At 56.0% G+C, this 60,948-nt stretch overlaps 3 protein-coding genes across 13 annotated transcripts; all 3 read right to left on the bottom strand.

Moving 5' to 3' along the window:
- Positions 1-308: 308 nt before the first annotated feature.
- ARRDC2 (arrestin domain containing 2) lies at positions 309-6,546 on the bottom strand. Of its 3 annotated transcripts, none has more exons than XM_045992024.1 (8): positions 6,083-6,546; positions 3,082-3,241; positions 2,693-2,840; positions 2,080-2,182; positions 1,734-1,990; positions 1,448-1,610; positions 1,034-1,191; positions 309-790 (listed from the first exon to the last, which is right to left on the bottom strand). In XM_045992024.1, the coding sequence occupies exons 1-8, from the start codon at positions 6,339-6,341 to the stop codon at positions 737-739; spliced, it is 1,302 nt and encodes a 433-aa protein (XP_045847980.1). In that variant the 5' UTR covers positions 6,342-6,546; the 3' UTR covers positions 309-736. The 3 variants fall into 3 exon arrangements, with proteins under 3 accessions (XP_045847980.1, XP_045847982.1, XP_045847981.1); XM_045992026.1 differs by having other exon boundaries at positions 3,082-3,148; positions 6,083-6,542; XM_045992025.1 differs by lacking the exon at positions 6,083-6,546 and adding an exon at positions 3,242-4,729 and having other exon boundaries at positions 3,082-3,148.
- A 1,434-nt stretch (positions 6,547-7,980) lies between these two features.
- KCNN1 (potassium calcium-activated channel subfamily N member 1) lies at positions 7,981-39,699 on the bottom strand. Of its 9 annotated transcripts, none has more exons than XM_045989768.1 (12): positions 39,650-39,699; positions 36,656-36,770; positions 26,271-26,759; positions 25,472-25,567; positions 22,270-22,688; positions 21,905-21,913; positions 19,441-19,582; positions 16,609-16,719; positions 15,881-16,008; positions 12,042-12,050; positions 11,521-11,590; positions 8,051-8,665 (listed from the first exon to the last, which is right to left on the bottom strand). In XM_045989768.1, exons 3-12 carry the CDS (start codon positions 26,676-26,678, stop codon positions 8,411-8,413), a joined length of 1,647 nt encoding a protein of 548 aa, XP_045845724.1. In that variant the 5' UTR covers positions 26,679-26,759; positions 36,656-36,770; positions 39,650-39,699; the 3' UTR covers positions 8,051-8,410. The 9 variants fall into 9 exon arrangements, 7 of the variants coding, with proteins under 7 accessions (XP_045845722.1, XP_045845719.1, XP_045845721.1 ...); XM_045989767.1 differs by lacking the exon at positions 39,650-39,699 and adding an exon at positions 38,575-38,894; XM_045989761.1 differs by lacking the exons at positions 36,656-36,770; positions 39,650-39,699 and adding an exon at positions 31,321-31,506 and having other exon boundaries at positions 7,984-8,665.
- Positions 39,700-44,962: 5,263 nt separating this feature from the next.
- Positions 44,963-54,428, bottom strand: CCDC124 (coiled-coil domain containing 124). The gene is made up of 5 exons (XM_045991365.1): positions 54,304-54,428; positions 50,063-50,232; positions 46,113-46,302; positions 45,496-45,610; positions 44,963-45,413 (listed from the first exon to the last, which is right to left on the bottom strand). Exons 2-5 carry the CDS (start codon positions 50,219-50,221, stop codon positions 45,206-45,208), a joined length of 672 nt encoding a protein of 223 aa, XP_045847321.1. The 5' UTR covers positions 50,222-50,232; positions 54,304-54,428; the 3' UTR covers positions 44,963-45,205.
- Positions 54,429-60,948: the final 6,520 nt, after the last annotated feature.

Genomic DNA, 60,948 nt, shown 5'->3' with positions numbered 1-60,948 from the left:
AGGTCTCATGTCCTGGAGTACTTGGAGGAGTCCCCAGGCAGTCCCGGCCTGGGCCAGCAATCTCTCTCTGGCTTCCAAAGGCTGGAGCCAGCATCCCTGCCCCACCTAGGTCCCACATTGCTTCAGCGACACGCATCCCCGAATGCCCTGTTCCTGGGCCCTCTCGCCTGCCGGACCTTGCCATGTGGCCTCAACTGAGGCACTTGCCCTCTAAGCCCCAAAGGGGGCGATCTCCAAACATCACTCAGCTCTGACCTTCTCCAACTTCTTCTTCCTCTTTGCTTGTCTGCCTGCTGAGCGGTTGTTTGTATGCCAAGGACTCAGCCAGAAGGCCCTTTGCTCCAGGAAGCCTTCTCTGCTCCCTTCGGGACTCTCCCAGCCCTGGGTCTCTTCCTCTGGTCCCACGAGACCGGAAGTATTTGTCTGGCTACATCTCTCCCAGACTAGAGGCTCCTGGGGGACCCAAGCCCTATCCATGGGCCGGTGTGGACCAACGGGATCCGTCGACGGGCACTCAATGCCTCACGAGGACCGGTCCAGATACATCAGACTCCTGCCTGGCTCTTCCTCTGTCCTGCGTGATGTCAGAAAGCCACGCCTGTTGAGACTCGGAGTCCCCAACTTCAAAGCAGTCAAGTTGAAGCTGGTTGGTCAGCTGTAGACCCAGCCATCGCCTGCGTCCACGGCGGCCGGAAGCGCGTGTGCGACCTCCTCGCTCGAGGTCTCCCCTCGCTGCTCAGCAGGTCATGCAGCGTGGCCTCATGGACTCTGAGGGGGGGTTCGGATCCTCCTGAGAGAAATAGTCCCATCCGGTCTCAGGGGGGCACCGGAGGCTCAGAAACATCCCTCCACCGCCCTGTTGATCTCCAACTCCCCAACTCCCACACTCACCGGTGGGGGGCAGGGGAGGGCAACGTGCAGAGCAGACTGGGGTACAAGGCGGCCTCAGGCCCCAAACTCGTCTGAGTCCCACTCCCACCTGCGCTCCCAGGGCCTGGAGGGGGACGGGGGCTTCTTGGACCCCCACACTCACCTCGGAGTACAGGGGTGGCGGGCGGTAGCGGAATTCCTGGATGTAGGCGAAGAAGGGACCTTCGAGGCTCAGGTTGGTGTCCTGCAGTGGTGGAAAGGGGCTCTGCCCCACGGCCGCCACCTCCCCATCAGACACCACCTCTGAGTACTCAGGAGGGGCTGTAAGTGAGACAGACGGGGTTGGGTGAGGCTGGTGGAGGTGGGGAGCCCTGGAATTGGGGACCATGGCCAGGAACTGGCTTGGGCCAATTCTGGGGCTGGCGGGCTGCGGGTCCCCAGGCTGAGATTCTGTGGCTGCCAGCATGATCACTATCGTGCCCTTTGACAGATGGGGCTGCTGAGGCTGGGGGAGGGAGAGCCCGCCTAGCAGCCACCTTTCTGCCCACCCAGCGGATGGGGGTGGGGAGGGGCTCACCCTCGGGGCGCTCTGGCAGGGCTCCCAGCCCCCAGTCCAGCAGGAAGCTGGCACGGCTGCCCACGCTGGATGAGCGGCTCCCAAAAGGGTGCAGGGGGATGGTGCCGATGACCAGTGGTAGCTCCAGGAGCAACTTGGATGTGCCGGGGATGTCCACGCAGACCTGAGGGGGTGGGGAACAAGCCATGCGGGAGGGCGCCCGGGCAGCCTCAGGGGGAACTCCGGTCTGGGGGAGTGGGTGAATTCAGCCACCCCCTGCCCTCCTTGGACCAAGGAGACACTCTACCTTGAGGGAGTAGTCTACGTGCAGGACCCGGCAGTGCAAGATGGAAGGACCCACAGGGGGGATCCGCAGCGCCCGGCCCTGCCACAGTGCCCGCCGCCCAGGGCCCACAGGCTCGCCCACGAGACTGGCCACCACCGCTCGTTTCTGCTTGTGGGCGCCTCGAGCCATGAAGGTCTGCGTCTGGACCACGGCTGCCCGAGGAAGCACGGGGCGCGTGGAGCCATTGTCGATCTCCGCAAAAACTGGGATGACCTCGCCTGTGGTGGGGTGCAGTGGGGGCATCAGACTCCCTGTCTGCAGCCCTGAGGTCGGCCCTCTTCCCCATCTCACCCCGCCTGCCTGGTACCTGGGGTGTAACCCTTTCGGTCGATCTTGGCGGAGAGGGAGACGAGACCACGGCTGCTGTACCAGGATCGGGCGACCTTTTCTAGAGCTCCGGCCTGAGGGGCCTGATGAGTTGGAGGAAAGGGATAGGAACAGGTCACTTTGTGCAAACCATTCCCAGCTGAGGGAGGATTTGGGGGCAGAGTTCCTGGTTTTCTCTTAACAACTAAATACCGTCTGGATAAGTAAATCCACAGATGAAACCCATCTTATAAAGTTGAAGATGAAGGGAACAAGCTAATTACTTAGCATGTAATTAGTCCTCAGAAAGCCATTATTATCACAAGCCCCGGCTGTCCCCTATTTCACAGATGAGGCCTTTGAGGCTCAGAGAGAGTAAGACACTTGCCCAGAGCCACACAGCAAACTGGCACAGGTGGGATCTGCGCCCAGCTCCGCTGGACTCCTAAAGCATTCCCGTGCCTGCCTCCCTCCCTGCCAGGGCCCGGCTGTGATTCCCACTTTGTGCAGGAAGCAAAGGGGTGAGGAGCCAATTGGGGTCACCCAGTTACCAGCCCCCCCACCCCCACCTGCAAAGCTCTCTCAACCCATCTCCCCTGGGAGCAGCCACTCACCAGCAGGGCGGGTGTGTTGATGTCCACGGGCTCAATGACTGTAAATACCTTCCTTGCCCGGCGGGCAGGGACCCAGGGCCGGTGCAAGGTGGCCTTAACGCAATACCGGACACTGCCATGCTTACCCTCGAATGATGTCACCAGTGTCCTGCAGGGGGGAAGGAAGGTACTTCAAGGGGCAGAAAAACAGAGACACCCAGGTGTGTGGGGGGTGGTCCCAGAGACTTAGGAAAGTGAGAGATAGAGACACTGAGGACCCCCGCCCCCAGGGAATGGCGGTCTTGGGATCCAGAGGATCCCCAGAAACCGAGCAATGGAGACCTAAACCTGAAAGGAGCTGCAGGCTGAGGGATTCCCCGACAATCCCGCGCCCCAGACGCAGGACTTACGGAGGCAGCTGGAAGCTGAATGGAAACTCGTGGCGTCCTGGAGGCAGCGTCGTGGTCTCTCCCGTGTCTGCAGGTAGGAGCAAGAGGGGGAGGCTCAGCGGCAGTTCCGAGTTCCAGGAGCGCGCAGCACGTGTGCCGCCTCGGGGTAGCCGGCCCGTACCTGGCGCGAGCAGCGTGGCACGGTGACTCACGACCTCCACGCGTTCGCTGTAGCTCTGCGTGTACGCGGTGCTCGAGCCCGCGCTGCGCGACTCGGTCCAGTGCACGTGGGCGCGGCCCCGCGCGCGCAGCTTCAGGGCGCCCACGCGCGCCGGGCCCGCCAGCTCCAGCAGCACCCGGCCGGCGACGGCCTGGCCGCCGCTGAAAACCGGCTCGGCGCCGCCGCTCGCGCCATCCAGCTGCACCACGAAAGCCTTCACCTTGTCGAACAGCATCGCGCCTGGGATGCGAACCCGCGACACACAGACCCTGGCCTCGAACCCGCGACGCGGTGGCGCGAGGCGCGGAGTCTATAGTCTCAGAAGGCGAACCTGCCCGGGGTGCGCAAGCGCACTTGCCGACCAAGTCAGAAATTCCTGCGCGGCCTGCGCCGGCGCTGCCTTTATACGGCGGGAGGGGCGGGGCGCGACGCGGGCCCCACCCCCAGAAAGGAATACGCCAATGGCGCGGCGAGGGGTGTGGCTCCGCCCAGGCGTGAAACAAAGTAACAAACTCTGCATCTGCCCTCTACCCTCGTGGACCCTCGCGTGAGATTGAAGCATCGCGGGCCAGAGCCGGTCTCTCGCGGACCAGAGCCGGTCTCTCGCGGACCTCGGGCGTAAAGAGGGGGAAACAGGGCCGGGAGCGGGCCCCAGGCCCATCAAGAGCATGGGGCCACTAGGTTTAATCATCGACTGGCCACAGCTTGCAGATCTGACTCGAGGCATGTCCAGCTCCGAGCGGGAAGGCTGCGGAATGGCCTGGCTCCAATAGGGGCCGGAGAGCCTCGGACTAGAGTGAGCGTCAGTTCCCCACTCTGAGCGATGCGATGCGGGAAGGAGGAAGTGGGTAGGGCCTCCCTCTGCTTGGGCACCTGCTGCCCCCTCTTGTGATTCGAATGCCGCTCAGTTGGATGACCCCGGGCTAGTGACAACTCTTGAGCCTAAGTTTCCACGTCTGTCGTTTGTAGAGCTGGAAGAGAATCGGCCCCAACCTCAGAGTATTGTGCATGAATAACGGTGTAGCCCCTGCTCAGGCACCCTCCGCCTCCAGAGAGCCTCGCTCCCAGATCTTCGGCCCACTCCCCACATATCGCCACTCGGTCACGGCTTAGCGTTTCTGCCCAAGCTGTTCCCATCACCCGAAGTTCACGTCGCAACTTGCGGCCCCCAAACTCCTACACTCCCCCTAGGCGCAGCCCTTGGGCCCTCTCCTGGTACCCCCTCCCTGCCCCAATCCCTTCACAGATAGAACCAAGTGGAGGGGACTTCCCATGAACCCCAGGAGCCACCCACGGAACGGTATGACTGCTGTCTGGGCCTCAGTGTACTCAGACAAGAACCTCAAAGAGCGTTTCTGAGGGAAGGGGTTCCTGGTCGCGGACTGCAGGGCGCCTGCGCCCTCTGGTGGCAGCGAGATGCTCAGCCGCTTGAGCCCACCCCTTACCCCGGAGGCCACCCTTGTGGAGCCTTCCGACCGCCCTGGAACCTCCTGAGGCCTCGGAACCCCCAGTGGGGGGCAGTCATAATCGGACATGGTGCCCTGCAGTCAGAGTCACCACAGAGGCATTGGGTCAGAGCTGAACCTAAGGGAGGGGCAGAGGCTGTAGACACAACGATCAGCCTGGGGGGCTGCATGGAGGAGGGAACTCTGGGATTGAAATGAAAGTCTAGTACCTTCTTCCAGGGCCAAGTGAAGCCCTGGAGGCTGTAAGCCCAGGAGAAGGTGGAGGATGTGGTGAGTCCTTTCCACAGATGGGTCCCCAGAGGCCCAAAGAGGAGCAGGGCCTCACCCGACGTCACGTGGTAGTTCTGCAAGGGTCACCCCAGTGTCTTAATGAAGCAGCTGGTTGAGTGGGACCAGGGGTGAGACCAATTTCCCTTAAGTCTCAGGGGAAAGGAAGTGCCTGTGGGGCCTCTTCCTGTCCCATCCTAGGGCCCTCTAGGCCTGGGTTTCCACATTTAGTAGGGACAGTCCCCACATCTGGGGCTGTGGGGCTAAGGCTGAAAGGCTGTGGGCAAAGGATCTACTGTGTACAGCTCTGCCTCTGCCCATTTTACAGAAGAGTATTAGTGAGGTCTGGCTTAGCTGAGGGGGTGGCAACATCCTCCACAGCAAACACAGCTCAGTGCCGAGGCACAGACTCACCCCTGGCCTCCTCCTGACCCCGCTGTGTGCCCTGAGTGGGAAGGACTGAAGTTTAGAGCTGGGAGACATCTGGAAGTCCTCCCAGCCTGTTCTGACCCCATCCCAAGTCTCTTGCCTCTTGGAATGCAAACCTGCCTGCAAACACCACTGGAACTCCCCACCCAGGTTTGAACTCATCCCTGCAAGCCCTAGGGGTAAACTGAGGGAGGAGGCACTGGTAGAACATGAGATGGGGGTCGTCTTTGGGAAATAAGGGACCCCAGGTCTGGAGATAAAGAGGGAATCCTAGGGTCCAGACAGGAGGATGTCCTGACTTTACCCAGGTGTTCTCCAGACTCTGGTGGGGGGTGGGGGGTGGGGGTGGGGGTCCAGCCGCATAGTCTTTACAGCGGAGGGCTTCCCGGCTTTGGAAAGGGGGGTGATGCCTAGACCCAGAGAGGGGATCCTGGGAAAGAGAGTTGGGGGCGGAGGTAGGTGGGTGTGTCCTGGCGAGAGGGTCCAGACCCTGGGGAGGAGGTCTCCACTTCTTAAGATGGGTCATCCCACCACACAGCCTCTAAGTCTAAACTCTCCGGGCACTGGAGAAGAGCGCCCAGACCTGGGGAGAGGGCCTCCCGGGGGATCCCGGTTGGGGAGTGCGGAGCAAGCGGCTCACCTCGGAGCAGCAGCTGCCGCCGCCGCAAGTACGTCTCCGCAGCAGCGTAGTCGCTGGACACCGCGTTGACGCCCACGCTTCGGCCCTCGAGCCAGTGCGTCGCCGCCCCGCCGCGTGCGGCCACCTCGAGCGCTCTCACTCGCAGCGGCGCCGCCGCCTCCAGCAGCACCCGGCCGCACAGCCGCTCCCCGCCGCGGTACGCGCCGCCGGGGCCCCGGGCCAGCTCCAGCACGAAGCTGCGTATGCCCCCTGGGCGCATGGCGCAGGCCGGGGCGCACTGCGCGGAAGGCGCCCCCGGCGGGGAGCCCGGCCCCGGCCCCGCGGCGAGCGGGCGCGCGGCTGGGTGTGTCTGCTGCCCTCCCGCGGCTCGGAGCCCTTCCCAGCGCCCCCGGGCGCCCCCGAGCCTCCTCTGGCCTCCGCGAACTCCGGCCGGCGCCCAGGGCTCCCAGCCGGCGACTCTGCCGCCGACTTCCTGGTCCTGGACGTCCGCCCCCGTGACGCGACCCGGCCGCCGGGGACGTGCCGCCCGCGTGCCCGTGTTGTTGACTTTGCCACCCCCCTCAACCCCCCGCCCTCCAGCGCGGGGCGTGCCGTTTTTGTAGGGTCGGCGCTGTTGACTCAGACGCGGATGTGGCTGGTCCAGAGCGAGCAGCCACCCGGCTATCTGGCGGTTTCATGTGTCCCGGCACCAGGCACCTTTGGCCCCGGCACCGCCCCAGCCTCCCACTCTGGTCTCCGTGGCTGTTCTCCACACACACCAAGCTCAGGGCTGGCCTCTTGGCTTTTGCCCTGACAGTTATACCGTTAGGAACGCCCTTCCCCACATCGGCTCTCCCATCTCCCCATCCCCACCCCTATGCCCAAATATCACTTCCTCAGAGTCCCCTAATCATACTCTGGTCTTGTTTCTATCTTTATGGCTCTGGTCGCTGTGTTTGTGACCGCTATATGTTTTTGTTCCTCCTCCTGCTCCCCAAAGGTGGGCACTGTGCCCTGTTCTCCTCACCAGATCTTACAGATGGGGAAAGCCAGGCCCTCACAGGGGGCAGCCTCTGCCTAGAAACACCCAGCAGTGGCAATCAGGACTCCCCATGCAGATCTGGAGCCCACTGGCACTTCCCCACTCTTCTCAGTCTTGCGCCCAAGTTATCTCCTGAGCCTGGGTGGCTGATGGCTATATATCAGAGGCCGCCAGGGACTGAGGCTCTCAGACTAGCCTCCCCAGGAGCCAGGCTTCTATCTCTCTGCTATGCCTGGAGACCAGCGGCTGCCAAGTGCCTGGCATCCCTGCCTCACCCAAGCATACTAAGCCCAAGGCCTGGAGGGACCTTTCTGATTCTGCTAGTGTCCAGAACCTTCCCCTCTAGCCTGCCCTGAGGCCACTCTAACCCCTGCATCACACTATACCCTTTCCCCATGTCCCAGGTTCTTCACTTTGGCCGGAGTTTGAATCCTGCCCTGCCTCTCCCCCAACTCCTGCCCCTTTCTGGAACCCCGGGCAGGTGGCTTCACTTCTCCAACCCCCAGTTTCCCCCATCCTCCCCTGGTTAGGTTCTGGTGAAGTGTGGCAATTTACACTATGTCCCCTGTATCGGGCAAATGTTCAACATACATCCAGCGAAGACTGAATGGTCCTCCTCACTCATGTCACCTTCCCCACTGGACCATGGTCCCACTGGAGCTTGGCGTACACCGGGTGCTCTGGCAATGTTGGCTGCTGGAATGGGGAGGAGGTCTCCCCGATCTGCTGCCTCCTGCTGGCCGGGGCCATCACTGCCAGCGGGGACTGATGCTGATGTCCTCAGGAGGTGTACCCAACTGAGCTCGGGTTTGGGAGGGCTACCGGGCTAGAACAGTGATGGGACCGGCTCGGCTGGATCCCCACATCTGTTCTGGGTCCTGGAGTTGAGTGGCCACCTCCCATGCTGTGATGACGAATGTCCCATAGCCATGCAAAACCAGGCAGCAGCTGGGAGGGTCCTGCTTTATTCAGAACTGGCAAGGACCCCTCTCCTGGTTGCTCCATGCCCACCGGGGGCCTGGGGAGAGTTGGAGGGCCAGGGGACCAAAAGGAAGCTCCTGGCTGCCCCCCGCCCCGGTTCCAATCAGGGAGGAAGCGGGCGGTGGCCCACCCCTGCCCTCGCCTGCAGTCCGGCCCTCTCTTCTGCCCAGACAGTCTGGGTGGGGAGAGCCCTGGTCCACTCAGCCCAACTCAGCTTCGGCTCCTTGAACTCCAAGAGGCGCCACTGTACAGGGCTTCCTGGATGGCGTGGAGGTGGTGGCCACACGATGGCCAAGATTGAGGGGTCTGGTGGTGGGCAGGGTTAGTCACCCGCAGTCTGAAGGGGCCACAGGTGGCCACTGGCATGGGGGGCTCTGGGCTGCCTGGTCCAGGGGTCCGGGGCCAGGCCGGGGCGGCAGGGGTGGCGGGGGCGGGCGTATGGCTTGGGCGATGAGACCTGGCAGGGCCTGCAGGGAGGCGCCCAGTGCATCCAGGCGGCTCTCGAGGGCAGCCAGGCGGGCCTCGAGCTCCTCGTGCTGGGCGTGCAGCTCGGACATGAGGTCGTACAGGACATTCTGGGTCTGCCAGAGACAGCAGGAGAGAAAGGAGAAGCCAAGTGAGAGAGAGGGAGGGACAGATGCAGAGAGAGACAGGTGACCAGCGCCAGTAAGGTGGGAACCCACTAAGAGGGACCCAAGTGGGAAATGACTGTGAGGGCACCCTGACCCCACAGGTCTCCTGCTGTACCCCTGTTGCTGTACCCCAGGGAATGGGAGGAGAGGCAAGAGGAGAGACAGGTCTCGAATGCAGCAGGCCTGAGGAAGCTTGGAGGAAGTCCTGGGGTGGACTGGCCACCAGGCACATGAAGCCCAAGGGTGGTCTTGGGGCTGCCTTCACCCAGGGGGAACCATGGCCTGCAGAGCTGCGGGGTCGGGGGTGGGGGGAGGTGGTGGCACGTTCTGGGCTGACACTGCTCCAGGCTGGAGATGTGGTTGAGAGGGAGGAGGTTCAGTTGAGAACTGTCCCCCTGCACTCCACAGTAGGCTGAGGAGGGGACAAGGGTCAGCGGCGGGGCGGGGGTGTGGAGCGGGTTGGCAGCCATGACTTCCTGGACTGGACTCCAAGGATCTGACCCAATCACAGACTGGGGGGCAGAGCAGCTATAACGATGACCACTGCAGCAGACAATGGGGTACCTCCAGCACCCTGACTGCTCCCCGCAACCCAGCAAGCAGGAGCCGGTTCTGCCACTGTCCAGATAGGCCCCGGCAAAGGAAGGGAAGGCAGGCGGCTCAGACAGACCTGGGTGCAGTGCCACTCTTGACACCAGGTGGCGACAGAACATCGTTCCTCCTCTCTGCTGCCCCTCAGGGTTGACCAGACCCCCAGGCCAACAGCGGCTGACCACCCGGTGGCCTGAGATGGGAGGAGAGATGCTGAGGTGGGGAAGGGGGCCCCCTCCTGACCTCGCTCCACAGGACGGGGACAGGATGAGGCAGCTACCAGCATCTTGCTGCCTTCCACCCCAGCCTCTCCCTCACAGCCTCTGTGCCCAAGCCTCAGTGGTGACCCCACCATGTTTTGTTACTGGCCCACGCAGCCCAGCCCCAGGGCGAACACACCCTTTGGGCCCCTTCTTCCACCATCCCCAGGGCCACAGGGTAACATCTAGAGGCGTCCCGCCTCTGATGATATTTTTTCGGGCTTCTCTGAGGTTTCAATTCTTCAAAACTTAGAAGACACCTTGTACTTTGGTCGGGGATACACAAATTAAATCCGCAGTCTTGGGTAGGAGCGCATTAAAGTTTTAATACTGGATGACATTTTAACCTTGTTAAATTTTAAACATTAGGAACCAATGCCATCCTATCCAATTAAAGCCTTACTTCAAAGCAGGCTTTGTTAACTGCTCTGAGAGGGGCCTACTACCGTGATTGCAAGGTTTAAATAACTTTGAAAAATTCAAACTTCAATCATCTGTACTAATGGAAGAAAGAGCGATATGGATAATCCAAATGATAATAACCAGTACCTGAGTTATTCAAAGGCATTTCCTATGTATTTCTAGCTCTAATCTCATATGACATCAAATTAGTTTGGCGAGGGTTTCTGTCTGCTCTCAGGATTATGTTCTTTCTACTACCAACTGAGTGATTTCTTCAGGGATCCACAATATGGTTTTTTTTTCCTCCCTCTATAATGTTTCTTTCCAAATTAAATTTATGTAGGTTAATATTATACTGCATTTCTCTTGATAATGATGAAGAGAATGAGTCCAAAACGCTCTGGGTATAAGAAGAGAATAGGACTTAACATCTTCCCAGAGATAATATTAAATGAACCTCAGCCTAATTAACTGATTAAGGGGGAGGGAGCCAGTGAGCAGACTTCATGTGTGAACCACTCGTGGAAGGTAGGCGACTGCTCAGAAGGGAGCTTAGGACGGTGGGGCGCGTCCGCTAAGTGCTTGCCTGACAGAAGTTGGGTCACCCACCCCATCTTCTGGAGGATGAATAAAAAGTGGGAAATGGGGGCGCCTGGATGGCTCAGTGGGTTAAAGCCTCTGCCTTCGGCTCAGGTCATGATGGCAGGGTCCTGGGATCGAGCCCCACATCAGGCTCTCTGCTCAGCGGGGAGACTGCTTCCCTTCCTCTCTCTGCCTGCCTCTCTGCCTACTTGTGATCTCTGTCTGTCAAATAAATAAATAAAAATCTTTAAAAAAAAAAAGTGGGAAATGGAGTCGGGCTTGATAATAAAACCAGCAGAGAGATTCGTTTGTAACACAAACGGGTCTTGGAGAGCTCTGGCCACTAACTTTAGTCTCCCCAGGGAGGTTGAATTGCTGCACAAATGAGCTTTCTGCTGATTCTAGAATCTGAATTTATATCCATAGCGAAAGAGTTTTGTTTTTCTCTTCAGTTTTGGAGGCTGTATGTAGATCTGCCTAAAACAAAAGGGCACATCTCCAGTTTAGCCCACTAATGAGATACTCTGATGAAAGCTATTTTATGAGATACTGTTTTTAAAAAAATAAAAGAGCTGTAGAGTTGGGGCTGGTCCCTGCCTGCCTTGCTCGTACCCCTGGCCTGTGTCAACTGTCCTCCAGGTGCCACCACAATTCCTCCCCTGGCAGGAGGTGGGTTCAGTTCTTTCTGGAACGCCTCTCTCTCCTCCCATGGGGGCCTGAGCAGCCTCCTGAAGGCCTGAGGAGCTGCCCTGCCCCTGCCCCTGCCCCGCTCACCTTGGCCAGGTCCGCAAGAGTGTTGGCCTGGTCATTCAGCTTGCGTCAACTGTCCTCCAGGTGCCACCACAATTCCTCCCCTGGCAGGAGGTGGGTTCAGTTCTTTCTGGAACGCCTCTCTCTCCTCCCATGGGGGCCTGAGCAGCCTCCTGAAGGCCTGAGGAGCTGCCCTGCCCCTGCCCCTGCCCCGCTCACCTTGGCCAGGTCCGCAAGAGTGTTGGCCTGGTCATTCAGCTTCCCCTGCTCAATCTTCACGCTCCGGAGCCTGGGGAACAGGTGGGTGGGTGGGTGGGGTTGTGGGCGGAGGCTGCAGGGGGTAGTGGGGTCCTTCATGCACCCGCCCCACCTGGGGTCACCTTGTGAGCCATGCAGGGTGGGGTGGGGTGGGAGTTAGCATCGGGCCCCATGCTGCTGGTTCCCTCCCAGCACACATTGGGTGGCAGGGCCTGGGGGATGGCTAAGCCACCTCCCGCAGTGTCCCCCTTTCTGGCCATGTCCCCTCGGGCTCAGTCAGGATGTCCTGGGGAACCTGGACCCTCCCCCCCACCCCCCACCCCTGGCCTAGGTGAAAGGCTGCACTGGGTCTGCAGGGTGGCTACAAGCCCGGGCCACCGCCTGAGGCCAAGGGGTGGGAGCACTCCACAAGCTGCCCTGGGCCTATGCCCCTGCCCCGTGCCCACCATACACCACCACCCCACCCCCAGGAAGAGACTTACTTCTGAGCTCTGGCAGGACCCGGCAGAGCAGAGAGAAATCACAAAGCAATTTTAACCTCAGTGCCGCTGGGTTGGCTTGTGCCCAGCCCTGCCCACCTCCCGCCCGCACAACCCCAGGACCAGGTGGGGGGCCCCCGTGTGGCTGCGGGGGCTGTGCCAGCCCCTTAGGGATGCATCTCTTCTCTGCCCCTCCCTCCGGCAGGGCCCCCCAGCAAATGCAGCTGCTTTCAGCCTGTGGTCCTGTTGTATCCTAGTCTGTGCCAGAAACCTGGCCCCAGGGCGGGGCATTTAGTCCAGAGGCAGGTGACAAGGCTCAGAGAGGCAAAGCCAGTGCCCACTGGCCCTCCAGCAGGATCTGAACCTGTACCTGCCACTGGGCCACCGCACCTTGGCCTCCCAAACAGCTGCCCACAGGAAAGGGGGTGGGGAGGTGGCCACAGAATATCCTGGACCCTCATCGCCATCCCTGGTGGAGTGAAACCGGCCCAGGGAAGCTGTTCCAGGTAAGGCTCCTCCTCACCGGTCCAAGTTCGAATCCCTGCAGGCCCACATATGACAGATGCTTGGAGAGGCCCTCAGGGCCCACCTATGCTGGGTACCAGGATCCCTGATAGGGCCCAGCCCTTGGTCTGGAGAAATGCGGTGGGTACAAACACCCCCAGCCCTTGAGGTCTGAGGCTGCCCCGCGTGGAAGTCGAGGTCTGTCGAGCTCCAGGGCACCTTTTCCAGGGACGTCAGTCTTGACCTTTTTGCAACCTCCATGTTATGGGTTGAACAGTGCCCCCACCCCCGACCGAAAAAGATATACTGAAGTTCTACCCACCGAGCACCTCAGAATGTGACCTTATTTGGAAATAGCATCTTTCTAGATCTAACCTAGTTAAAATGAGGTCTTGGGGTGAGCCTCAAAGCAACATGGCTGGTGCCCTTGTAAAGAGGGGGAAATTTGGACACAGACATGCACAGAGGGAGGATGATGGGAAGACACGGGGGGAAGGCCATGTGAAGACGGGGGACTGGAGTGATATATCCAGAAGCCAAGGGCCCCCCGAGGCTGTCAGAAGCTAGGAAAGAGGCCTGGGACAGATCTTCCCCTAGCGCCTTCAGAAGGAAAACGGTCTTGCTAATGCTTTGGTTTTGGACTTCTGGCCTCTAGAACAATGAGATTATAAATTCTGTTGTTTTGGGGCACCTGGGTGGCTTGGCTGGTTAAGCGCCTGCCTTTGGCTCAGGTCATGATCCCTCAGGAGCCATCCTTGCTCAGCGCGTAGCCCACTTCTCCCTCTGCCTCTGCCTGCTGCTCTGCCTGCTTGTGCTCTCTCTCTCTCTCTGATGAATAAATAAATAAAATCTTAAAAAATGTTTTAAAAAAACCTTAAAATAAATAAATAAATAGATGGATAGATAGATAAATCAATAAATAAGAGTGGGACAGTCCCACCCTAGAACAAAGGGACACAGGTAACTCAGAGAGCAAGTGCCTTCTTCCCCAGACCTGGATCTCCTCAATTCCCGTCCTCCCACTTTCCTCCAACAACCTTCTGGAACATTCCTTGGCGCAAAGCCCAGGGCAGAGCCATGTCTGTGTCCCCCATGCCTGGCACACCAGCTAGCATAGGAAATGCTGGTATGATAAGCAAATGAACGTATCGAGGGCGGGATCAATGCTAGTTCCCATGTTTAGAAAATACTGTACGGCAGCTAGGCATGGTCCCCAGCTATGTTTGATCTATACGTTATCACTGGAGGAAAGATACATTAATTACCACTGCCTCCACTTTAGAGATTAGAGAATGAAGCTTGGAATAACACAGTCACTTCCCAGGTCCCCACAGTTAGGTGGCAGATAGCAGATGGGGCCCCAGTGGTCGGTGAACACCTGTAGGAGGGTCAACAAGGAGGGGTCTCTGTCCTCAAGGGCCTTGGGGTCTTGTGAGGAGTTCGGACTGAGATCTGAGATCTGGATAGTGAGGTTGAGTAAATGTGGGACCAGCTCCTCTCCCCACTTTTTAGATGATGGTGGGAGCAGACACAGGGGTGGGGGGGGCGTGGCCATCACGTCCCCAGGGACTATGCCAGGCATTCCTGCCTATCATCCCATTTAGATCTCCCTGCAGTCTTGTGAAGAAGAGACCGTTATCGTTCAAAACCAATCCAGTTATAACAGTAAATACAACAAATGTAAATGGACTAAACTCTGCAGCTAAAAGACAGTTAAGAGCCCCAGGAAACTTTGGGGACATGGACCTGCTTTTTATCTTGACTGTGGCAATTATTTCATGGGTATATACACTGATCAAACTTTTTTTTTTTAAGATTTAATTTTTTGTCAGAGACAAAAAATTGTCAGAGAGAGAGTGTGAGCACACACAAGCAGGGGGAGCAGCAGGCAAAGGGAGAAAGGGAGGCTCCCCGCTGACTGAGGAGCCCGATGAGGGACTCGATCCCAGGACCAATCGTGGGATCATGATCTGAGCCAAAGGCAGATGCTTAACCGACTGAACCATTCAGGCGCTCCATGTCCCATACATCCTATGTGGCTACTAAGGACTTGAAATGTGGCAGGTCAGAATAAAAATGGACTATAAATGTACAATACACAATAGACTTTGAAGATTTAGTGTCAAAAGCCTTCTAAAATAGCTCATTAATGAGTTTTACATTAATCGTATAAAAATAATATGCTGCATATATTAAATGAATATATTAGAATTTATGTCACTTGTTTTCTTTTACTTTTTTTCAATGTGGCTACTAAAAACTAGGAAACTTAAAATTACGTAGTGGTTTACATGATAGTTCTAGCACACAGTGATTGGCATATTGGAGCCTGGCGCAGGCCAAATCTGGCCAGTGCCTGTTTGGGAAAAATAAAGTTTTATTAGATCATGGCCCACCCATTCCTCTTTACTGCATTCCTGCTACAACAGAGTGTAGAGTAGTTGTAACAGACTGTCTGGTCCACAGAGCCTCAAATATTTACCTCTGGTCCCTACAGGTAACATTTGCCAACTCCAGCTGTACACTGGACTCACAGGAGGAACTTAAACTTAAGCCCAGGGTGCCTCCCAGACTTCACTGTAACTGATGTTGGGTGCAGCCTATAGGATTTTTATTTTTATTTTATTTTATTTTATTTTTTTTGCCTGTAGGATTTTTAAAGCCCTGTGGATGCGAGCAGCCAAGGATGAGAACTACTTGACTAAATAATTCTCAATACAAAGGGACAACAGAGAAAATCAAATAATTTCTAATTACCCTATGGATCAGGACACAAAGTTAATTCTGAGCTTCCTGGCAGCCAAAGCAAAAAAGGGAAATTGCTTAGTATCTAAAAGGTAAAATAATTTTGGCTCTTCTGGAGAATAAAATATGCTTCTTGCCATTTATGTTTGGTGAGTTGACTCACTTTTTTAAAATATTTTATTTGAGAGAGAGAGAGGGTATGTGCACAAGTGGGGGAAGGTCAGAGGGAGAAGCAGACTCCCCACTGAACAGGGAGGCTGACGTGGAGCATGACCCCAGGACTCTGAGATCATGACCTGAGCTGAAGGCAGACACTTAATCAACTGAGCCAGCCAGGCTCCCCTTGGTTGCCTGACTTATCAAAGTCAGCACTCTAGACAAGTGGTGGGCCCATCACTGCCTCCTTCTGACCATCCACCATCCCACCCAGCACAAAGGCTTCAAACCCCAGCCAGGTGACCACCCGGAATGGGAGGGGCCATGACAAGGCCACGCTAGCTGTCTGGCCTGGCCCGTAGCCTCCTCCCAAGGACCACAGCTGCCTCTGCACCAGGTGGACACAGAAACGTGAGCGGGAAAGGTGCTGGACTTACTGATGGATGGCTTGGAGGAACTTACGCTGGTGTTTCCGAACCCGGGCTTGGTCTGGCTTCTTCACCAGCCTGGTGTGTTTGTAGATGAGCCACGTCTCCCTGAGAACGTTAGCAGCGGCATTTTTTACCTGGGGCCAGAGAAAGAACAGTTCCTCAAGGTAGGCACGAAACGGTAGAAGGTTCTGGGAACTTCCAGAAGCTACCAGAAACTCTTAGAGATTCCTGGAAATGCCCCTCTGGGGTCCTGGGCCTATAAGGTGAGGCCATGTTTACGCATCCACATCTGCGCTCTGTGGGTCTGTGTGTGTGTGTGTGCACATTTATATTATTCAGCATGGGCCAGACCTGTTTATACATCTTTCAAATGTTAAATCAGTGAATCTGCACATGCTGGTGTCTCTCTCACTTTATACATGGGGAAACCGAGGCACAGAGAGCTGACCTGCCAAGGTCAGACAGCTTATAGATGGTATCTAGCTGCCCTGGCCCCAAAAGGCTTGCCTCTTGCTTGTGGTTCAGGGTGGGGCGAGGCCTGGGCACACAGGTGGCCACCCAGGCCCACTGCCATGTCTCCGTGCGTGGCTCATGAACATCTGCACAGCCAGCAGAGCACGAGGAAGTGCAGTGGCCTGTGGGCATGTGGACATGCCCGCTGTGTACAGAGGAAAGGCGGGGAGGGCCTGCCCTTGATGACTGGGAGAGGAAGTGGCTGCGATGGACGTCTTTACCCGCTTGGTGAGCTGAGTGTCCATCATGAAGTTGTGCACATGTTTCTCTGCCTTGGTGAGCTCCAGTTTCCGGGCCACCACGGCCACCACGAGCGCTGTGCAGCCAGCCCCCTGCATGCGGAGGGTGGGGAACACATCAGTGTCCTGCTTCATGTAGGTCCCAGGCCACACCCTCCCTCCTCCAGAAAGCCTGCCCTGATTCCTACCTCACTTTTCCCCTCCAAGGCCACAGTGTTGGCAGATCCCACCTGTTGAGGTCCCTGACTCCGAGTCCCACCGGCTTAATATCAGTTGAATGTCTTATTTGATCCCCAAAGGCCCTGGGAGGTAAGACCACTCTTATCCCCGCGGGACAGAGGGGGAAACTGAGGCTCAGAGATAAGAAATGGAGATGGAAAGGGAGGATCCGCAGGTGAATTCAGCACTGGTGACCATGGAGGAGGGAGGATTTGGAAGCATTTCCATCAAGGCTTTGGGGTCTGGGTGCTAAGGACAGAGACCCAGAGGATAAGTCTTTCTACACTCGTGGGAGGCAGGGTGTGAAGGCACTGTGAGGAAAGGGGGGGCATCTGCAGGTAGGAAAAAGCAAAGTGGGGGTCCCCGGAGGTGGGGAAAGGGAGGGGAGGGTGCCTCCCCAGTGGCAGACTCCCTGCTTGATGCAACCACATTCCCCAGGATGCCCTAAATGGCAGCCAGACTCGTGGCTAGTGGAAGAGGTCAGAGAGGTCCCAAGAGAAAGGAGAGGGCTGACAGGTAGAGGGAGGCTGCACAAAGTTAACATGGGAGGGAGGGTAAGGGTCTGCCACTCAGGAGCAGGAGCCGCGGAGCCCAGGACACCCGGGAAGGGTCATCAGCCCCAGAAGTGCCCAAGGCACGTGGCAGGAGTAGGCAAGGCCTGGTGGTCCCCACTTGCACTAAAGAGAAGTTCCTGGTGCCTTACCTGCCAGCTGCTTCCTCCTGAGGCTGCTGCCTCTAAGAAGGAAGGGAGGAGAGAGTCTGAGCTCAGCTCTTGGGACTTGGGGGGCGGTGGGGGGCCTAAGAGGTCTGGGATGTAGTTCAGTTTTTCTTCTGGATGGAAGGAAACACTTATGGGGAGGGGGAGGACAAGGGCCAGGGACACCACTGCACGGTCCTGGGCAGGTCTGGATGGCCATATGCCCAGCCTGGGCACGATGGGCACAAGATCACCCTGGGAGAAAACCCTGCCACGGGTTCCTGGAGTCCCATCTTGGAAAAAGCCCTGCCCACGGGGGCAAAGAAACATGCTGGGAACCTCCACGTGGGGTCCTGGGAGTGAGCCCCATGTTGGGCTCCACGCTCAACCCTTTCCCTCTGCTCTCCTCCCTGCTTGTGCTCTCTCTCTCTCAAAGAAAGAAAGCTTGGGACCGACCCCAGCACGATTGTTTGTATATGCACCAGGCATGAGGACAGGGAGCAAGCTTCGGGCCACACACAGAACTCATGTTCTGGCAGGAGCCAGGTCCCAGAGAACGGAACTCAGCTTTTCCGTTTTGTCTTGGGCTTTTTGGGTTTGACCTCACATTACCCGACTACTTATCTTTGTTCATTTGCAAAGTTCATTTGCTTGTCATGGGGCTGGGCTTTAGTCTTTTCCCCTCCCCGCTCTTATAAAATAACATAAGCAAATCGCGTGAAGCCATTTCACAAGACAGGGGCCATATCAGCTTGGCCAAGAGAAGGGAGGCTCTGGTGGGGGGGGGCAGGGAGAGGATATGGACCCCCAGCTTTTGCCCAAACATCTTAGAGGGGATGAAGGGTGAAGAGGGGACAGAGCCACGGGCCTCGGGAGACAGGGATAACTGGGCACAGTCTATGAGCCACGAAATGGGACAGGCAGAGGCATTGCAAGACAGCCCTCCTGTCTGCGGAGGAAAGGACACTGTTGTGGGGATGGCGTCTTGTTTTCGCAAGAACAAACGAATCTCTGTGTGCGGAGATAAGGAAGGATACACTCCAAGGACTGGCCTGTGATGGAAGCTGGGGGTGGGACCCGATTAGTGTCTCTGGCCTGCTGGCGTTCACTGGTTGTCACCAACGAACATGTTATTGACTGCGGGGTGGGGAGAGGAGTAGAGGACTGTGCATCCAACAAGTCATAATTCAAAACATGGAAAAGCATTTGTAAAGGAGGTAGAAGTTTGGAGAAAAAGGTTCCAGAAGGAAGAGATGAGCAGTAAGACGGATGATGGAGTCAGGGAAAGAAGGTGCCGGATGTCAAAGACTGCCCACACCCATGGATGGCCTTGAGAAGTCTTTGGGGGAGATGGGGAACTGCCAGGGTGCACTGAGTCCCAGGAGACAAACTTCACACCGTTGGGGTTCAGTGGGGTGCTTGGGATACCCGAATAGTCAGGCAAGGATAGGGAATTGGAGGGTGTTGACTGGCTGTCCACACTATTCATGTTTCTAGGCATTTCATGTAAAGGAACAGACTTGAACCTTATAGTGAGCGGAGGTGGGCACTGGTTACAGCTGGGGAAACTGAGGCATGGAAGCATCAAGCTCCTAGCCCTGGACCCAAGGGCCTGATTAAAGCAGGCTGCAGAGAATAAAGGGCAAAGAAAACTCTGTTCTCAGTGGACCACAGCATCTAGCGCTGTGTGCACCACAGGAGCTACAGAGCCAGGGCTGGAAGGAGCCAAGAAGAGATGCCCCCAGGAGGCCCAAGGGTGCAGATTCTGTGTGGTGGCAGAGGTAAGGAGGAAGAAGGTGAAGGGGCAGGATGACACAAGAAGGAACTCTGATGCATTATTGTTGGCAATGGGGTGAGCTCTCCACCCGCAGGGGGCATGCAAGGGCCCTCACACCTACCATGATGCCAGTGAGCAGGCACACGCCCTTCCCGCAGTAGGTGTGGGGCACCATGTCACCATAGCCGATGGAGAGGAAGGTGATGGAGATAAGCCACATGGCCCCCAGAAAGTTGCTGGTCACTTCCTGCTTGTCATGGTACCTATGGGGAGCCAAGGAAGACCCAGTCAGTCTACACTGGTGTCTCTGCCGTCATCATAGCCCTGGGGCAGGCAGCACCGGAACACCAGGGCCCTGGGTCCTCCCAGCTGTGTGGGGACCTTGACTGCAAGAAGCTGATCGCTTTGAGGATTCAAAGTAATAAAGGCGCCACTTCGAGCAGGGAGGGGGGTGTTTATCATGCCTCCTGAGGGTCCCATGGGGCAGAGGGCACCCACACTCTCCTCCCAGCCTCCCTTCCAACCCCCACCCCCGGAGCTACTGTCCAGGATGTGTGCCCTCCCCAGCCCCAGTTATGGGGCAGAGTGGGCCAAGAGAGAGTACGTCCGCACATGTCCACATGTGTCCACACTGTGCACACGATCCCCGTCCCAAAGACAGACACACAGACAGACGCAGACACAGGTGGCCACGGGCACCAGAAGCAGCAGGGAGTGGAGGCGAGGATTCAGGTCAGACACCGGGAAGAACTTCCCCAGCCAGCAAGGCCCCATGTTGGGAAGAGGACCATGGTTGGGGGGTGGGGTGTGGCCCAAGGGACATGGTTTTGTCCCTGGTCAGAGCCAATGCTGTGAACCTGGTCCTGTGGGCTATAAACAAGTTCTACCCACGGTCAGCCTAGGCTGGGGGTCTGCGGGGTCAGTCAAGGGTTCTGCTTTAGCCCAGCCCCCAGCCTGCACAGCCCTTCCAGCTAGGACCCTTTCCAGGTGACCCACTCCTTCCTAGACTTCAGGCCCTGAGGGGGGTGTTCAAGGTCAGAGGTCAACTGAGGTGGCACAGAGCGGGGTAGGCCCTCTTCTGTGGGCAGGGGCAGGACAGGGGAAGCTGGGGGCAGGGGCCGGAGCCAGGGACTGGAGATGCGGAGGTGACAGAGGCCCCAAAGCGGGATGGGAGGGATGGAGAACTTCCCAGCAGGCCTGGTGTTTGGGACTCCCTGCCCAACCCTGGGGGCCAAATGCCACTCCAGCCCCCTCTGCCTGGGCTGCCAGTCTGCTTGCTGGCTGAGGGGGACCTGGGGCAGAACCCCATCTCTCACTGAGGCACCTAAGCCCCAAGTTACCCTGGCCTCTACCTCTCGGTCAACCAGCACCCCACACCCAGGGGACAAGAGGAGAGGGAGGCCCTCCAGTGGTGGGCGGGGGAGCCCTGGGCCTGGCTGGAGCTGTGGTAGGGACCCCGGGATGCCCCAGGACTACTTAGGACCAGGACTACTTAGGAGGTGGGGGGCATGCGGGAGGCAAGGGGTGGGGTAGGGGGGTGGGACAGAGCCACAGGGGCGGAGCGAGGCAGGCGAGGGGGCTTCGAGTAGCATCATAGGGCTCAGAATTTAGGATTGGCTGCCCCCCCGGTCCTGCCCCGTTCCCTGCCCCAACCCAGGGAGCCCTGCAATGACCCAGACAGCACCTTGAGGGTGCCCGAGGAGGGGTGCCCCTCTCACTCCCCAGACCACACTCCTGACAGCATGGGGTATGGTCTGTGGGTACTGGCCTGGCAGTACATTGGGAGTCCAAGGAGACTTTGACAGGTCTCGAGGTGGTAGGCCCCAATGACAACAAGGCCAGGGCCCTCACCAACATGAGCCCCACATCAGGCTGAGGCAGGGGCCATGGAGGAGGGCTTAAAGGGTGGGGAAGGCTGAGGTCCTGGGGGGGGGGGGGGCAGGTCCAGCCCAGGGACCTCGTGGGAAGCCCAGTCCCAGCACCACGTGCCATAGAACCCTCCAGGGCCTTCCCCAGCAAGACATGAGGTAGAAGAGTCTCCTTCCCAGGCAAGGTGCCCCTGTGCCCTGAGAGGCCCAGGGGGACCCTCCTTTTCCTGAAGCACCCTGCGGGTCTCCAGAACCAACCAGGAATCAGGCCTCAGGAATGTCCCTTTGCCCCAGAGCCTCTGTTTCTTCATCTGGAAACTGGGTTGATGGGCTACACCTTCCAGGGTTGTTCAGAACAAACCCTGGGCAGGGAGAGTTGCTAAAGGCTGGGCCGGTTTTTATTTACTCCAGACCCACTCAGCTCTTGGGAGGAGCTGTCCCAGTCCCCCAGGGTCAGCTGTACAAACAAAACCCTCCCCAACCTTGGACACAGGACCTCCAGGATGCCCAGGGGACGCAGCCGGAGAGCAGACTGCCTCCCGCTGTCCTCAGCCCTGCTCCAGACTTGCCTGCCCGGGCCCCACTGGGACTCTGGGCTGGTCACAGCCACCCCGCCTCACCTCCCTATGCCCTCCCCGAGCGGCAGCTAATCTTAAATTCCTGGCGGGCGGACGGCAGCAGCTCTGTGCACACAGCTCGGTCAAAGGTAGGACTCACATGTTTTCCCTACAGTCCGGTGGGGCGGGCAGAGGGGAGAAGGAGAGCAGGTTAAATTGGTGATGGTGGTGGGGAGGGGAACAGGCAGAAATGGGGCCATCCTGCTCTGGCGGCCTCCACCGCCCTGGGCCAGAGGTCGGAGGTTGACTGCTCGCTGTGGAGGAGCGGGGAGAAAGCGGATCCCAAGACTCCCCTCCCTCCCAGGGGGAGAGGGCAGGGGTCCCAGAGGGGTGTGGGTTGGACACAGGTTGAAGTCCAGGGGGTGAGGGGCCTGCGCTTGAGGGATGGTCTCTGGGGCCAGGAAGTGGGGCGGGGCCGGGGTGGGCCCGGTGGGCGGGGCCGGGGCTGGAGGGGGCGGGGCGTACCTCTCACAGACACGCACGGTCCAGGCAGCGATGATCCAGGAGGAGATGCTGAAGACGAGCAGCACGGTGCCCGGGCAGATGGTCATGAGAGTCTTCATGACGAAGCGTGTGTTGAAGGTGATCTTGTTGAGCGCGCCGATGCTGCGGCTGGAAGCGTCTGTGAATATCTTGCTGTGCAGCAGCATGACGCGGCCCAACAGGTAGAGGCGCAGGAACATGGGCACGGACAGTAGCACGTCCACGTCGGCCTCGGCAGCCGATGGCGCGTACGTGAAGGCCAGTCGCGCCGTCCACGTGAAGCGGTAGTGGCCGGGCACCGGGTGGATGGCGCACACGGCCAGCTCCAGGGAGATGAGGAAGACGCGCTCGCACGTCATGGCGATGCGCCAGTCGTCCGCCCCGTTGTCCACCATGAACAGCTACGGGAGGTGGGCGGGACGGGCGGTGGTGGGGCTCGGCCTTGTGCCCATGCCCATGCCCCCTCCAGACACCCCCCAGAGCCCAGACCCAGACCCCAGCCGGAGACACACACACACACCCCAGCCCCGCCCCCCACTTGGCTTTTATAAGAAACTGGCCTTGGAGTGCGAAACTCCCTAGCTGGCGGGGTTAGCCACAATCCCAATTAAATGTGGGACAGGCGTTCCCGGAAAAGAAAACGCAGGGTTACCGATGACCCAGCAAGCGCACTCCTAGGTACAGAGGCGAGAGAGAGGAAAACAGGCCTTGGAACAAATCCTGGTACATGAACAATTGTGCAAAGTGGAAACAGCCCCAGGGTCCGTGTATGAATGAATGCATTACCAAAATGGGGTCCTTTGGTGCAACGGAATATGATTCAGCCATCCGGGGGTACCTGGATGGCTCAGTTGGTTAAGGGTCTGACTCTTGTGATTTCAGTTCAGATCATGATCTCAGGGTGAGATGGAGCCCTGCATCCAGCTCTGTGGGTCTGCCTGAGATTCTCTCTCTCTCCCTTTCCCTCTGCCCCTCCCCCCACTCTCATTTTCAAATGAATAAATAAAATAATTTTTTTTTTTAAAGGGGAGGGGTGCCAGGCTGGCTCAGATCCTGTCCTGGGATCAAGCCCCACCGCAGGCTCCCTGCTCAGCAGGGAGTCTGCTTCTCCCTCTGACCCTCCCCTCTCACCTGTTATCTTTCAAATAAATGTATAAAATCTTAAAAAAAAAAAAAGGTGTGTGTCAGGGAAGAGCTTCGATACTTGCTACAACATGGAAAAACCTCGAACATGCTGAATCGAAGAAGGCCGTCACACGAGGTCACCCCCCCGCCCCCCGTAGCCAAAGGGGCAAGGAGGCCAACCCAGCAGGCTCAGAAGCTGGAGCGCTGAGCTCAAGAGGATCATTCTCGAACAAATCCGACGGAATGTAACCCTGCTAGCTCTTTGACTTGCTGAGCACCTGACACCTTTTCTTTTTTCACCTTTCTCTCTTTGGAATGGGAAAGTCTACCCTATGCCTGCCCCAGCCCCATATTGGGGGAGACAGTGACTTGTCTGGCTCTCGGCTGGAGAGGAAGTGTGCCTCAGTTGTACCAGTAACTGATACCTTGATGAGGCGTGGGACCTGGAGTTGCTGCTGGGATGGAGTAAGACTCTGCAGGCTGTTGGGATGCGGTAAATGGACTCTGCTTGAAAGGGGGACAGGAACTGGGGGGGAATGGCCCCGCTGGTGGAGTGTTCTAGACTAACTCGTGTCCCCTCAAAATTCGTAAGTGGAAGCCCTAAGTCCCACCGTGACTGTATGTGGAGAGAGGGGCTTCAAAGACTGAAGCTTAAATGAGGTCACCTGGAAGGGGTTCTGATCCTACAGGACAGGTGTCCTCATAAGACAAGGGCCACAACCATAGATGCACACACACAGAGAAAGCCACGAGGACACAGGGAGAAGGCCTAGGATAGACATTCCCGTTCCTAAAGGGGGCTTTGCTGTGGCAGCCTGAGCACACTCACAGTGCTTCTTTCTTTGTTTTTGTTTTAAAGATTTTGTTTATTTGACAGCAAGAGAGAGCATGCGCATGCGCACACCCACGAGCAAGAGGAGGGCAGAGGGAGATGGAGGGGAAGATGCTCAAGCCAGCTCGGCACTGAGCTGAGCACAGAGCCCAGCACGGGCTCGATCTCACGACCCTGAAATCATGACCTGAGCCAAAACCAAGAGTCAGATGCTTAACCAACTGAGCCAGGAGCCCGCGGGCTTTGTTTTTGAATGGTTGAATCCTACTCCATTGTATGCCCCTAAGACATTTTATGTGTCCATCCACCAGTTTTGGGTTGTGTCCGGTGTTTGGTTACTGTGAATACTGGTACACAGGTGTACAACTTCCGTGTGGATGTCGGTTTTCATGTCGCTTCGATGTCATGGAATCGCTGAGGCTCATGGTACCACTGTGTTTCACTGTATGGGGAACTGACTGCTGTCCCAGCTGCTGTGCCTTTACCACTGCTTCCTTCCAACTCATGGATCACTGTCCCCTCCACTGGCCCCTGCTATATCCAGAGCCTCTCCTTCGTGCCAAACCCTGGGTGTCTCCAGTGGTGTCTGCGGGTGGTGCAACCCAGGCAGGATTTTCTTCTACCTGTCTCCCGCCAAACCATGGCTGTTTGAGGTCAGAGGTCAGAGGTCAGAGGCCAGACTCAGGAGCCAGCTCTGATACCCTCTGACATCCCCTGGCCCTCGTGCCAGCCTCAGGTGGCCTCTGCCTGCTGTGGGCGCAGGTGCCCAACGTGCCCTGAGCTGGGCTCTCTGGCCCACTGAGACTTCGATTAACTCCCGAAGCAAGAGAACAGACTCTCTGACATGTAATAACCCTTCAAATGCAAGGTCTGATCAAATAGGAACAGAAGCCTGGGGTCACAAACACTGGTTTCCAAGGCTGCCAAACCTCAGAAGACCCCAGCTGGGAAGGTGCTTGCGAGTGCCAGACCCCAGCTCACCTCCTCCTGCTCCCTCACTGGTCTCCCCGCCGCCCCCGCTGCCAATAATCTATGAAAAGTAAAACATAGGCATTCCAAGGAAATTTGGAGTGATCTAAAGCGTGTGTCTTCACAGAGATCTTTTTTCTTTTTTCTAGAAAGAGGCTATTGGTCTTTTTATGTTTTAGGGGGTCGGGGTCCTGGGTGACTGGTGTTGGTGGGGGCAGGGCACAGGGAGGGGAGCCCCCGGGCCAGCGGGGCACTGACCTGGATCTCCCGGGCGTGGTACAGGACAACCAGGCCCAGCAGGATGACGGTAGAGAGGCTGATGAGGCATTTGAGTGCAAATGAGTACAGGGACTCCTGGGCAGAGAGAGAGAGAGAGCAGAGGGCAGGAGGACAAGGATGTTGGGGGATGGGTGGCCCTCCTGACCCCCACCTGGGCTCTCTACTCAGGAAGCCATGCTTCTGTCCTAACTCCTTAGGCCTGAGTTGACAGCAAGGCTGGCCTATACTTCGGAGCTTATAAGGCCTGGCCTTCTAAAGTCCTCCGTGTGGCTATCTATGAGGCCTGGCCTCATGTAGGCACAGGCTGTCACGGTCTCTAAGGCCTGGCCTCCTTCACCTTCTCTGTTTCATTGTTTACAGGCTGGTATGCCGATCTCTCTCTGTCCTCACACAGCCTTGGGGGGCACAAGGGGACACACAGCCAGGCTCATAACCCAGCCCAACGACTCTCAGAAGGAGAAGCTCTTTCCAGGCTCTGGGGCCCAGGCCTTCTCTGGGGCTCTTTTCCTGAGCCTGGCCTGGGGGCCAGCCCCCTGCCCCCACCTGAAGACAGGGTGTGGACTCTTGGTGCAGGGCAGAAGGAATGGGCTGAAACCTAACTTCCCCTTGGGCAGCCTGCCCAGTATTCCCCACCTCCGGGGCCCCCTCCTCCCAGAACCCTCCACCTGCTTCTCCTGTGGCCAATGTGGTCCCTGACCGGTGCCCAGGGAGAGATGGGGGATCCAGGCAGCCCCAGAAGGGGCTTCCCTGGGGTGCCGAGGGGAAGGGCTGTGCCTACCTTGGTGTAGACCCCCCAGGACAGCTCCGTCTCGGTCACCATCACAACAATGCCGAACATGCCGAAGATGAGGGCGTAGTCGCTGAGGCGCTTCCGCTTCTCGAAGAGCGCCCGCCGGTGGCCCAGGCGGTGGCCCACGTTCGGGGTTTTCCCTGAGTCCCTCCTCCTGCCTGCCTCATCCTCTTCATCGTCTTCCTCCTCTTCCTGGTCCTGGGGCTGCCCCCGGGGACTGCCGGGTGAGGGCCGGGCTGGCTCGCTCTTGGCCACCACCACCTGGAGGCTCGGGCCATGTGGGGGCTGGGGGGGGTGGCCAGCCTCGGGCTCCGAAGGATCTCTGCCCGGGGCACCCAGCCCACTGCCCAGCGGCCGCCCCCCGCAGCCATTGTGGCTGTGGCTGTGGCTGTTCATGACTATGTGGGCGCCGGGGTTGGGCTCGCTGTAGGCCGCCTGGGGCCCAGCATGGCTCAGAGACTGGGTGCCCGCGCTGACCTGAGGGGGCATAAGAGACACAGTCATGGCAGGGCCTGGCCAACGGACCAGAGGGCCAGGGACCACTGCCACCACCCCAGAACATTTTGAGGCTCAGGAAGCCATGAACCCAGAGTGGCTGACACGCGGGATGGCCATCCCAAGTCAGCCTACACTCCCACCTGCTCAAAAAATCTCCCAAGGCTCCCCAGTGCCATTGCATGAAAACCAAAATTCTCCTTGTGGCCAGAAGGTCCTCTGTGGTCTGGCTCCTACCCACCTCAACCCTCTCCCTCTCCCCAGAGTCATGCCCGTCCAGGCCCATAAGCATCCCCATCACCAGATCATGACAAGCCTGGTTTTGCCTGGGGCCCTTGCATCTGCTGTGGCCTCTTACCAAAACTTTGCCCACTGATTTTCTGTCTCCGGGTACCTAGAACAATGCCTAGCACACAGCAGACACCCAGTAAAGATTTCTGAGTGTCTGGAAATGGAATTCGCCAGCAGGTTTGCCTGGGAGGGCTGGAGGCCGTGTAAGGGTGTGGTCGGGAGGTGATTCCAATCCAGGCTTGACTCCGTCTGACCTTCAGGCTCTTGGACAAGTTAATGTCACCCTACTGAGCCTCCATTTCCTCCCCGGAGCTGTCCAAAAGCCTGAACACACCTCAGTGTGGGGGATAGTAGGACGATGGCTGGGGCTACAGGGACACCCCCACCCAGCTCCCGCCTGCCTGGGCGGAAGGAGGTCTGTGATCTCCAAAGAGATTCCATGACCAGTGTGGCAACTGAGCATTCAGCTCTAAGGTCCCAGAATTAATTCTGTGGGGCCTTGTGAGATGTGCTCAGTCTGGCCCTGTGTGATCTCAGGTCAACCTCAGTTTCCCCACCAGGCTACCAAGGAGCAGACTCATTACCCCGATACCCTTGCATTCTGCCCCTGCATAGGGCAGTGTCCTCTGGCATCATGTGCAAGAGCAAGGACCTTGATGCCAGTGACACATACATGATGAGGCTGCCTAGAGTCTCGCCTCCGGGGTTACCACTTGCTAGACCCTCCCCTGCATCTCCCCCTCCCACAAGCTGGCATTTAGTGAACATCTACTATATGCCAGGCTCTATCCTTCCCCCAAATTTTCTCCGCCATCCTCACAATGCCCCCAAGAAGGGGGTCCTGGAATTTGGCCAGTTTTATAGCTAGGGAAACTGAGGCACCATGCTATAAAGGGACCATCTCCTTATAGGGTGGATCTAGACCGGGCTGCCTTGTGAGACTCCCCCGACAAGTGCTGTCCTCTTTGAAAAGGCCAGGCTGGCATGCACTGCAGGGGCTAGGTACCAGGCCCAGAAGAGAGGGCCATAGGTACAGACAGGATGCAACCCCAGCCCAGAAGCCACACCCTCTGGGCGACGGACACGGAAACTATCACACCAGGACAGGCTGAGACAAGCCATGCTACCAGGCAGGGCACAGGCCACCTTGGCCCCTTGTCTGGCACCCCCAAGACAGCATCTGACCCACCCACGACATGTCCCCAGATGCTGGTGCCAGCACACAGTAGGAGCACAAGAAACGCTCCTTCCATGGCAGTGACGGGTGAGCATCAGAAAGTGTCCCTTCCCTCACCACTCCCAGCCATCCCATCCCATCACATCAACCAGGCCAGGGCCACCTGTGGCCTGACGCTTCGGCTGATGGTGCCTGGCCTCTCACAGGTCTGACGCCTCATGGTTTACACGGGCTGGTCTCCTGCAGGCCCAGCACTTCCTAGTTTGTAAGGCTGACCTTGGCCCTGATCTCTCGCTCCACCTTCACAAACACTCAGGTGCCACTCTCCTCCTGGGCCAGGGCCCCTGCTTGCTACCCGGAGGGCCATCAGCTGTTGGCAGGGCCGTGATCTTGTCACCGGGACACACACAGCAATCCCAGACCCTGCTCGCACCTGGGGGATGAGGAAACCCCAGGCACCACTTCTACCATCTCTCCTGAGAGCGCAGAAGGTCCTCGCTCGGGGCTCAGGGGCACAGGCAGGAGAGGCAAGTGGCCTGGCAGACAGTGCCCGGAGGGGGTGGGGTGCTGCAAACGACCTTCCGAAACGCACTGATGAAGATGCAATTTGGGGATGTGACTCAGCCGCCCGACGCACAGGCCAAATTCAGCCGTGTGTCCGCCATGCTCCTCCTTGCCTGGCAGCCTCGTCCTAAGGTGCCCTGGGCAGGGAGGGGTTGGGGGGATGGGTACAGGTGGCCTCTGGGAGGGAGAGAGGCAGCAGGGGTGGGGGCGGAGCTTCCAGGGCCCATGATGTGAATATATACCTAGCGCTGATTGTGGCCTTTATTGAGCGCTTTATCAGGATTATCACGTTTAATCCCCACTGCCACTCAGTGAGGTAGGTGGCAAACGTGGTCCCATTTCACAGATGGGAGACAAGGCTCAGAGATGTTTACCACCTTGCCCAAGGTCACAAAGCCAGGAAGGGCAAGAACTAAGTTGGTACCATTTGGGGCCAGTGAGTGGCTAGCTCTGCCAAGTTCCCTCTTGCCAAGCCACCATCTGAGAAGGTCCTGCCCTTGAGGGGCCACAGAGCTTGGGACACAGGCACGGTGGGTGTCTGACCGTTCCCATGATCTCAGAGGACGCGGAAGGACAGAGAGTCCTGCCTGACTCTCCACAGAAGGGGGCAGCTTCTGCGAGTCTGGGTGGGACTAGACGGCCGAAGGGACAAGAAACCCCACACTTTCTCAGGTCTGCCTTCCCCTCCGCACTGCAACTGGGCCTAAAGCTGGGGTCCCAGGGCTCCTTAGAAATTTCCAAAGAGGGGCGCCTGGGTGGCTCAGTTGTTAAGCGTCTGCCTTCGGCTCAGGTCATGATCCCAGGGTCCTGGGATGGAACCCTGCTTCAGGCTCCCTGCTCAGCGGGATGCATGCTTCTCCCTCTCCCACTCCCCTTGCTTGTGTTCCCTCTCCCGCTGTGTCTCTCTCTGTCAAATGAAAAAATAAAATCTTAAAAAAAGAAAGAAAGAAAGAAAGAAATTAATTCCCAAAGAATCAGGAACCCCTCTGAAACTCTGGCCAAGGTTGGATGTCTGTGGAAGGGTGTATTTTTCTGGGTGAAGGACATGGTTTGCCAATGGGTTCTAAAAGGTTAGAAACACCCTACTGGGCCGCATCTGGTTTTGAGGGTCTCTAGAATCACCAAAACCACCTAACGTGTCTGGGGCATGAGACCTCTGTTCACTGAAGGCTGGGATGGAAGGATGAGCCAAGTCCCTGCTTCCACACCATCCCAAGAGATGCTGTGGGAACCTTGTGAGCCACAAAGGGCAGGGGGCACCCAGGAGGACTCAGAAGTGGGAGGAGGTAGGCAGGTGGCAGGGACAGGACAGCTAGCTCCTCCAAGGTCTCCCACCCAAGAGAAATGCAAACTGGCCAGATCCCAAGGGTCCTCGAGTGAGCCCTTTCACAAATGATGAGCCCTTTCACAAATGCAGTGGCTGCCTGGAAGGGACCCTTGGGCATCCTAGCTGGGATGAGGTCACTGCCCTCTCCTCAGGGGCCTCAGTGCCCCCAGCAGTGGGTCGGCGGCCAGGATGAAAGTGAGATCTCACTTGGGAAATGCTTAGCGTGTGGCCACGGGTACATTTGTGGTGGTGGAGCTGCCCAGGGCCACACTCCATCCTTCAGAGCCGGACAAGAAGGTGCCCCCTGCCTGTTAGTCTCCAAGACAGAGCCCCTTTGGGGCAAAATGCCCACCCACCACTTTTAGGAACCAGCACACGGCAGAACCTTCCAGGATGTTTGGGCAAGCTGTGGCGTGTGTGTCCCTGTGGGGACACACCTTGGGTAAGGACCCCAAGACACCCCACCCAGCAGCACTCTTTTGGCCCTAGCACTACAGGGTGGACAGGATCCACCTGCCCTCCTAGCCCTGAGCTGCTCGGAATGGGTACAGTAAGGCACTGACTGCCCAGTTCCCTTGGGCGCCCCCCCTCCATCACCACCAGTCAGAAACCTGCCAGCAGTCAGCAGCGTGCAGTTAGCCTGCCCAGCCTTCCCCATGGCTGCCTCCAACAGCGCCCTCCACTCTGACCCATCAGCATCTCCTGTTTGGCCCCCAGCCTCCAGCACTCACATCTGCAGCCCTCCAGGACAGCCAAGGCAATGTCCTGTAGGGGGTACCCCAACCTCTGTCCAGGGACAGCTGGGAGACCCGCTCCCTGGCCCCTGTAGGGGCGACCCTGAGGGCAGTACCTAGGGGCCAGTGGTGAGGGTCTCCTCCCTCCCATTCCCAAGTCAGTCCCAGGTTACTGCCGTCACCCCAAGAGCTCTCCCCACCCTATCTATGGAGTTTGGAGACTCACTGCTCTACCCCCGCCAAAGTGAACCCAGTACCTTTCCCCTCCGGAGTGGAGGGTCCGTGAATCTGCACTCACTCAGACAGTGCACATGCATTCCCCTCCCTCTCTGCGTCCCTTGGGTTCCAGACCCTAGGGAGACCCTCTGTCCTGGCCCCTGGCCCGAACCGCGCGTCCCCCTTCCGGACGCGCCTCGCTCCTAGAGCGCTCCGGTCCGTCCCACCCCGTACCTGCAGGGCTCGGCTCCCACGGGCAGAAGAGGCTGGAGGGGAGAGGGTCCCGCGCGGCCGCAGACCCTCGCGTGGGTGCCGGGGCCGGGGCCGCGGACGGGGCGGGCAGCAGACGGCGGACGCGGGGCCCAGAGGAGGCCGGGCCAGGGGAGGCGGCGGGTGCATACCCCGCCGCCCTGTCCACGGGCCCGGCCGGGGGCGAGCGCCCGCCCGGGCCGGGAGAGGAGGGGGCGGTGCGACGCGGGCGGAGCCGCCGATTGGTCGATCGCGGGTTGGTACCACCCCCGGCGACCCCGCAAGCCCCGCCTACATTTAAAGATCCCACATTCCCGGGAGTCCCCTTCAGCCCCCAGCGCTCAGCGGGTCCTCAAACTCGCTCTCTGGCTGGACGCAATGGAGGGCACCTGGCTTAGTGAAGCGGCAACTCCCGCCCCCGACAGCTCTCGGTAACTCCTAGCGACCCCCCTTTCCAAAATTGAGTCCCCAAACTCCAGCCAACTCTCGACCCCTCAAATACACGCATTTGCTGAGGGGAGAACTTCGCAAAGCGACTGGACACCTCCCTCCTGACGTGACCCTCTCACACGTCCTGCTTGCTGTCTATTGCCAAGTGCAGGGTGCCTAGGACCCTAACATGGGGGCTTCTAGGAGTTGAGGGGGTGCCTGCTAGGGCCATGGGTTCAAGGACATCTTCTTGGTACTTAGCCCCCACCATTTCTAACCCTTACCACCAATACCAGGATGGCAGGCCAGCAGAAGCCTCCTTGTCCAAAACCATGCTCCTTTCTCCTGGCACCTAAGGTGTCCTTGGGCAACTCATTTGTTCAACTTAATAATGACTAGAAGGGGCTTTAGGGATGGGGCGGGGGGAGCTCTTTCCTCCTCCTCCCCCAAGCTGCCTAGGCCTTACCCTATCCCTGCCTGGCTGGGGTGACTGAGTCCAGCTCTGACCCCCACCCCCCCACCTCTCTCCCAGTCCCCCACTGTTTTCTTCCCAGCTCAGAGCTTGGGACAGGGTCAGGAACATCTGAGTGCTCGTCACTGCCTGTAGTCTGCAGATCTGTTTCCTCTGTGGTGTCCAGAAAATAGCAGGACTGAAAGAGGATGAGCGGATGGCTACCTGGGCAGGGGGTGGTCTCATGGGCCAGCGATGAGGCTGTGCAGGGCCAGGTGATGGCCCTGGGGTCAGTGCACGAGACTTCTGTTTCTCATCCCAGCCTGTTAGGGACACCCCAAAGAAGGCCTGGCCGTGGAAGCCCGGGGACCACTCAATGCCCTGCCATGTCCGCAGGGGTGCCAGGATGGGGGACCCTAAATGGATGCATTCTCAAGCCATGCTCGAGGAACAGCCACGCCTTCTGTAATCCCCATCCGCCCATCCGCCCATCTGCGCAGCAGCACCCCACCCCAGGCCTGCCTGGGCTGCTGGGGGCTCTTTCTAAAGCACGGTCACGTTGGAACCACCCACACCTCCCTTGGGACCTGGCACACATCCTTGTACTGCATTCAGTGCTCCAGCCCCTGCCAGCCTGGGCCTGCCCCTGTGCGGATCCCTGCCCCACACGAAGCATTCACACCGTGCCCACGGGCCGACTCCAGCCTGCGCAGGCTTCCGTGGAGTGCCTGCAGCATCAGATGCTTTTTGAATTCAAGTCTAACATGGAAACATCCAGATATTCACAAAGGCATGGGCCACAGACACTGGAGGCTCCTCCAGGCCCTCCCACCCTGAGCAGGCTCTGCAGACTCTGTACCCATCTTCTCTCTCTGGAAAGATCCCTCTTTCCCCTTGGGGCTCACCTGCCCTAAGGGACCAGGGATGCCCATCAAGGAGCTAAACTTAGGATGGTTGACCTGGTGAATGACCACCGTCTACCCAAGTCTCCCCTCCTGCCTGCTTGAACCTCACCCCTCGGAGACAAGGCTGGCCAAGGTGGATAGGGGTCAGGGGTGGACAGATGTGGGGCTGTAGGTGGTCACCGCCTGAAATTTCATTGCAGACAGAGCCTCGTATCAGCCCATGGTTGGCTGGGAGAGACCCGAGGAGCCTACACACTAACTTGTCAGTTGGGATGCCCCCGGTGGGACTCAAACTCCCAGGAAATGGCCTAAAGAACAGGCAGGGGATGGGGTGGTTGCTGATCAGGAAGCACCCTTCCAGGGGCCTGAGGGCTGGGCCACAAGTCTAGGGCAGTGGCCAAAGGTCCAGGTGCAGAAGACCTAGGAGAGCCTCAAAGAAGCTATGGGACCCATAGCTTGCCTGAGTAGGGATGGACTGGCCCCCTCCCCCCTCCCCCCAGCTGTGCATCCACACAAACCTCAAACCCATCTGGGGCCTGGCAGATGACTGCTCAGGAGGTTGGACCCTGAGTTCCCGCTGAGTGTGGAAATGGCAGGGTGGGCAATATATTCATTCATTCATTCATTCATTCACGTAGCCACTGAGCCCCGTTTTTGAGTCTGGTGCTGGGAAGGCAGAGTCGGAGATACAACCTTGTCCTTCTTGGAGTTGAATTTCTAGAACTCCTGGAATAAGCCTCTCCAAACAAAAGGACCAGTAGGAATTCTAGATACACAAGTTTTAGGAGATGATCCTAATGATCTAATGATTGGAACAGAGGAGGAGAATTTGGGGTGGTCATGGGAGGCCTCCCAGAAGTGGGGAACATTCCAAAGGGGCCAAGGAGCGGGCACTGGGAGAGCTAGAAGGGGGCACCAGGTGAAGGGCACTGCGAGGGTCAAGGCGCTAAGGTGGGACCAAGGAGAGCATGTTTGAGGAAGAGAAGAGACACCAGTGTGGCCAGAAGGAAGGGGCGAAAGGGAAGGGCCAAGTCAGAGGCTGGCAGGGGTCCCACCTGCAGAGACGTGTGCGCGAGGACTCTGAGCAGGGTGCAGGTCACGGAGGGTGAAACCCCTTAGGGTTCTGTGAATAGTAGGTGTGGGAAGGGGACTGGGAAAGCCTCAGGGAGCTGAGGCAGGTATCTTAGAAGGCTTGTTCCTGGGCTCTCTGGGATTCAGGGACATAGAGAAGTGTCACTCATTCTTTCGGTGTTTATTGAGCACCTCCTGCATACAAGAGATGAGCCTGAAGTCAGCAGCTTCCCCCTCTCGCTACTCACACTCAGGCTGCAAGGCTCCAGACTAACTTCCTTTCTGGCCATGCCCACATCCAATGCAATCCCAGGCCGGTCCATTGTTGCCCCTGAATTCACCCCAGGATGCCCCTTTGTCCCCATCCTTTGCAGCCCCTGCTTCAGCAAAGGCCCTGAAGACAAAGGGATAACAGCACAGAGTCCTGCTGTCGGCCATACTCGTTCGATGAGCCTCCCCCACCTAGGACCCTAGGGTCCAGTCCACCTAGGACCTCAGAAGTTGACCTTATTTGGAAATTGGGTCTTTGCAGATCCTGTTAAATGAAGGGGCGGTCATCCTAGATTAGGGTGGGCCTTAATCCTATGACCAGGGGTCCTCCTAAGAAGGCCACATGAAGACACACACAGACACAGAGGCACGGCAGACCACCACGTGAAGACAGATGCGGAAACAAGAGTGATGTGGCCAGAAGCCACAGGACACCTGGAGCCCCCAGGAAGGGGAAGAGCCAAAAAGAAGATCATGCCCGAGGGCCTCCAGAGGGAATGTGCCCCTGCCCACCCAGGGATTTCAGGCCCTGGCCTCCAGGACTGGGAGAGAAAGACATTTCTGTTAAGGTTGCAGGCCTTTGCTACAGCCCTGGAAAGTCATGTAGTGGTCACAGCCAAGGGCTCCTGCTTCGCTGAGCCTCGGTTCCCTCGGCAGGGTAGTGGGGGCCTCTGAGGGCAGTGAGCGGGGCTAGGCAGCTAATCTCCCCTCAACCGTTCTAGGTACCCAACAAGCACTTACTAGATGCTCCTAGTGACTGTCGGCCTGATTAGAACCTGAAGGGTTCAAGTGCCTTCCTGGCTTCTCTGGCTCCAGTCCAGTCTCTGCGAGTCCCCCGCAGAGGCATCTTTCCTTGCGAAAATCTCATCATGTTGCTTGTGATTCAGAGTGCTCCGTGGCTCCCTGTGGCCCTTCTGGCATCCGTACAATTAGACCCTCAGCAGGACTCCAGAGGGACACCACCAAAGGCCTACTTGCCCTTCTAGACGTAGCTCAAAGAGCAAGAACACCTCTTCCAGGACGCTTTCCCAGATTTCCCAGAGCATGACAAACCCCTCCCTCCTCATAGTTCCTCAGCACTGAGCAGACACTTGGCCACACACACTCCCTCCTCCAGGCCCATCCAGTTCAGTCCCAGAATCTGCCCATTTCTCTCTCTCCCTGACTCTACACAGTCCCGACCCAGCCAACTCTACCCGGTTGCCTCCTGGGCTCCCCTCTGACCTTGTGCCATTCCTGCCCCAACATTCCTGGTCTCCACAGTAGTTACAGAGGCTTTTGAAAAATCATAAATCAGACCACCATGTCTCTTCCATGCTCACACACCCTCCTTGGCTCCCCACGGCTCTGCAGTCCACTCTACCTCAGCTTCTATATGCAGACCTCTTTGTCTTCATCTTCCTCCTCTCTTCCTTGCTCATTCTGTTCCAGTTATAGCAGCCTCCTCACTGTTCCTCAAACATGTCGAACTCATTTCTGCCTCAGGACCCTTGCACATGCTGTTCCTGCTGCCTGGTATGCTGTTCTCCCAGCTCCCACCTGGCTGACTCCTCCTCCGTCGGGTGTCAGCTCATGGTCACCTCCCTGGAGGGGCCCCTCTGTCCTGGTCATTCTCTAACACAATGCTGTGTTTTATTTTCCTCCCGATACATCTCACAAGGGCTGATCTGGGCCGGCCTCAGTCCCTGCTGCATCGCTAGTGCCCAGTCCAGAGCGCACAGTACCTGCTCAGTGTTTGTCGACTGATTACATGCCCATACATATCTAGAAACCTTGCCTCAATTCTCCCCACACCCCCACTGACGGCTCACTGTTGACCCTGAATGTCAGCCAATGTTTGCAGGTAAAAGAAAGGGCGAAGGAGCTGCTCCCTAAAAGGTGTCTTGGGGAGTAAGACCACAGAATCTGGGTGGTGGAGGCTATAGGTGTGGGGGACCTTCCGACGTGGGGCAACCCCCCACCCCCGGCTGTGTAACACAGAGCAGGTCACCCGGCCTCTCTGAGCAGGTTCCTCACCACCAGTGATTGGAGAAAACCAACAGTCACTCTCTGGCTCTAGAAGGCATAGCTGTTTTGTTATATTTTGTTTGTATGATGTCAAAGGTTGGCACTTTTTTCTTAGATCACCAGTTTTCCTGCCCAGCTCCTGGACCACCTCCACTCCCAAAAAACACCCGAATCTGGATTTACTCACCCTGGTATGCAGGGGTCTCCCTGATGAACCACCACCAAAGGGCCTGTCCCCTTTGGTCCTGCTGGATTACCACTTGGCTGGCAGGGGGCTGAGCTGCCTTTCTTCTCCCCTCAACCTGTAAGGACCAGACACACAGGGTGTGGGGTAGAGGCAGGGCCCCAGGACAGTGGGGATGCAGATAGCCCCCCACGGCAATAGTCTTTACAGTAGATCTCCCTTCTGACGAGCTGAATTACCTTGTAAATTTTAGGGAAACTTAAGATCAGTGGTGTTGTCTGGCCAGTGGGGCCTTGTTTCTGGGCCCAAGCCCCTCAAAGAGCCCCTGCTCATATTTCTACCCCATACCAAGCACTCTCCCTGAAAGCCCCACTTCCTTCTACAGGATGCCGCTGCACACTAACGCTATATCTGCCTTTCCCCATACCATTCCCTGCCCTGCCCCCAGTTCTCCCCACTCCCCAGTTCATTCACCACAGGGAGATCTAGGTGGGTGAGGCTGGGACAGGCTGGTGTGAGGATGAAGGAGACAGGGATCTCTGACTTGACCAGCTGTATTCTTGGCCACCCCCAAATCCTCACCCAGTCTGTAGCTGCCCTGAAGTCTGCAGCGCCCTCAAGGAATTCACTCTGTGCTGGGCTGTTGCCCAAGCCCCTTGGTACCCAGGCCCCACCTTGGAGGAGCTTGGAGGAGCAGGCCAAAGAGGACACAGAAGAGCCCTGTGGTGGAGAGGGGTGAGGGAACTCGACCCCAGAAAGGGACTGAAGGGGTAATAGTCTGAAGTGGACATCCTAGTTACTCTTCCCTTTGCTGGGGGTCTGGAGTGGGGCCAGTGGCCCCCTGGACAGCTCGGGGGCTGCCTATTCCAGTCAGAGGGGCCCTGGATCTGACTCTGGTCCTGGGAGAACAGGGCAATTGCCCAAGGTCACGCAGTGGGTCGGTGTGTCAGAGTGGAGATGACTCTGTGAGTTCTGGAAGTACCCCTTGACCCCCCTCCCCATCTTCCCTTCATCAGCCAGACTACCTTAGAGCTCTACGGCAGCCTAAGGAGGCTGAAGGAAAAGGGTCTAGGAGGGACTAGACGCCTGGGAACCTGGAGGGAGCCAGGTGAGGGGCTTACCCACTGAGTCCTGTCGGGGCCTTCTGCAGGGTGGAGAGACTTGGGGAGAGTGTGGAACTCCCCCTCCCTAGTTCCAGACAGGGTCTTTGAGCCCCACCCTGACTGTTAAGCGCAGGGAGCAGAAGACCCTAGAGCTGATACCACCAGGTGAGTTCTGGGGTTAGTGAGTCCACCACAAACACAACTCTACCTCTGCCCAGCTCTGACCTTGGGTAAGTGCTAACCCTCTCTGGTCTCAGCCCCTATCCCAATCAGTGGTGTAGGGGTGGGGGGGTGGACTTTAGGGGAGAGCAGAGCAAGAGCTCCCACGCACAGGAGGCTGGCGGGGGGAGGGGGGTTCCCCTTCCACTCTGCAGTGGGCCGGCCTGGGGAATCCCCACCACACTCAGTGGGAGGTGGAAGGGACTGAGAGGCAGGGAAGGGGAAGGGAGCAATCGAGCTGGTCCTCCCCCCCATTACCCCCTCCCCCCTGCAAGCCCCGGAGGGTCCCCTTGTCTCCACCTTCACCTCTGTGGGAGGACGTCTCCGCATTGCAAATTTCCGGAGCGGTAGCCCCCTCCTCATAGGGGTATGCGGTGGTGGTGGGGGGGGGGTGCGTCTGGAGTGACTCCGGGCTTGGAGTTGGGGGGGGGGGTCAGGTGGGATGGAAGGGGTTTCCCTCCTTCCCGCATCTCCCCCTTTGAATTCCCGAAGTCGGGGCAAAACCTGACCGAAACGCCCACCAAGGAGAAGGGGAGAGCCGCTGGAACCCCCGCCCGGTAAACCGCCCCCCGCCCCAATGCCCCACTGCTGCCTACTCACCGGCCAGAGACGGCTGCCGCCGCCGGAGCCCCAGCCGCCTGGCCCGAGCGCGAAGACAAGTGCACGGCCGGGCAAGGGCGTGTGAGCCGGGAGGGTGTGCGCGCGCCGCCGCAGAGCTGACCCCCTCCCCGTCGACCTGGGCCCCGCCCCACCTCCCGGGGAGGGGCGCCTACCCCGGGGAGCGAGAGAGGCTGACTGCGGTGGCCACCGGGCGACCCCCTCTCCACGACGCTTCTCCAGAAAGGATGGGGAGGGAATCCCCCTCCCCGCAGGGGTGTAACAGCCAATCCCAAAGAACGCTCAAAGAGCTGGGAGGACCCTCTGCCGCTCCTGGCCCACGACGTTCATGTTACAGATGGGGAAACTGAGACCCAGAGATGGGGAGCCCCTGGCCAGGGCCCAGCCCCCCAGCATCATAGAAATGCGGCTGCCCGCCTCTCTGTGGGGGTCGCTCTCCCGCGTCCGAGGAAGGAATGAAGCCAGAGAGAGAAAGGAAAGCAATTAAGCCCCCAAGCTTGGGCGGGCTCTGGGGCCTGGGAGGTCCAGGGGAAACCCGGAGGCTTCAGGCAGCTGGTGACGTTGCTGGGGCTAGAAGGTCCCGCGGAGGGAGGGGTACGCGGGTGGCCACAAAACAAACCACAGAAAACTTCTCTAATGTCATTGTGGGGCTGTGACGTCCCCCTTCCCTCTGCATGATTCAGGGACCGGCTGAACGTGAACAGCAGGGGCCTGGGCAGTGAGACTATGAAGGTCACTCTGCCAAATTAGAAGAATGCGGCTCCCGGGGTTTGGGTCACTAGGGGATGGCGGAAGGGGCGCTGCGCAGGACTCAGCCCCCCCTGCGACCTTGGCCCGGCTCAGGCCCCTCTCTGAGCCGATTTCTTTGCGACTGGACAGCATCCACTTCTGGGGTCCCTCCAGCTCTCAGAGGTCTGTGGGGCTGCCCGCTACATTTTGCTGTTCTCCTCCAGCTCCTCCACAGGAGTGGTGCCCTCCCAGACCACCGAGTTCTGCCTCGCCGCCCCCTGCCCCCCCCCCGCAGCCCCACCCACCCAGTCTCTGAACCCCCACCCACCTTCTGCCTTGGTCTGGGTTGAGGGGGTTTCTTCTGAGAGCCAGAAGGCTTCCACGAGCCTCCATCCTTTTTTGTTGTTGTTGTTGTTGTTTTCCCCCCCTCTTTTCTTCCATTCATTCTAAAAATAGCCCTCCCTCTCCAAACTTCCCTTCCCCCCCACCCCCACGCCGCCGGGAGCGTCTCCTGAAAGGTAATGCCTTCCCAGGGTGGGGTCCTGGAGGCCGGGATTCCGCTTGGCGCGGGAGGGGCTGGAGGATGCGGACCGCGGGGAACCGGGTGGGGGGCCATTGGGAGCGAATCCCCCTCCTTCCCATTGTGTGAGATGCTCTCAGAAGGAGCCGCAGGGAAAGAGAACAAAGGGGAGGGGGACCGCTAGGGTATGCATTGTGGAGGCAGAGAAAGGGAGGGCTGGGGGAACCGGGAACCGCGGGTGCTCAACTGAAGAGGGGTCTCACCCACAACCTCTGTGGGGATGACTCTCCACCCCTGGGTGGAGTCTGAAGTCCCTACCTTGGTCGGACACAGGGAGGGAGAGTAAAGAACCAGCAGTAACAGGGTGGCTTCATGGAGGGAGGGAGAGTCCCCCACCCTTGAACACAGACAACTGCCCTGTGGCATCCCCCAGAATGCCCCACCCAGTCCTGCTGCTGCTCTTGTCCACTGTCTCCCTGGTCCTTTCTCCATGACGCAGCTACAGAATTTTGTCCTCAGCTATGTGACTGAATCATGTCCCCGTCCACATAACTAGCACCCTCCTCCTTGAACCTAGAGAAAGACCTATTCTTCCTCTCCAAGTCCTTACTGGCCTGGCTCCCATTCCCTTTTGACCCAGGACTAGGGCTATTTCCCTTGACCACCTACCTCACTCTGGCCATACTCTGCCTCTGTCTTAATGTGTCCAGCCTCAGGGCCTTTGCATCTGCTGTTCCGCCAGGATCACCCTTCCTTTACCCACTGTTGTCTTTCAGAGCCTGGTCTGAGGTCACCTCCTGCTCTAGCCACACCCCTCTAGTTTACCATCTTCAACTCCTGGTGTGCTCTGTTACTTCCTCACCTTCTGCCTCCCCCAGGGAATGTACCCCCCACCCCCAGCAACTCAGGTCTGGCTGATGAGAGGAGGGGCCAACTCTGACCCAGCACCACTCCCAGCTGGGAGCGACCCAGCTCCAAACTGACAGATGGCACCACTGCCCCGCTCACCACCCTGGAAAGCACCCCTAGGACATGGCGCAAAAGATCCAGCCCCTGCTTCTGCAGGGGCATCACCTTCCGGTGAAACTAAAAACACAGACACCCAGATGTTGCCTCCCCCCCACCTCGGGGATGGCTTAGCCTGTTTCCAGAGTTACATGTCATGAGAAAAATGGCCCACAGGGACCGAGTTCTGGGCCTGTCGAGCAGAAGCCAGTACGGAGGAGTGTCTGTTCAAATGGCAAATAGATGGCAAATCTGTACGAAGAACGAAGATGAGAACTGAACTGCCGGGAGGGGGAAGCGCTGGGGGCAGCTCTGGGCATGGGCCCTGGGGAGGGGAGTGACCTTTCCTTTGTTCTATTAGCTTTTCCATCATGTTTTCTTATGCTTTTTGAAACGAAGGGGGAGTATGAAAGGAAAATCGCTTTGTTGGAGGGTAGAAAGCTCCGAGAGGGTATATGCCCCCATGCGACAGAAAACCCGACTGTCTGTATTGAGAAATCAAATACCCACCCCCCCAGTACTTGCCTCCATAAATTTACCCTGAAATGTGTGAGCACCTACTATAAATCTAAATGCCCAGAGATGGAGGGTAAGTTAGGAGGGGGTGGGATTCCTGGCGTCTTGGGAGTAGAGCCACGGGGGTTCTGGGAAAAGGTGAGGCTGGGATGAGCAAGAACATGTGGCCTCAGCAGGGCCAGGCCCATAGCCAAGGGTTTGAGGGACTTGTGGGGGTTGAGGGAGAAAGCCCCTGAAGACAGGTGAGTGCCTTTTCTTTGCACATTTCACTGCCAGGCCAGGACCTGACCTCAGGCTGGTGTTCAAGGCCAGAAGGGTAGGAGATGGCAGGGGAAGTGGGGGGGGGGGAACCAGCATGCAGAGATATGGGCAGCCACTGAGGGAAGAGACAGAGGCATCCTCCGAGACCTTTCAGAAAGCCTCAAAGGACAGGCAGGGGAGTGGGGCAGAAAGGGGGTGCCCAATCAAGATTAGGTCTGCCAAATAAAATACAGGGCACGGAATGGGACATACTTATAAAGATTAAAAATTATTCGTTGTTAAAAAAAAAAAATTATTCGTTGTTTACCTGAAAGTCACGTTTAACTGGGAAACCTGTAGTTTTCTTTTCTAAATCTGGAAACCCTAGGCCCAGATCTTCTGGCCAAGCGAAACTGGGGTCCGCTAGGGGAGAGAGGAGGAGGGGCCCTATTGATGTCCGTCCTCTCCCCTCCCATCTCCTCCAGACACCCCACGTGCTCCCTTCTTAGGCTTTTCTTTGTCCCCCACACGTTGTCCACGACCCTTAACTGCTGAAGTTTCCCCCTCCCCTCCTCTCTTCCTTTGTTGTCCCCCGCCTCCCACACACTCCCACATTACCCCATCCGCCCACTCCTTCTTCTCAGATACTCCTCTCTCCATCTTCCACAGCCCTTCGCCTTTTCCCCACCTTCTCTGGTACCCACCCTTCCTCCACGTCCCTTCACCATCCTCCCCTCCTCCAAAGCCCCTCTCTCCGCGGTAACCTCCTCCCCAGACACCCACCCTCTCCTCTGCGAACCGCCTCCCCTCCCCACCGCAGGTCCCCGGGGCGCACGAGGGGGAACCCCGGCCACCGGCACCGAGCTCCACGCAGGCGCAGAGTCGCCCGGCTTCCCTGAGGCCGCCGCCCCCCTCGCTGCGGCCCGCGCGCCCCGTTGCCAAGGCGACAGTGAGGGCCGAAGCGGGAACCTCCGGAAGACCCCGCTCGCTCTCCCTCCCGCGCCACCGCCTCAGCAAACCCCACTCTGGTTTGAGCCGGTTTCCCCACCCCGCCCCCAGTGCGCACTGCGGCGTGTGAGGATTCCCTTGCCCATAGGGCTGGGGTCGGGCAGCGATCGACGCATGCGCCCCCGGCGAGGCTTTCCCTCCCCGCCACGCGCTCGACGGGAAAGCCCTAGCGCGTGAAGCGAGCACCCCCGCGCAGGCGCAGTGTGCGCCCGGCGTCCCCACGGCCCCGCCCGGTCGTGCGGGCAATGCGCGCGGGGAGGGCTGGGAGAGCACGGAACTCCCGTCTCACGCCCCCTCCCGCGCACTGCAGCGGAGCCGGGGATTCCCTGCTGCCCGCGCGCAAGCGCGGGCCTGGGAATCCGCGGGGGCGGGGCCGGAGAAAGAAGGGGCTTTTCCGTGAAATGGAACAAAGGTTCTTACCGTAGTGCTTTTGTCAGAGGACCGAAGGCGGTCCTCTCAACTCCTGTCCTGAGTTTTAACCTCCTCTGTGGTCCACCGGCCGTCCCTCTGCAGGTCCCCAGGTGAGCTGCCACACGCAGCTCTGATACCCTTCCTACATTGCTCACACACGCGCCGTGGCTCCCCGTCGCCCTGGGGTGAATTCCCATCCCTCAGCCTGGCGGCCGAGGCCCTGCATGCCCAGCTGACACCTTCCTTCCAGTTAATCACTGTTAGTCGCCAGTCCTCCCTAATTCCCCGCCACAAAGACCTCAACGTGGCCATGCAGGAGGCTCCTTTGCCGAGCCTTCCTTCAGGTGATGCCTTTCCCAGGCACCGTCTCATTGATTCTCCAGATAGCCTGCGGTTAGATACTGTTCTAGTTCCATTTTATGTAAGAGGAAACAGACTTAGACCCATTAAGGCCCTGGCGTAAGACCCCAGAAGTAGAAGGAAGAAGCCTCTATTTGTGGGGAAACTTCTGGGCTCAACCCCCAATCCAGATCCCCCTGCTGCCCCTGATGGCTCCCTCGCAGCCCTGGGTGCTTTCTTGGGTATGTGACACAGGCAGGTGATTTAGTTTTCCCATCTGTAATGGGGATAAATCGCTCATGGGGCTGTCCCCAGGGTTCAGTGAAACATCACCATGTGCTAAACCAGGGCTCAGCATCCAGAGGATGGTTCCCACTGCTGGTCTCCTTACCCCTCTTGAACCCCCTCCCACCATGTTTCTTGGTGGCCTTCTGCCTCACTTCCCTAATCCCCTCAGGGTCTTCTGGGTTACTTCCTGGATTCCTCACATGCCTTCTGGTCATTGTCTTAGAGTTGCCTCCAGGATCTCCACACTAAGCCAGTGCTCCAGATATGTTGGTTAGTTTTATGCCAGCTACCATCGTTTCAGGCACCTTCCATTCTGCATTTTAGCTGAACCAATTATTAATGGCACCCCTCCCTTGAATAGGAGACTTGTGACATCCAGGCCTTTGTACAGGTGGTTCCTTCAGCCCTTCCCGTCCCTGTATGTGTAGAGAATTCCTGCGCATCCTTCAGGGCCCTCCCTCCATGAAACTGTCATGGCCCCCTCTGGCCCAGCCCTGACACCACACAACTTGGGGGGAATGGGGACCAGAGGTCACATGGAAAGCCCTGTGGGTGCAGGGAGGGTATTGCTTGCGTGGGAGCCATAGCAGTGACCTGGTAAATACTTAGATCCTCCCTAACACGTGTGGGCCCACCTAGCTGCGGCCCTCCCTTTCTGCGAACTCTCCAGGGCCAACTAAGTTCTAGGAACCCAGAACCAGGTGCAGATCTCACCCAACCCTTCCCAAAACATGTGGCCTCTGATGGGACACTTACTCCTACCCAGATCCACCTGCGTGCTCCAGCCTCCAAGCCCCTGCCTGCCTATACGATGGAATCTGACTCATCTCCCACTCAGGGCTGCTCTGAAGAAATCCTCCACTGGGAAGTCTGCCCAGGACTTGACCCAGATGCCTCCCACATTGGACTAACACCACAGCAGCCAGCATTTCCTGACTCCCAAGCACAGTATGTGTGTGACCTGACTCCTGACTTTGAACCAGAATCTCAGGATGCTAACTACATCATCTCTAGGTTGCCTCTGGTCCTGCCCTGAAGTGCTCTGTGACCCAGAGCCAGCGTCTCAATCTCTCTGAGCAGCCCTCCTGCAGCAGCCCAGCCATGGCTTTTGGGGGTGGTGGTACAGGTCCCTTCATGGACAAGTGGCCCAGCCAGGTGGGAATGCATGAGCCAGGCCCAGGTGACAATGGGCTTGCTGCAACAGGAGGGCATTTTGGGGCCCTGATCTCTGCCTGTGACTCCTGCATTCCCGGGCATTCCAGCCCTCCTCTCCCCACCACCAACCTGACGCCCACAGAGACTCCTAGAGCACACTCTGCCTCACCGACTGCCTTTATTGGGCATCATTCCCAGGGCTCTGCGGGCGCAGAAAGGGGGTGGCGGGCATCACTCGAAGCGGGGACTCTCCAGCGGGAGGCATGACCTATGATGCCACGTAGCCCCCAGGACACTCGCCTCAGCCCCGGACCTCTCTGTAACCCACGCAGCTGACCCAGCAGGAGGGCGTGTGAGGTCACGACCCTGACTGCCTGTGGGGCGGCTCCCCCAGTTCTGGGCTCACTTGGGGGCATTGAAGGTTACGGCCCGCTGGTTCATGGGGTTGTCTGGCGACCGCAGCCACTCCTTCTTGAGCAGCTGCTTCAGCTGCGACAGCCGCATGTTGGGGTTTTCTTGCTTGAGCCGCGGCAGCTGTGCCTCCTCGAAGGCAGTGAAGGCCGCCCGCATGCGGCGCTCTGGGTGCCGGTCCGCAGCCTCTTCTGCCACGCTAGGGTTGGACAAGGGCGTTAAGGGGCGGGTCTATGGGGCGGCCCCGCCTCGACGCGTAGCCCCGCCCCTGTGCCCATTACCTGAGCACAGCAATGGCATCCTCAATGGTGCGTGCTTCCACGCTGCCCTCCTCCAGCACGCGGCGGTTCACATTCTCCTCCAGCGGCACCTCCAAGTGGCTCTTGGCTTTCTCGACTGCCGGTGGGAGGCAGCCAAGTGACAGAGACATTACACAGAGACAGAGAGAGATAAGCAGGGATGCAAGAGTCCAGAGAGATGACAGAGACGCAGTGGGGGAAGAGAGGGGAGAGAAGAGGAGGCTGGTGGGCAAAGGATGGGGGAGCCCTCTGGCCCTCCCTGCCCCCTGCCCAGGGCACGCTGTCCTCTTGCCTAGCCTGCAGCTGGGCACACAAGAGGTGCCCCACTCACGGCTGGTGTCTCCTCAGCCTCAAGGCACCTCATTAATGCCCTGAGGACCCCCTGGGGCACAAGCCAGGTCAGGTGCAGAGCAAGCAAATACACGCGTGTGCGTGCCCATGCTCCCCGTGCTCAAAGCCAGACCCACCAGGCCGCTGGCCACCATGCTTCACCACAGCCCAGGCAGCTTCTCTGGGGCCGAGGAAGAGGCGCTAGACTCAGCCAGGGGCAGCCCCGCAGCCTGTCCTTTACTGGGTAAAAAGGCAGCTCCAGAGCCCACCTGGGTCCGGGGCTTCTTTGTGCTGGTGGTCTCGGCGGAGTGTCTCCTCGATCTGGGCCCGGGTGACCTTGCTGGGCGCAGACGCGCGGGGGGCCTTGCCGCCCTTGAGCTTAGAGTCCTCCTCCTCCAGCAGGCGCTGCGTCTCCTTCTTGCGCTCAAGCTGCTCCAGGCGCCGCTTCTCCTTCTCCTCCTGGGGTGGGGAGGGGGTGATCAGGCCCTGCTATGTGCTAGACCCTGTGCTATGCACGGGGCACACTGCTGGGGCCCCATGGGACTACCTGAGGGCTCCCAGCCTACGTGACTATGGGAACAACAGGGAACCCTGGCCACGGCAGGTGGGTGGATGGTTTTGTGGTTTTTTTTTTTAGATTTTATTTATTTATTTCACAGACAGAGATCACAAGTAGGTGGAGAGGCAGGCAGAGAGAGAGGGAGAAGCAGGCTTCCCACCGAGCAGAGAGCCCGATGCGGGGCTCGATCCCAGGGTCCTGGGATCATGACCTGAGCCGAAGGCAGAGGCTTTAACCCACTGAGCCACCCAGGTGCCCGTGTGGGTGGTTCTTCAAAGAAAAGTGACACCTGGGCCAGAGGAGGAGCCAGCCAGGAGCTAGCTGGAGGACAGGAGCGTCCTTAGCTGTGGGAATGCAGGTGCAAAGGCCGTGAAGCAGCAACCTCCTAGAGGTTGGTGTGGCTGGAGAAGGGAGGGGAAATGTGGAAGGAGGAGAGGTGGGGAGACAACAGGAGCCAGGGAGGGTCTGAACACTTGTTGGCTGGAGCAGGGGGTTCTGCCCTTAGGACAGTGGCCCCAGCCCAGTGTCACAAGGGACTGGTCCCACCTTTGCTCCCCAGGGAGACCTTGATGCCATCTGGCCTACAGGACTTGCCCTTGGCCACTGCCCCTCGACTACTCTAGGGGGCAGAGCCATGTTCTGGTTCATTCATAATGCAGGGCAGCCATAGGCTTGGAACGTTCTGCCACCTCCCATTTGCACCCCCACAGGGCCCTGCAGCCCAGGTACCCCACTTGCCTACCCTCTGCCTGCAACTCTGCCACCTGATTTCCATGCCTTGAGGATGGTCCCCACTCCTTCAGCACCCTCTGTGACACTGCTATAGTGGGACTAAGTGTCCCAGGAGATGACTCCATATGCCTGAGGATACCCCGGGGCCTCTGACCTCTACCCTGCCTGCCCAGTAGTAAAGTGGGGGAGAGGTTAAAGGTTAGGGGCTCCCTTGGGGCTGCGTGGGTGGTTCAGTCGGTTAAGCGTCTGCCTTCGGCTCGGGTCATGATCCCAGGGTCCTGGGTTCAAGCCCCACAGCAGGGAGCCTCCCTCCTCCTCTGCCTGCTGCTCCCCCTGCTTGTGCTCTCTGTCAAATAAAGAAATAAAATCTTTAAAAAAAAAAAAGGCGGGAGGCTCCCAAACCTATGTCCAGGCCTCTCAGGCCAGGCCACTGTGCTTTGATCCTCAATTCAACCATCAATCAGAGATAATGTCCTCCCAAGGCCCCGACCCCCGCATGGTGCTCATACAGCCCGTGTTCATTCAGTCCTGCCTTGACCTTGGCACTGGCTGCTCTCTCCTCCCAACGCACCCATGTAGCCTCCTTCCCTGCTTCCTCTGGCTCCTCCTGAGTTCCTGGCTCCCTATTGGGCTCTTCCACCCCATGGCTTTTTCCCGTGTTCCACAAATTCCTGTTTCTCATCTTCTATGTGGTTTGTCCTGGAGGCAGTCCCTGCCCTGGGTTTTGAACAGCTGCCTTCTGACCCCGGGTGCAGTACCCAGTAGGTGCTTAGTAAAAGTACGCTGAATGAATGCATGAATTCCCAAAGGCTCCAATAACTCAGGAAAGACAGGCAGCTTGTCGCCACCAGTCTCTACGGACATGGGACTGAGGAGGGAATCAGAGCATTTATACTCTGACATTCAGCAAAATTTTTTTAAAAAGTCACTTGCCGTTTTTAAAAAAGAGCAATTAGCAGTTGGCAGTATCTGGTGATGGGAGATATAAGTCTGCTTCGCAAAATATTCCAGAGCCGTAAGGAATGAGTCTATGAATAATTGACATGAAGCCCAGACAGTCAGGTGCTCATCGCCCAGTTGCTTAATATGGAACAAGTGGAGACGAAATGCTGACTTCCAGGAGGGGCGATGAATTACAGCCCCGTCCATGGCTGATGGCTGAGGGCCAGGAGAAACATGGCTGTGGGACCCTATTTAGCTCAGGACATGGGCTTCGGGGTAGGATATCTGGTGAAAAAGGTCTTTGGTGTCATGTGAGGGGAGGAGGTTTGTTACTTTTTAGTGCTTTGGAGTGAGCATGGATTTGCTTTTCTCTTTTAAAGATTTTATTTTTTAGGGGCACCTGGGTGGCTCAGTGGGTTAAAGCCTCTGCCTTCGGCTCAGGTCATGATCCCAGGGTCCTGGGATCGAGCCCCGCATCGGGCTCTCTACTCCGCAGGGAGCCTGCTTCCTCCTCTCTCTCTGCCTGCCTCTCTGCCTAGTTGTGATTTCTCTCTGTCAAATTAATAAAATATTAAAAAAAAAAGATTTTATTTTTTCCTTTTTGTTTGCTGCTGTTGTTTAAGTATGTTCAATGTGGGGCTTGAACTTGAGATCCTGAGATCAAGACCTGAACTGAGATCAAGAATCAGAGGCTTTAGGGGCATCTGGGTGGCTCAGTCAGTTGAGCGTCTGCCTTCAGCTCAAGTCATGATCCCAGGATCCTGGGATGGAGTTCCGCATCAGGCTCCCTGCTCAGTGGGGATCCTGCTTCTCCCTCTCCTGCTCCCCCTGCTTGTGCTCTCTCTCTCTCTCTCTGTCAAATAAATAAATTTTACTTATTTTATATAAATTTTATTTATCAGTTTGAGAGAGAGAGATCATGGGTGCTCGAGCAGGGGGAGGGGCAGAGGGAGAAACAGACTCCCTGCTGAGCAGAGAGCCTGACCTCTCTGGCTTTTCTCTCTGCATAATGGCTCTTTGGCAGACAATGCTTTTTGTCTTTTGGGTCTTCAACTTTCCTATATTGTCAAAATACTGATAGTAAAAAAGAAAATTTAAAGACCTCCATGGACCCAATGCAGCACAGGGCCTGGGGAAGGAACCAGTTTCCAATGTCCAACTAAAAACAAGGCAGGTTCCAGTCTCGCACAGGAAGGTGATAGGGAAAATTCACAAAAGTGCCCAGGTGCACCAGGAATTGGGCAAGCAGTGATGGCATGTCACCCCCGCTATTTTCTACCACTGTTAGCAATCTGGACAAGAACCTCTGACCAGCTAGGTGGCACAGCTATAAATGGGTCTCTGCCGCCACCTACTGGACCCAGCAAGTCAGTACCAGCCCTGATCCACAACCCAGACACCAATTAGGTACCCATCAGAGGGCAGACAGCCATGCCTGCACTCTTCTGTGTTTTTACACACACCTGGAAGAGCCGGCGAGCCCTGGGGCCAGTAGGGTAAATCCAGGGGACCTATTACAGCAGTTCTTGGCACAGCTGACATGGGGCTGGCTCATCATTTGCTGTCCGGTATCATGAAGTGTGCTGGGTAGCATGCCTGGCCCCCACCCACCAGATGCCAGCAGCACCTTCCACCCACTGGTTGTGACAATCCAAAATGTCTCCAGATGTGCCAAGTGTCCTCTGAATGCAGAATCACTCCACGGTGAGAAGTGCCAATCTAGCCCAACCCTGACATTACATGAAGGACAAAGTAAGTCCACACAGGGCAGTGGATGCCTTCCCATTCCCTAAACATGCCAAGTCCTAGCCACCCCAGGGCCTTTGCACGAGCCTCTGCCTCCACCTCCCACCTTGCCCTTGCTCCATGTCCAGTGTCTCCTCACCCTTCAAGCCAAAACCCCAGGGGCCTCCGGCCACCTTCTACCACGTTTCCATGTTGACTGCCCACTTTAGCCTCAGGTGCAGAAGCCTGGGAGCCACCCACCTTGCGCTGTTCCTTCCTCATGACGTGTTTGTCCTCATCCTTCCAGTAGGCATCCTCCAGCTCCTTCTGCTTCTTGGCATCAGCTGCTGCCTTGGCCTCAGCCCTCCGTGCCCGGGCCGCTGCCGACTTGGTGTTCTCACCCTGGAACTTCTTGGGCATCCCTCAGCAGGCTGCAGGAGGAGGGCAGGGAACAGTGAGCAGGGGGCATCCACCCTTGGTACCGCCAGACTAACACCTGCAGTCAGGATCCCCCTGGAGCCTTGATGGCCTTGTCTACAGAACGAGGGCTTCAGACTTCGTGATCTCCTTTTTAAAAAAATGTATCAAGGGGCGCCTGGGTGGCTCAGTCGGTTAAGCTACAGCCTTCAGCACAGATCATGATCCCAGAGTCCGGGGATAGAGTCCCATATCCGGCTCCCCGCTCTGCAGGGAGTCAGCTTCTTCCTTTGCCCCTTCCCCACTTGTTTTCTTGCAATCTCTCTCAAATAAATAAATAAAATCTTTAAAAATTTGTAGGTAAAATGCACACAAGAAAACCATGAACCCTTTTAAAGTGCACAATTTGGTGGCATTTAGAACATTCACAATGTGCAACCATCACCTCTATCTAGTTCCAGAATATTCCTATCCCCCCAAAAAGGAAATGCCACACCCACAAGTAGTCACTCTCCCTTCCCCCCGCTTTCTGTCTCTAAGGATTTGCCTCTTTGGGACATTTCCTGGACACGGAGTCACACGCTCCTTCACTCAGTGTGATGTTTGCAAGGTTCACGTTTTTGAGCACAGGAGAGCTTCGTTCCTTTTGACGGCTGAGTAATATTCCACGTATAAACAGACCACATTTTGTTTATCCATGCAGCGCTGATGGACATCTGGGTTGTTTCCATTTTTTTGGCTTTTAGAGTCATGATTCTGGGGCCCCCTGGGGGCCAGACTGTGTCTGGCCCCTCTGATGTTACCACTTATGAGGCTTCGGTCCCCAGAGCCCTGAGGCCAAGTTCTCCTCACCCAAGTAAGAGGTTGCTGTGAGATGCTCCCAATGACCCAGCCTAGGCTTGCACAGCTGGCAACCTGTGATGACTGGAAAGCTGCTGTCCAGCAGGCCCCTGGTCTGTGTGAGTCCCACACTGGGTGCTGCAGAAGTGATGCACACAAATGGCAGACACCAGCCCTTCGTAAGGACCAACTCCACAGAATGCCTCGAAAGCCTTCAATGTGGGAACTGCCCTTTTTCCCATTCAGAGGTGGGGGAGTCAATGTACCTGGCCAGGTTGCCTAGCGCTGAGTCTAGGGTCTCACCTCCAAAGTCTGCCTTCCAGGTGAGGAAGAGAAGGCTGTGTGGCCCAGGCACGTGCTTTCAACTTTCTGGGCCTCAGTTTTCCTCATCTGGGAAATGGGCTGATGTCCCTGGTTGTTTGTTCCCCCTGAACATCTCCAGCTCCACTCTCTTAGGGAAATAGGCTCAGCATCCAAGAATGAAGGAGAAAAAAATAGGGGGGCCTCTCTGACTCAGGACCACCAGGTCACCCCATTCTAGCTGTGTGACTTGTGGGGCACCTCACAGCCCCATTGGAAACTCTTAACATCATCTACCATTTGCACAGTTGGGCACACTGGGCTCAGGACTTTCTACACAGTGTCTGAGTGAATTCTCCCAATGCTGGTGTGTGGCAGCAGAGCTGAGACCTAAAGGAGGCAGCCCTGTGAGGACGAAGAGATGGCACGTCTGGGCAGAGGACACAGGATATGCAAAGACCTTGTGGCAGACCCTCGGTCCCAACTGTGATCCTGACCACTCCCCCATCCCAGGATGCCAGCTTCTGAGACCACTGGGGCCCCCCACTTCACATCAAGGGGTGGCCCCTTGGCCAGGTGGCCCACGCTGAGACTGAAGAAAGCCCCATGGGGCAGAGCAGGGCAAAGTCGGGGACATCTAAGGACCCAGAAGACTCAGGGTTGAATCCTGGCTCTGCAATCACAGCCGAAGCGCTCCCTGAGCTGAGACACGGGGTGGATTCCAGTCCCTCCCTGGACAGGATGCATGAGCTGCCACGGGGGTCCACTAGCCTGATCCCGCACTTCCCCCAGCTGCTCCTTGGCCCCTAAATCAAGCATTTATTACTGAGTGTCTACAATATAGCTGACTGAACACCCCCACCCTGGATTCCCCAGGGGAGTGCCAAGAACTGGGAGTCACTGTCTAAGTTACAGATTATGGAAACTCCCCACCCTACTCTCCCCCCACCTTCCACTCACTCTGAGTGGCAGCCACACCAGCCTCCCTGCCATTTTTCAAACATCCCAAGCAGGTTCTCACCTCAGGGCCTTTGCACTTCCTCTGCCTGCCACCTGGCTGCTCCTCACTCTTTTTACCCAGGTTTTAACTCCTATTTAAATTTCAGGGCCCAGCTCAGGTGTTGCTGCCTCCAGGAAGCCCTCCCTGAGACACCCTCTCTTAGACCACAAACTTCTTTCTGAGGCACTTGTTGGCTTGCTGTTTTATGTTCATTTATGTGATTATTTGACAAATGGCGATCTTTCTCAGCAGGCTGGGAGCTCTGTGAGGGCAAGGACTACTGTGGTCACTACTGTGTCCCCAGTGAACTGTACAGCAGGAGCTCAATGAATGTTCTGAGCAAATGAACGAATAAGCGTCTACTTCCAGAGCTCCCTCAGTATTTACTTCATACCTGGGCTGTGTCCAAGCTCAGCTCCTCACTGCTCTTCCCACTCACCTCCCTCTCCAGCCTCTGAGCCTTTGCTCCTGCTGTTCCCTCACCTGATACACCCTGCCCCATTCCCTCCTCCTATGAAAATCCCGCCCACTCACAGGGATTTGGCCCCAGCATCCTCTCCTCCCACAGCCCACTGCTTAAGACCCTCAACTTCACCCCAAAGCCTGACAGGACAATTTTGATCCTCTCTTCAGGCTGGGACGAGATGTTGATGTTCCCTCAATATTAATATGTTGAAGCCCTAACCCTCAGTGCGACTGTCTTTGGAGACAGGGCCAATGAGGAGGTGTCAGAGATGAAGTCAAGTCATAAGGGCGGGGCCCTAATGGAATGGGGCTGTTGCTCCTCGAAGAGCAAAAGACACCAGAGCTTGCTCTCTTCCAAGTCAGGAAGACCGCCTGCACCAGGAACCAAACTGGCTGGCACTCTGACTTCCTAGCCTCCAGAACCGTGAGCAAATAAATTTCTGTTGTTTAAGTCACCCAGTCTGTGGTTTTTTTTTAATAGCAGCCTGAGCTGACCAATAGACAGGTCTTCTTCTCTGTGTGGTGATAAATACTTGCTCACACACACTTTTGTCACTCAGTAAACATGCACTGAGCACCTAGTATGTGTGGGACGCTGGGGAAAAGAGGCAGGAACGACATGACTGCCAGGCTGGCTGGGAGATAGACCATAAGGGTGACCATTTGCCAAGAGAACTGTGATGGGGACTTGCAGTGCACTGGGGAAGCCCAGAGGGGGTTTCTGACCCAGCCTGGGGACTAAGGGGTGTCAAAGGGCTTCCTGAAGGAGATATTTAAGAAAAGGCCTAAAAGTGTAAGGAGCTCGGAGCCCCCAGAAGTGTGGGGGAGGCAGGCTGGGAGGCGGGGATCTGTATTCCACGGTGATGAGAAGATGCGGAAAGCGTTTGAACCGGGAGGCGCAGATCCGTGCTAAGAGCCCTGGGGTTCATTGAGGAGGTGAATTGGAGGGGTGAGATATGTAGGGAGCTTTGGCAGGGATCCGGGGAGTGTCTCTGGATGGGCAGGGGGGTGCATTTAGGAGAGAATCAAGACCCAAGTTGATTGGATGTTAAAGTAAAAGAGAGAATAGAAGATGGAAGTTCAACAGTCTCTTCCCAGAAGCCCTTCTACTACCCCTTCTGAGATCTCCCTGCCCGTTGTCCCTATCCCCGGCCCTGACCCCACTAAAGTGGCTGGGGCGTCCGTACCCAGCTCTGTTACCCCCAAGCCTGGAAAGTGCTCAGAGGCAGGACCGGAGGTGGCTGGCCGCGAACAGGACATAATTCCTCTGGGTCTCAGTCGCCCGCTCTGGAAAATGGGTACAGCCACCCGCGAGAGCCCTCTAGACTGGGCGCCGAAAGTGCCCCGGTCTCTAAGCACCCCGCCTCCAGCCCTCCGGGGTGGGGGGTGCTCTCAGGCCTAGCCGCCCCGCCGCCCCCCCGCGCCTTGCACCCCGCCCCACCCCGGACCCCGGCTCCGCCCGCACCGCGGCCGCTCCTACCTCCTTCCCCCAGCGCCGGCCCGGTCGCGAATCCGTGACGCCACCGCGGGGCTTGCGCGCCGAGCTCCCAGAGGCGCGCGCTGATTACGTCCCGGCGCTTGTCGCCCTCTTGGTAAGGGAAATCCTGCTCTGGCCTCCAACCCAAGCCGAGGTTATCAGCCATTCCTTTTCCTCTTGGAGAAGAGTATATTTTATAAGGCTTCACCCCTTTCCCTCGCTCCAGATATTGGCGAACTATGAGGAGAGGTAAAAACTACAGTCGAGAATATCGTCCTTACCAAGATGGCCATTGCCCGGATGAAATATGGCCGCTTCCACTTCACACGTGGTCTGGCGGCGTCAGGCGGGAGCTGCCCGGCCACCAGGGTGCGCCAGAGCCCGCGGTCCACCCGTGGTCCCTAGACCGGTCAAGCCCCAAGGAACCCTTCCCAGTCTTTACCGTCGCTTTGCGCTTTGAAGGCGCTCTTCTAGTCCCCACTCTCTGCTTCTCACCTGCGAAGCTGGGGAGGGCGGGAACAGGAGAAAGGGGCAGAGAAATTAACACACTCCACCCCGTTCAGGTGGGGAAACGGGCAAAGGGAGACGGGCAACTGAGTTTAGCGAAAATGAAAATGTAACCAACCGCAAGCAGCTCAGATTCCTAGCCAGTCCCTCCTGAATTGCTGCACTCACCCACTCCCTCAAAACACACCTTGCTTAGTTTATTCAACAGTTAGCTTGGGGTTGGGGGTGGAGGGAGGGCAAATTGTCGGAGGCACCTGTTCTTCAGTTTCAAAGTTTACTAAGTAGGCTTAGTGTCCTCATCTGTAAAAAACGATAGTACAGTTGTGGGAAACAGAGGCAGAAGAAAAATTATGAAATTTCCTTACCTACTGACAAGCCCTTAAAACACGCAGGTGACTCTCCTCTAGGGACTCAACTACTCCCAACCAGGATCCTGTAAGTCTACTCTAACGATTCCTTTGGAAACTTTATCTCTAAACCTCCAAGATAGTGTTGACAATCATTCCCACATATGGCCCACTGATAGACACTAAAGGGTCTCACGAAAAGGTTTTATTACTGGTAATAACCTTTTCCCCAGACAGTAGCTAGCCCCTCAAGGTCCTAGAAACCTTGCTTCCAAAATTCCTTAGAGACTTACATCATCCCTAATCCCCTCCCCAAATTACAAGTATATAATAGACCACTCCTCACATCCCTGGGGCAGCAGCTCTTCCTGTCCATGGGTCCTGTCTCCATGCTTTAATAAACCACCATTTTGCACCAAAGATGTATCAAGAATTCTTTCTTGGTCATTGGCTCCGGACCTCACCCCACTGAATCTCACCTATGTTCTAGAACTTCATCATTTGGCGCCCGAATGTGGGGCTGTGAGTCTTTACATTTGGACTCTGACCTTCGGTGCAAAATTGGTGAGTACTTTCTCTCTACTTCCTTTAGTCTCATTTCAGGGGCTTTTCAAGGAGTATGGTCTTATTGGAACACTTGCATGTCGATTGCTCAGGCTGTAATCCTCTAGCCCGTGGCTACTCTACGGGGAGGAGAATGTCTGCCTTTTGGCTGGAAGTCAGTACCCTGGCCGGAATGGTAATAAGACCCAGAAACTTGATGTCCTCTCTTTACTCCTGTTCTTATATAAAGTTGTCTGTCTTGGGCATGGGACAGCCACCTAAGTCACCAGGATGGCTGCCAATCTTAAGACTCCCATGTGAGGTTTCCTCCTGACTGATCTAATGTGATCCCTTCCACATCCCTGGTCTAGCTACTTCTGGCCATGGGATCTCCATTGGGAGCTGGCCAAAACCAGTACCTGATGAATTAAAATGCAACCGGGAACACTTACCTGGGGAAGTTGGCTGTAAGAACCACATGTGCTGGAATGTCACATAGATCATGATGGATTTCAGTCTTTACTGTTTCTTGTCAGTATCTTCTATAAAATACTTAAAGCTACGAAGTTGGGTAATTTCCCCTTGCCAAAGTTTTCTAGTATTTCCATGGGTTAAAATGGCAAAACAGTATGCAATCTTCAGGACAAACGATGGCATGATATGGCACAGTGTTTTGGTCCATTCACCATGCACCCATTGGCAGCCTAGGACGCGATGGGGAAGAGGAGGGACGCCGGCACCCCTCCAGGGCCTTTTATGGCAGGAATCCCTTCTGGGGAAGGCAGGATAATGATCAATAGTGATGTCTTGAGGGACGCCTCTGGTCGCTTTTGACACATGGGAACCTCTGACATATCCTGCATGGTATGCCACCCAGGCATCAGGGGGTGGGAGGTTGGGGGAACCAGGTGGTGGGTAATAGGGAGGGCATGTGTTGCATGGAGCACTGGGTGTTGTGCGAAAACTATGAATACTGTTACACTGAAAAAATAAATTAATTAATTAAAAAAAGATAGACATGTCTTTTAAGTTATAGCAGTAAACGTGAAACTTCAACCAAAGTTTACTGAAGGTCAAATAAGCTCATGTTATTTGTTAAAATCTGTTAGTAAAGAGATGGCTAAACTGATGGTTAATTGTCTGTCTCAAAGTTTTAATGGGTAATTGCTGAAGTAGCTTTCAAAGTCTTTGGTAACATGAAAGTTTAAAGTTTTGCTTGGATAACAAATCAAATTAAATTTGTTGGACATCTAGGTCTTTTCCAAATAGGATAAAGTGCTAAAGCATTGACTACTGGATGTAGATTTGTGCTTTTGACTTCTTATTGCAAAGAAAGTAAGAATATTCAAATCTGTTGGTAAACATGTGTTTCTAAGAGTACAAAATTCTGCTAAGTGTAACTAAGACTGATGGAAATAAGGGAAACAACTCTGTATGTGGAAAAGTAGAAGATACGTAAGAAACATTTAAGGAATGGAAATGCATTTTGTTGAAGGTAAAAAGAAAAGAAAAGAAAAAGTAATTTTGTCTTAAATGAGATGGTTGTTTGGAAGGAAATGGCTTGGGACAAAACCTGAATGCAAAGAAAAGTTGTAGAAGGTTTGTGAAGGGAAATCTTCAGAAAAGGAATTTTAGGTATGGTCAGGACAGACTAAGATTGAAGTCAACTTTTAAAAAGACACTGGTATAGAAAGTCTGCTTTCTCTCTGTTCAAAAAGGACAAAGTTTTCTTAGATTAATTGATCTGCTGTTAAGAAGAAAATGTAAATGATTTTCTCTTTGCCTGCCCAGAAAAAACAGTTTCAATGTTTTGTTTTATCAGATATATATTTTTAAGATTTTATTTACCAATTTGACAGAGATCACAAGTAGGCAGAGAGGCAGGCAGAGAGAGAGAGAGAGGAGGAAGCAGGCTCCCTGCTGAGCAGAGAGCCTGATGTGGGGATCGATCCCAGGACCCTGGGATCATGACCTGAGCCGAAGGCAGAGTCCTTAACCTGCTGAGCCATCCAGGCACCCCTCAGATCTTTTTTTTTTTTAAGATTTTATTAATTTATTTGACACAGAGAGAGAGAGATCACAAGTAGGCAGAGGGGCAGGCAGAGAAAGAGAGGAGGAAGCAGGCTCCCTGCTGAGCAGAGAGCCCTATGCAGGGCTTGATCCCAAGGTCCTGGGATCATGACCAGAGCAGAAGGCAGAGGCTTAACCCACTGAGCCACCCGGGTGCCCCTGTTTTATCAGATCTTTAACACCCTTAATCCTATTTAGGCATGTGCTTTAAAAAGGTTTTAACAAACCTCCCCAAGATTTAAATCTTGAACGAAGTCTTGATTCTCTTGTAAAATGAGTTTTATCATCAAGGAGATTCATATAAAGGACTTTCAGGAGAAATTCAATATATTAAACTAAAATGGGTAAGAATTTTCAGAACTAACTAAAGCTGCATTCAAACTAAACCAGAATTAGTAGCATGGGACTAAATGAACTAAAAGATTATAGTGTTATGTCTCTCATTTTAGACATTGCTGGTTCTCTAATGTTTGCTCTTTCAGACTAAGAAAACTTTTTCTTAAGATGTCTGTGACTTACAGAGATGTAAAAGTATTCATTTGTAAACAAATCAAAGCATTCAACTTTTCTCTCTATCTGAACGCTCTTAAATGCAAAAGGTCTCCATAAGTATTCTTTCCTCCACGGCAATCAGTCATTGGCATAAGTTCAATAACAATCTGTTCTCCTTGTAACAGGACACCATTGGAAACATGGGTTATTTTACCAAGGCTTTGACTGGAATGTCATATTTGAGAGAGACATGCATAGACTCAGATATGACCAGACAGCTTTAAGGAACTAAGGTTGACTTTATGAAACCTGGAGCCATAAAGACCATTGGAACTGTTGGCCTGATACCTTGCTTACAGAGTTTCCAGCAGCCTCACCAGGTGAGTAAAGAATGTCATTTCCTGGCAGGTGCAGAAACCTCAGGATACTTTGGGGACCTCAGAAAGAGGAATTTGCCAAAATCGACAGGTACTGCTGGCATGTTTGATGGCAAGTACGTGGCTTGGCTTCTGGCCTGGAGATGTCTGATGGCAAGTACATGGCTTGGCTTCTGGCCCGGAGAGGCTACTGAAAGTTCCACCTAGAGATTCCTTATAAGAAGTCCCAGCAAAGCAGATTCTAAAAGATCTATATGATCACTCACTGTTCTTGCTGAGCTCATATAAGTAATTAGGCCAAGTTGTTGAAACTGGACTTGTTTTTCAAATAAATTAGTCCTGATTTGGCTATCTCTGGAAATGGGGTTATTTTAGAGAGGAAAATTATGTTTCAGTAACGCACCTTTGTGGATGTTAAGTTCTAGATTTTGTTGTCTTTAAATATTTGTTTACCTAAGCTAGACAACTTGAGGTAAACTTCAGAGAAGTTGTACAATAGCTCGTTTAGACAATCTTGCCTAATATTCTGTAGGGATAATAACAGAACCCATTGGGCACATAACTTAAATATTTAAACAACTGGAAAAATGGGATTGATTCCCCAACAACTGTATAATTTAACCATCACCTTGTGTGTGGCTGGAATAATGAAATTGCCTAAAAGCCAGCATACTGCACTCCATAGGATTAACTATGGACTTGTGGAGATAACGGATGACTCCACTTTCTTTATGATTGGATTGGATGATGCATGTGGGACTCCCCTTATCTCTTGACAAGTTTTCTCCCACTTGTCAGTGATCCTCTGTAATCAGGATATTGTTAAGTCTGGACCACTCAAAGGGCTTCTTAATGGTTTCATCCCTTAGTCATATTTATCCTAGAAGCCACCTCTGTTGAGGTACAATTGCAAACAAATGCTTTAGCTAAGCATAGAATAGCCTTCCTCATAAAAAGAGCCTCAAAGCTCTCTATGGGACAGTCTCTAACTATAATGACTTCACATCAGGTCCAGATTTGTCTTAGAAGCCAAAGGTCACCAATGGGTGATAAAGGCCAACTTATTAAATACTGGGCTATACTTACAGATATACCGGAAATAATACTTAAAACTTGTCAAACTTTAAACCTAGTTACCCATATGCCTGGACCTGACCATTGTACTTCTTTCTCTATAGAGCAAAACTGTTCAGAGGTTATTGATCTTGCTTACTCTAGTTGGCCAGATTTAAGATGCCCCTATTAAAAATACAAATGACAGTTTACTGATGACAATAGTTTTCATAAAAAGAATAAGAAAAGCTAGGTATGCCATAGTGCTCACTAGCACTTTGCAATTGCCAAAGCCTTAAATATAAACATTAACATTGACTCCAAATATGCCTTCCTGATACTACATGCCCATGGAGCTATTTGGAAGGAAAGGGTATTGTTGTCAAGCTATACTCCCCAATCAAATATGGACCCGAGATCATAACCCTTCTTTTTTTTTAAGAATTTACTTATTTATTTGACACAGAGAAATCACAAGTAAGCAGAGAGGCAGGCAGAGAGAGAGAGGGAGAGAGAGAGAGAGAGAGAGAGAAGGAAGCAGGCTCCCACTGAGCAGAGAGCCCAATGTGGGACGCAATCCCAGGACCCTGAGATCATGACCTGAGCCAAAGGCAGAGGCTTAACCCACTGAGCCACCCAGATGCCCCGATCATAACCCTTCTTGAGGCTGTACACCTGCCCAAGGAGGTAGCAGTGATTCACATCAAAGGACATTAAAAGGATATGACCTTAGAATCTAAAGGAAACAATTTAGCAGACCATCCAGCTAAAGAAGCAGCAAACGGAACCCAGTGAGCAAATTAACGTGCCTTCTTACTCCTGTGAGCCCATAGAAGATCTCAAACTTCTCTTCAAACAAAAATGAAGGTTGTATTTATTCTCTTTATCTTCCTTTCACCTATCTTAACTGACAATTCCTTTCTACAGTGTGCACAGCATTATGCTGAACTTCAAAATCAAACATATTTTTGGATATGTGGAATTTTGCCTATGTCAAGTTCGTCCAGGTTACCCTGGTGGGTTTCCCTTTACAGGACACTGATTGGCATTCTCTGCAGAATTATATTTCGGATATAATATATGAAGACAGTATGTACCAGGATAAATCTATCACTAATCAAGATGTTTCTTCCTGGCCCATGATCAGTGAAACATGGAGTGCACCAGGACATAACCATACTTTTTCATACTCTCAAACTATTAAAATCCTAACGGACCTTACAAGCCCACAAGTTAATACCCACCAACTAGGGCCTAAG

Source organism: Meles meles, chromosome 20 (genome assembly GCF_922984935.1).
Source record: "Meles meles chromosome 20, mMelMel3.1 paternal haplotype, whole genome shotgun sequence".
NCBI classification, from domain to species: Eukaryota; Metazoa; Chordata; class Mammalia; order Carnivora; family Mustelidae; genus Meles; species Meles meles.
This window is presented reverse-complemented; position numbering and strand designations above follow the sequence as displayed.

Excerpts from the sequence above, each read along its gene's own strand:
- ARRDC2 (XM_045992024.1), bottom strand. The coding sequence starts at position 6,341 with ATGCGCCCAGGGGGCATACGCAGCTTCGTGCTGGAGCTGGCCCGGGGC. Across the intron at positions 2,841-3,081 it reads TTCAGCTTCCAGCTGCCTCC|GACACTGGTGACATCATTCG; the intron begins GTAAGTCCTGCG and ends TCCCCCCTGCAG. Across the intron at positions 791-1,033 it reads CGCCACCCCTGTACTCCGAG|GAGGATCCGAACCCCCCCTC; the intron begins GTGAGTGTGGGG and ends TATTTCTCTCAG.
- KCNN1 (XM_045989761.1), bottom strand. The coding sequence starts at position 31,485 with ATGCACCCGCCGCCTCCCCTGGCCCGGCCTCCTCTGGGCCCCGCGTCC. Across the intron at positions 22,689-25,471 it reads ACCACGCCCGGGAGATCCAG|CTGTTCATGGTGGACAACGG; the intron begins GTCAGTGCCCCG and ends CACCTCCCGTAG. Across the intron at positions 8,666-11,520 it reads CTCTTGCGGACCTGGCCAAG|ACCCAGAATGTCCTGTACGA; the intron begins GTGAGCGGGGCA and ends TGTCTCTGGCAG.
- CCDC124 (XM_045991365.1), bottom strand. The coding sequence starts at position 50,221 with ATGCCCAAGAAGTTCCAGGGTGAGAACACCAAGTCGGCAGCGGCCCGG. Across the intron at positions 46,303-50,062 it reads TGAGGAAGGAACAGCGCAAG|GAGGAGAAGGAGAAGCGGCG; the intron begins GTGGGTGGCTCC and ends TCCCCACCCCAG. Across the intron at positions 45,611-46,112 it reads CAAAGAAGCCCCGGACCCAG|TCGAGAAAGCCAAGAGCCAC; the intron begins GTGGGCTCTGGA and ends TCCCACCGGCAG.